The sequence below is a fragment of the Uloborus diversus genome, chromosome 8 (assembly GCF_026930045.1).
Source record: "Uloborus diversus isolate 005 chromosome 8, Udiv.v.3.1, whole genome shotgun sequence".
In the NCBI taxonomy this organism is placed as follows: domain Eukaryota; kingdom Metazoa; phylum Arthropoda; class Arachnida; order Araneae; family Uloboridae; genus Uloborus; species Uloborus diversus.
Window position 1 is genome coordinate 137,638,202 of NC_072738.1, and position 72,089 is coordinate 137,710,290.

Sequence of the window (72,089 nt, forward strand, 5' to 3'; positions counted from 1 at the left end):
ATGTTTCTAAATGCGTGCATGATGGGGTGGGGGGCGCTGAGCAGAGGTCTTGCCCCTATTCGAAAATTAATTAGTTACGTCCGTTACGTACGTAACTGCGTTTATGTCATAGCACATAAACTGAAAAGGAAGGCGAAATCCCAGAGGATAATTTAATAAGCCTCACAGGACAAAAATTTTTTTTTCAATTATTTAAACAGCTATTAATTCTTGCAAAGTACACATAAATCTTAACAAAGGATCTAGTAAATGTAATTAAAAAAATAAGCTTATTTTAGTCTCTGATACCTATGCATTTAATATTTCACCATTTTGTTCATTTGTTTAGAATTTAGTTGCATACTTTAAAATGGTTCAAAAAAGAAAGAAAAAAAAGGAAGAAAAGCCTTGGTTTTCTTAAAATATGTTTTCCCCTTCATGTTTAATCATCTTAAAGGGACATAACATGAAAATAATTAATTTTCTATTGATTATACATCTAATGATATACAGTAGACCTTCGTTTTACGCAACGTTCCACGGAAATGCAGCGTAAATCGAGACCGCGTAAATTGAGACCTAATACTAGTGTTAAATAGGGGTTTGGATCCGTAGATAACAAAATACTTCAATCTAGTGATGACTAATTGTACAATAAGTTTAATGTGTACTTATATCGACTTATGCACAACATGCAGAAAGAAAACATAAATTAATTTCGTGTTCTGTTTATAAAGAGGAGCTGGCTATGATAGTCTTTTCGTAGTCATTAAGAATTTTTCTGTGTAATTCTTTGCAGAGGATTAACGCATCCATGATCACTTGCGTCATATCCAGGATAGATCTTCCTTCACTTGACAAATCAGAAAGATCATTTCTATTGTCTAGGAATGGCTCAAAATGTTCAATGTGAAAGTTTCTGGTTGTGCGTCACCGACGTCGGTATCCTCGTTGGTTTTGGCCTCCTTTGTCACTCCCAAAAGCGCTCTTCTTCCAATAAATTCTGAACTGTGTGAGTTTAATAACTTTACTTCCGGAAAGAGCTCTGGAACCATACATAAAATGTCTCCAGTGGCCCAAGCTCGATTATTTGCCCGCCAAAATGCAGTTGATTACGCGTAATCTGCAAACTTTATGAGTTGGATTTGGAAGAGGGGAAAATTTTATCTGTTTGCATTGCCACCTCCGCGTAAAACCGAAACTCGTCTGCGTAAAATAAAATGTAGGTGTCAAATCTTAAACTGCGTATAATCGAAACCGCGTAAAATAAACCCGCATAATACGAGAGTTTACTGTAATTAATAAAATTTTATAAATTGTAATCGTTAAACCACAAAATTAGCATTACAACGCTTGTTTGCGGTGTTTACTCGCATAAGAGTGCATGTTTTTCAGATTCCCTGTAGTACCCCCCCCCCCCCCCCACAAGGGCCGGTCGATGTTAAAGATCCCAGGGCCGAATTTCCTTCCCAGTCCGCCCCTGTTACCAAAACATATTATCAAATTATCATGCCGAGGCGCAAGTTTCATTGTTGAAACACGCGGGTTACTCGATCATTTGCTATTATATATATGAGGATATGATCCCTCCGAAACTGAAAGCTGGATCCAACCATGCATTTATTTGACTTCTAGAAAGTGGTAAATGCTAGCCAAACGTTCGCTTGTATCGCGACTTGACATATTTAAAAAATACTAATTGTTCTATGTTCCTATTTGTAACAAGCACATCTGTTTCGTTTCAAATGTGCATATTTGATGCATCTGTTCTTGGTTATGCAGAAATAAATCACCAGGGTCATTTTCCAAACTTTTGCCTGAACAACATTTGAAAAATTTCAAACATAAATATCATCAACTGTTTTATTTCTTTCGGGAAAAATTTCTCGTAATACATAGTTTATTTTTAAGGGTACAATCATATTTGAGTCAGTGAGAAGCAAAGGGATGCAAGTGGCAGAATTAAAAATTTGGAGATAACCAGTGCAAATGGTAGGTGAACCCCTTCTGTGTCTTCTCGCAAGAGATGGTACTAGTAGAGTACCCTGGTAGGTGCTGCTGTATAGCATGATTTAGAAAAAAAAACTCAATGAAAGCCTACCTAGGACGTAATCTTTATACGTGCTTTACTCGAAACTTGAAAATGTCCACGTGGATCCTTTTGCTTCTCACTGCCTCATTTGAGCTTAGTATTTCATACAACTAGAGATATTTTACTTTAAAAGTAAATTTTTCACCTTCAATGTCATGAATGCTACTGGACAACATGACAGTATTTCTACGAAGTATTGAAGTGTTTATTTTTACAAAAATCATACATTTTATGAATAAATTTGTCCCTTGAATCGCATTAAAAAAATAATATTTTTTAAATAAAAATGCACAATATTCATCATCATGAGTGTTACCAAGTATCATATTTTCACTTCCTGTCAAAATTATAAATGAAAAGAAAAAAATATTTTAAAATAATATGGTTAGGAAGATAATATTGCTTTTAAGTAAGCTACAAATTTTAATAGAGTTATTATACATTTCTTTTGTTTTTTTGAATTGAATTTTAGAACTTGTTTACTAGGTAACACTCACGACACATATGGTTAGACTTTGTTAAGATGTGCCGTTTCCGTTCATAATTGTGGTTTCTCCAAGAAACTGCCATATGATTTCTTTCATTTTAACTACACATTAAAAAATTTAAAAAATATATATTATTGATTCCATCAAAGAAAAATTAGTGAACGAATCGCGATAATACGTTCCTTTGAGTTCAAAACCAGTGAGTTAAATGTATTCTGCCACTCTGGGCACCTGACTCCAGCATTACTTCTTTAGCAAACAAAACTGCTTTTGTTCAAAATATGCAGTGTGCTTTGTGTTCATTTTAATTATCTATATCCCTAACCTTACCAAAGATAGTCTAGAATGCGATTTTATGTTTACAAATTAGAAAATTTTCCTGAGATGGGAAATCTTCTGGGATGGGAGGCCTTTCAATCTCTCCTCCTCTTAAATCACCATAGATCGTTTAAAACAGCATTTTCAGAGTTACAATTTCAAACAATTTCTGAGGGAGCTCTCCAAACCTCTTCTCCCCTACCATTACCAAAGATAATTAGATTGCATTTTTAAGGCAGTAAGTTAGAAAAAAATTTTCCTAGTGTGGGGCTTCTAGTCTTTCCTTCATTTTAACTACACATTAAAAAATTTAAAAAATATATATTATTGATTCCATCAAAGAAAAATTAGTGAACGAATCGCGATAATACGTTCCTTTGAGTTCAAAACCAGTGAGTTAAATGTATTCTGCCACTCTGGGCACCTGACTCCAGCATTACTTCTTTAGCAAACAAAACTGCTTTTGTTCAAAATATGCAGTGTGCTTTGTGTTCATTTTAATTATCTATATCCCTAACCTTACCAAAGATAGTCTAGAATGCGATTTTATGTTTACAAATTAGAAAATTTTCCTGAGATGGGAAATCTTCTGGGATGGGAGGCCTTTCAATCTCTCCTCCTCTTAAATCACCATAGATCGTTTAAAACAGCATTTTCAGAGTTACAATTTCAAACAATTTCTGAGGGAGCTCTCCAAACCTCTTCTCCCCTACCATTACCAAAGATAATTAGATTGCATTTTTAAGGCAGTAAGTTAGAAAAAAATTTTCCTAGTGTGGGGCTTCTAGTCTTTCCTTCATGTAACATCATGAAAATACGGTATTAACCTGCGTTTTTAGCACTACAATTGCAAAAAAATTCCGCCGGAGAACCCCCCGAACCTCACTCTTCTTTACATAATTGGAGATAATATTTGCGTTTTTAAAAGGTTTCAATTTTGAAAAAGGAGCGAGAGAGGGACGTGGGGTTCTCCGACCCCTTAATATTACGAAAGACAGTTAGAATGCATTTCTAAGATTACAAATGAGAAAAATTTCCAGGGAAGGGCCTTGAAATCTCCCCAAAGACAGGGAACGCCTCCAAGCCACTTCTCCCCTAACATTACCAAAGATCGTCTAAAATGAGTTTTTAAGACTACAAATTTGAAAAATTTCCGGGGGAGAAACCCCCGGACCCCCTTATTTCGGAGTTAATATTATAAAGCAACATATTCTCTTTTCCCGGTAATCTAACAAGCGAGCTCGACTACTTACAATCAGGATCTTTTTGTCAATATTTAGATCTATTAAAGGTTTACTCATAAACCAGAAGCTGAACCTATTCTCTTTGTATGTATTTAAGATACGCTTGAAATAATTAAAGGGCCGTTAATTCCATACGTTCCCTACGTTTTTGATCTCACGACGGATATAAAAAGATATTATAGCAACAGTTAGACATTTATTTATTTTCAACTTATGTCGCCTAGTGAAAATTCCTTAAAAAATGCTCTGCAGCACGACACTCCAACAAACCTAGCAATTGCGCCTTCCTTTTCGAATGCTATTCATTGAAGGAATGCGTAGTAAAAAACAGCAAAAAAACTTTTTGCCGAAAAAAAGTAATCAGATTATGTGTCTGTGTTTTGTCATTAGTCAGCATGATACGATTTAAAATTATTCGTATAAAATGGGATTTGATTAAAGAATGACGAATATCTGACGTAGCAATTGAAACAAACATTCTAGAGAAGTAATAAATTAGATTGAAAATAAGTGTTTTTATTTTTGAATATTGAACTATTTCCCATAGCAGGCTGCTTTAACCGTTACGGCTTAAATTCCCGCCCATGTTTCTCTTTTAATCAAACACTTAAAATTCAAAACCAAAACCAGTTAACCTGAATCCGTTTTTTAAGTGTAATTTTTCGAACGTAGACAAAATGTATTTTTTTTTTCAGCAGAAGCAGAGGAGTAGAAAATGATTTCTTACGAATGACGTTGATAACAATTTTAATGTTTTATATCGCAGTCGCACGAATAAAAAATTAAAGGTTTACTGGGTGAAACTCATAGTTTCAATTTGGCCGGCGAATTTTTTTTTTCATTTGTACAAAAGGTTGAACACTATTATTAGAAAAACCTACATTTCAGCATACAATGAAAATGTTTTTCTGCACAAAAAGGATTCCCTTGAGGTAAATCTAATGCTTTTTTGTAATTACATTATGCTTGTGGTCTGGATGGAGTCAAAGCTTTAAAAAAAGGAAGAACACCCCTCGATTAACTTATCCGAATGATAACTGTAGCCTGCATAAAGGAGTCGAAACACCAAGTAGCATTCCCACTGCATTTATTTTATTACGTTTGTATGTTATGAGTACATGTAATGCGTAATACTAATATAAATTTGATATTATGTCAGACAGCCCAAACTTGCCCGAAGTTCAGATAGTTTATAGCCGAACGCTCTACCGAAAAAAACTTATCAATTTAACTGAACAACTAAGTCCAGTGCTTTTAAGCTTTATTAAAATATGAACACACACACAGGCTCTTTTTTTTGCCGAAAACGACGTAAAAAAAATGGAAAACTGCATTAGAACTTTGCTTTAAAAAATGCATAAGAACTACAGGCTGCATCAAGGTTTTGAAACAGCAAGGGGCGTTTCCAAAAACTTGATTTTTCGACTGTAAGTCTATTTTTCGTCATTAGCCAGTCTGATAAGTTTTAAAATGTGAGGGGAATAATATATAAGACAAAATATTGAAGAAAATGTTTTTATTTTTGAAAATTTTTACAATTTGTAACCGCAAGCTGCTTGAACCGTTATAACTTAGATGGCAGCACGTGTTCATCATTTAACAGCACGGTTAAAATACAAAATAAATTGAACTATGCTCTTTTTTAAGCGTAGATTTTCGAATGTAGTAAAAATGTGATAAGCTATTTTTTTTTTTTTTTGTTTTTTTGCTAAAAGAAAAAATATATATTTTACTCTTCAAATTGAGGTAGTAATTTTTTTATTTGTACGAAAGAGTCAAAAACTCATTAGAAGAATATATATTTCAATATACGATTTATTATTTTTTTCTGAACAAAAAACAATTCTATTGTAGTCTAAAATCTTAAACCTGTTACTTATATTTTCGCTTACATTATGCTTTATTTTCTAACCAGAGTCAAAGCTTAAAAAAAAAAAAAACGTACATTTCAGAAGTAATTTAGCACAAAGTCACATCAAGTTTTCATAAGAGCAAGGAGCGTTTCCTTCTCATTTATTCTATTTCCTCATATTTGTTATTCACTTAATTAAGTGTTCATGTAATGCACGATATTTCTCTAATTTTTTGATGCAGATTGTCCGGACGTGGGCCCGAACACGCATTCTCCTGGTTACAAGGAGAACGCTCTGCCGATCAAGCTATTCAGCTCTGTCGGTCATAGTGCAAGTTAAAGTTATAAGTTTAACCGAAAACCTCATTCTGTTTTTTTTAAACACGTTTTTCGGCTGAAAAAAACAATTTTTAGACCGTGGGTCTATTTTTCGTCAGTAGCCAGCACCATAAGCTTTAAAATAAGGTGTAAATCAAAGAAATCGATCAAGAGTTGAGGAAAATCTGGCGTAGAAACTAAAAACAGGCTACAGAAATAATATATAAGGATGTTTCCTCCCAAAATATCTCGGTACTACTTTTTCCTTTTTTTTTTTTCGTAAAATTTTAATCTTCCATTCTTGGAGTCAGAAAGAATGGAATTTCTCACTGTTTCCACTTACCGTGGTAACAGTGAGACGAAATTGCGTTTCGTATTTATTTATTTATTTATTTATTTTTGCATTCATTTGTAGGCTTATGTAGTTTTTCTGGATCCAACTTCTATATTACGTTCTACAATGAAAAATATTGTACCATTTGAAAGAATTTAATTTCTGTGTTTCAAATTAGTAAAAACTGCAATTGAATTTTCGTGTCTCGCTACAACCACTCTTCCCCTACTATTTTTCCAGAATTAAAAAGTGAAGTTCAGCGATAATAATCATAAGTAAAGAAAAAATATTTGAAATTTATTTTACTGAAAGGTTTTTAGCTTATACCATTTCCTAAATATGGCTGCATAGCTGATGAAAAGTACTTCATCACAGGAAAGTTAGCGGTCCCTTTGACCCTCCCCTCAGCCGCCCTTGCTCACAACATAAAAAATTACAGGCCGAAGCAGCCGAATCACACCTCATGGTTCAGCGAGACAAAACTTAGGGGAAGTGGCGGAAGTTTCGTGTTTCGTTCCATCTGTACCTTGCAGTACAGTTTTTACTAAAGAGAGAAAAAAATAACTTTAAGGTTGAAGTTTTTCCATTAATTTGGAATACCAATCTTATCAAACTTCGAATTTTCGATATTTATGTCAGTAACATTGCACATTTTACTTATACTTATAACAATGAAATTTTGAAAATTGCTGCGAATAATAAGAAGTGTTTTGATTCTTAAAAGTTGTTAATTTTTAGTGCATTTTTGGTCACTATTTTCGCAAGTCAATGAACGAACGTAAGTACAATATTTCTTCTATGGTGGAGAGAGAGTGAAAGAAACCAGGACCCTCTTTCTTCAGTTTTTTTATAGCTTAGAGATGATGGATTAGAAAAATATGGATAAAAGATTAAATGCTGTGCACAGTCAATAAATAGTAAAATACATTCATTTTCACTCAGAGAAAAATGTACAATGCCATTAGCACAATCTATATATTTTCGTCTGATACGTTTTTTTTTAAAATTAACTTAGCTCAAAGCAAGTTGAAGAAAACGATGAAAACAAATAAGAAATACAGAAATCTTTCTTATAATTTTTTTTTTTTGACAAAAGCTTATTATGCCTTGGAAAAAAAAAGAAAAAAATGTCACTTTGGAATTGTTCATTTGGATGAAAAATTCAAACAGTTTTGCAGGTCCCGACAAACCAAAATTGAGGTCCAAGGCCCATAATACTTAGGAGATCCTCCCCCCCCCCCCAACTGTATCACTTAAAGTCTATGCAAAAAAATGTTTTTTCGCAGTGCCGGTACTATTCCTTTCGGAATACTTGTATATATCGTCGCCTCAGAGCAACAGTAAAAGATTTGATCCCAGGAATAACACTAAGGTCACTAAGGTTGCTCTGAGGCGTGAAGCGACGACACAGTGCTGCGAGGTCATGTGTGAAATTTCATTGTTTGCACGTGACTAGCAGCGCCAATGCATTTTTATGCCTATTTTATAATTTAATACTTTTATAGCTCAATTTAATAGTGAAACGTCATATTGCTCCCATGATTATATATTTTTTAAAAAAGGCCTTTTTACCACACTTTTTTTTCAGTCTTTTTAGTCAGTTTATTTAAGGGGGAAAAATAGTAACTGTGCTCAAAGTTTGTATGAAACTCTTAAAAAAAAAAAAAACCTTCTTACTCCAATAAAAACAACTAAATTAGAGAAATACTAATAAAGTATCAAAAGTGTTTTCATTCCATTTCATAAATCATGACATTTTTAATTTTTTCTTAAAATGCATGGTTCTTTAATGCTATCTATATGTATATTTATTTTAAAAAATTGGGACCCCAAAGGAAGATGGGGCCACAAGCAAGGCCTAGTTGGACGGTGCGATAATCAGGCCCTGAGTTTTGTTAACGAACATATTTCAAAACCCTTTTATGACTCATTTTTAGTCCAAGAGAAAACATAAGAAAAGAGAAAAAAATATCCGATATCAATTATCACTAGTGTCGAAAAACAGCTCATGTAGCGACAGTATGAATCGAGGGCCCCCTTAAAGGGAACAGAAATTTAAGAGGCATATTTCTGATGCAGGTGCCTTAAACATTTTTCGAGAGGGCGCCCAGTACCTGATAGCGCTGTCACTGATTTTACAACGCAATGCCTAAAAAAAGTGAGCGTAACATAATAGAATTAGAATCCGCCTTAAAGTTTTGGAGAAATTGAAATTGGTCAATTCCAATTTCAGAATTTTTTTTGCCCGAATATTGCTGTTCAAACTCAGAGCTGTGTTGGGATAGAAATCACATAATGCACTTTTTGCAGGGGACAGATTCGACCTTGATCTCGATCAGGGCCATCCGAAGAGGGGGGGGGGGCAACAAGGCGACCGCCCCGGACGTCAAGATATGAGAGGTCGCTGTAAACTGAGCTTCTGCCGCACAACAATACCCCGCATTATCCGGCATGCCGGAAAAAAGCGAGGTTGACCAGCATGTCGGAAAATTCAAATTTTCCGGCATGCCGGATTATTTGATGTTGATTTTGTAACAAAACAAAAGTAAATTTCCTCATTCAGTTCCAATCAGAAAGCAAACCACTGTAAGGGAAAAAAATCCCAAAAATAACTTTCCTTCAAAAAAAAAAAATGCGTATTGCATATAATATATACTGTTTTGTTATTTATGGTATGTCACCTGTTATTTATGGTAGATCATTATTAATTGATTCAATTATATGCCAATAAAGTAATCAATTCAGAAGCAATCATCGTTACTGCGATTTGTTCATAGTTTTTTTTTAAATAAATTATTTTAGGTTTCTTTTACAGAGATAAGTTTAATTTTTATTTATTGAATAGCTATGGTAAAATCTTTAGCACTGATTTAAGGGCGGTATCTTACGGCTTAAATGTTCGTTTACATAATTTTAATTTAATTTTTATAAAATTATTCGTTATTAAACAATATTTTTCTTGTTAAAATACAAATGACATTGCTAGTAAATATTTTTACAAAATTAAACTCTTTACTAATGCCAATAAGATATGTATAGAACTTATATTCATTTTTAAGGTGAACATATATTTTTTATAGTATTAATTATTTTTCTTAATCTCGCTTTTTCCAGCATGCCGGAAAGAATCAGGCAAGTGTAATTGAAAATCTGGTGGCCCCCGAATTTCGCGGCATGCAGGATACTGCGGTGTAATACGGTATCCCCCCCCCCTTTGTATTAAATAATTTTTCTTAAACAGTTTTTAGAATTCTAACACATTAGATTTAGTTCCTGTCTTTTTTGATACGCAAGATAACATGTTCAATAGCTAAAATCTGTTATGATTAACAATTTAGAAATGAAAGTATTCAGTACTTTTCCATCTCACGCCCGTGAGTTTCGCGACTTAAAAAGAACGCAAATGTTCACCTTATTGTATATTGAAGTATATTTCTTAATCAGCTTAATTTCTGTACAGGACTATTCGCTCCGGGAGCAGGGCGGATCCAAAAATTTTTGTAAGGGGGGTCAAGCTTCAGTGGCCAACGTAACACCTCCTATTTAAAAATTATCAGTAAATCAGGGGTGCCTCCCTCTTAGGGTGATGCGCAATCCCTCAATACGGAGCACCATCAAAACTCATATTTCTGGAAGCATACAGGCTGGTCCCATTACGGTAAGCTTTAAATATATGATACTAGCAGTGCCCGCACGGCGATGCTCGAGTTAAGAATTAAAGGAAATCCGTTGAATAAAAAAAATCCCCCCCTCCCTTATGTGAAATAATTATTTTTCAAAAAAACCTTTTAAAGTCTCTTCAAATGATTTTGCATATGAATGCAGAACGTTCGCCATTCCGTTTCACCCCCTTAAAATTGAAATTTCCAAAAATCCTTTCTTAGCACGAGCTTACGTTATAAAATTAACTTATGTTCCAAACTTCAGTTTTTTGGCCTCAGTAGTTTTGGCTGTGCGTTGATTGTCAGTCAGGACAAGTTATTTTATATATACAGATTACAGTTACAAAATATTTCGAAAAAGCACAAACAACACACACGATATGTGGTAAAAAAGTTGAACATTGATTCCATGAACTATTTTTTCGCATCTAAAAAATTGAAGTTTTATAGTAATCGTAATAAAAAATTTTTCACAGGGGGGTCAGCTGACCCTTTGACCCTCCCCTGAATCCGCCCTTGAGGGAGCCATCGTCTCTTTGGACGGTTCTGATCTCGATTCCAAAAATCTTTTCTTCAGAGATCATGCTCATCAAGGGAAGGAAGCACGAAGCGGACTCCCAAAGATTTATCATCTCTACCCCAGTGGTCAGAAAAGGGGGAGGGATTCGAACGGTGGATCATCCTTGATGAGTTTTGTTATTAGGGGAAACGGGGGAAACACGATTTAACGTGACATTGGGAGGAACTTAGAAAAAGATCAATGCAAGAAGACGGTAAAAGTCATGATGACATCAGTGTGGGAATCTGACGCTTAGCAGGTCATTCAAATGTAGTAGATAAAAGGCTGTTTTCACTGGAACAGGGGTGTCATTTTCTGCTCGTTTAGATCAGCAGCACTATTTTGGCTCAACATATCTTCTCTGTTTTTCAACAAATGAGTAAGTTTTTGTACTCGCATTTATTATTCTGAAATATTAAGGGGACTTTTGATGAGTTCAGAAATGTTGATGGGGGCATGTGTGTCCCCTGTCGCTGTGCCAATGACAACCTTGGGTAAAATTTATAAAAATGCATAGATTTAAATGGGCTGACTATCAATGCAACAACAGGGGGCGGGGGGGGGGAGTGGGGAGGTTCAACAGAAGTGGAAGGGATAGAAGGAAGAGTAGACCCTGAAACCATTTTCTTTGTAAAAACATTGGGCTACGTTATAGAATTTTGACATCACTGATTAAATGACCTCTAAAAATTGGAATATGACCTCAAAACTCCCTACGGTTGACCACCGTCTACTTCTCCCTTCAGATCCAAAGTTCCATTTTTGAGAAAAGTCCATTCATTTGGACTTTTTTGTTTTTATTTTTGTGAAATAAATCAGTCCACCCAGTAAAAACCATTTTTCAATCGAGCATTAATATTTAACCCTGAAAAGTAATGGGACAAAGACCTTTTACTTACAGAATTTGCCCCTCTTGCCCTCAGCTTTTAAATGTCATAAGAGTGAAATGTAGAGTCAAGCCTGGGGTGGCTAATTGACTTTGGGACTTACGAAAGAGATTGCAGTTTTTTGGAGATTTGTTTCAGAGTAATAAATAACGTGATATGAAATCGCATTAAATTTTCTAAAAACTAGCTACGGATTTGGGACCCCCTAGTTGTCGCCCTGGGCTCGTGCCCCTGCCCTGATCAGGACGACATATGAGGTAGTGAGAAGCAAAGGGATGCAAGTGGCAAAATTAAAAATTTGGAGATAACCAGGACAAATGGTAGGTGAACCCCTCCTTTATCTTGGTGCAAGATATAGTACTAGTAGCCCTGGTAGTTGCTGCTGTACAGCATGATTTAGAAAAAAAAAATCAACGAAAGCCTAACTAGGATGTAATCTTTATACGTGTTTTACTCAAAACTTGAAAATGTCCACTTACATCCCTTTGCTTCTCACTGCCTCATATGTCAGTGTTAAAAAGTGTCCCCAAATGCTTTCCAAAAATATTCGTAGAGAAATTTTTTTCAGATTCAAATATAGATCTTCTGTTTCTGCCGTTGACATTTTGAAGATTATCGTTCTCTCTTTTCCGTGAATAATGAGAGAAAAAAAAAATCTCTGCTTAAGAAATCACACATACATTCGTGAATTTGTAAGAAACAAAATTTTGTTCATTACCTTTTTAAAGTATATTTTTAATGAAATATATGAACTATTACGTGCCGGACGAAATGTCCGTTTTTGTTGTTATTGTTGTGGCATAATTAATAATCACTATGAAGATGTGGGGTGCAATCTAGTCCGAAGGGCTCGGCTCGGAATCAAAGTAGTATAAATTTGGCAAGTTTTATGGACCACCCAAGGCCTTGGCTCTCGGCGGCCCTGGGTGCCACTGTCACGAGATATTGGATTTCTTTATCAACATACAAGATATCACAAGAAAGGTTTACAGTACAAAAAGAGGAAATAACACCCAGGGCTCCTGCTGGGAACCGAACCCACGAACTCCGGCATTCGAAGCAAAGCTTCAACCTCAGAGCCAAGGAGACTCCAAATTGCCTATTTTCCAGTGGAATGACCCTGTTGGGAAACGGATACATTTTAAGAGAATTCCAATACAGGACTTTGAAAATGACAGTGAAAATTAATGATTTATTTGAACGATGAATGATTTATTTCTGTCCCAAAGTCAAGGGCACGTTGCATCACTCAACTCGTGCATTCAGCAACTGGAAGTTAAATTTATTTCCGAAGAGAAACAAGCTTTGATTTTTTTTTTCAGTTGGCATTTTGAAAAATGACAGGAATCGGAAAAAAAATGACCTTGATATATTTTTTTTAAAGTCATATTGCTGAGTAATGTTATTGGAGATCGTAAAAAGGACTGGAGTCTATCACTGGTAATACGATTGACGAGACGATTTTGATGTATAATTTTAATGCTACTCACTTAAAAAAAAAAAAATATTGAGATGAATATTATTTCAAGTGATGAAACTCCACTTCATCAACAAGCACGCAGACCAGGCTTGGCTTCTAAACGTTTTATATATGTACCCTCCCATCTTTTTTCATAGGGAGATTGTCCCCCCCCCCTCAATTTTCGTAATTACCCAAAAAATCTGGGGTTTCCCACAAATGATGCCAAGATTTCAGGAGGGGGGTCGTGAAATTGTGACAGTATGTGACAAGAGGGAGGCAGGAAGAGAAATGATGGGTGACATCACACATTTTAATTGAAATTCAAGCATTTTTCAAAATAAATAATCTTTGTAATGTATTGGACATGTGACAAGGCGAGGGGTGGGTTTGAGGGGGAGGGGTAAGGAGAAGTGTGACATTTTGTGACAAAGAGGGAAAGGGGAGATTTCCGTTTTGGTTTTTCAGGAAATTATAGGTAAACTACAGCTGAGGGAGGAGGAAAAGGACATGAAAGGAGAAAAATAAATTTCAATCAGAGAAACGAGTGAAAATTTCTGTTCCAAAAGCACATGAAAGTATAGCTGTACCATTTTTTTTCTTTTATAAAATAAAATATCGTATTTAGATACGCAAGACTTTGCAAGAGTTGTTTTCATGTGAAAGCCCGGTAAGATTTTCAATTTAAATCTCAAGCTCTAGTATTGCAAAGCAGTGAATGCAGACATCCTGACTCAGTTTGATTTCCGAGGGAACCAGAACTGACCAAACCTGTCTCCGAAGAGGGTGGGGATCACTCTGAAGCAAAACAGTAATTTAAAACACGTTAAGGTTGACGCTATGTCGGAAGATTTCAGAAAGGAAGAGGGAAAACCAAGATGAGACGGATGAGGATGGGAGGGGGGGGGGATGGAAAGGCAGCAAGAGAAGCTTTTTTTTCCCTTTTGTATTGCGAATTCGGAGAAAAGCTAGTTTATTTTGAAAAATACATTTTTTTTTTTTTTTTTTTTTTTGCCGGGGATGAAACGAAATTACGGTTCAAGGAACTGCTTTTTGAAGGTTAAGATTTTTTTGGAGCAGTGTCTTCATTCATACTAGGTGAGTTAGATTTTCAGAAAAAAAACTAGAGAAATAATTATATGTTATACTGCAGTCCGTGCTAGGCGCAAAACTCGTGTCTGCACCTGAGTTCAAAATGAGAAATTGCCGTTGTGTGCTTACATAGTCCATGCATTTGATACAAATGTAATGTTTTCAGAATTTTTTCTGAAATATTTACCATTTACGAATGACCATAAAATATTGATTTTGGGTAAAATATGTGACAAAGAATCACTTGGTGCCCGTAACTAAATTTTGATAAAAAGTGCAGGTTCGACTTTTGTTGTTAGCACGTACTCGACGTGGTAGACATAAGTCTCACATTTCTTGCTTTATACAAGCAAGAAATGTGAGACTTATGTCTACCACGTTGTAACATATACTTGCTTTTATTCCATGGGTTTAGATGATTAAATCAAGTTCTGGCAGAAGACTTGGGAATCGTACCAAACTAGGAACATTCCGTCGTTTTTCAAAAGCAGGTGGCCAAAATGCTAGTTCCATCACTTGTCTTGCTTTTTTTTTAAAATAAAAATATTGCATTCAGTGTAGCATTCTGCCGTGGGAAGTTAAAGCGCAGTAACTCCAGAAATGAGTTTTTAAGATATTTGAAGGAACACGCTTCAGATTCCATGCTAACTATGGAAAATATCTGAACTTGACGTTTTTTTCGTCAAGTTTTTCAAACAAAATAAGCAAGCTTGTACAATAAAGCTAAATTACAATAGATGAGAAAAACGTAAAAAAAAAAAAAAAAAAAGTTAAGCGTTTACAGATACTTCGCTTTGCCTTCCCACGGCAGTGTTTGTGAAGATTTAGCTCCTGAAAACTACTAATATTGAAAAAAATATTCCACCTGATGAATGTAATGTTTTGCTTTAACAAAAAAAAAAAAAACTTCATACACATTGTATTTGTTTGTAAAATAACATGCTTAGTTTTCAAAACCATTGACTTTCTTCAACTTTTGCATCACATAAACTGACAAGATCTGAAGTCGGTACATTTTTCACTTTCTCAGAATTAATTGTTTATAAACCCTAAGCAATGCTGCTTTGTACATTGTTTTACGCTACAAATAGCATTGATAAAAGTACTAGAATTGCGAAAGTGAAGGCAAAAAAATTGTCTTTATTTCATTCTGGCATGTTTTAAGAGGGCTGCCTAAATTATGTCACACTCTTTTCAAGATTTCCGACTCCGTTCCCCCTCTATCCAAGTGTCATACTTCAGCTCATCCACTTGTCATAGGTCACGAATCGGTAGGCTTGCCAGATTTTTGAAATGTTCAACCGGGACAACGGAATGCCCCCCCTCCCCCTCAATCCAGCTTCGCAGCAATTATAGGTTTTTAGTTTGGTTTAGTGCATAGTTTTAAAAGCTGAAAAATAAATGGTTACTAATTAAGAACCTAAACCAGGGCCAATAATAAATTACACAAGCGTATATGCATATTTAACCATTTTATTTGCAACATGTTATATTTGTAAGTCCCCTACGAAAGAAGAAACAGTTGAAATTAATTAAAGATTGGTCATGATATTCACATGTATTTTTGTTGGCTAGGACTTTTTCAGAAAGGTTTTTTTTTCTTCTGATTTTAACCTTGTTGTAAAAATGTTCACAAGCTAATCCGATGTCGATGGGGTTGTTTCCTTCAGTCAAAAGTACAACTTTTAGTCACTAAAATTTATAGAATAAGCAAAAAAAAAAAAAAAAAACAACAACATGGACCCAGAAAATACTTTTATTTTGCCAACAATTATTTTTTTTAATTATTTTAATTAATTTTTTAAAATGTCCGATTTTTCAAACAAGGCGTGGTCTTTATGACGTCACAAATGATGCACTTCGGCGCATCTTTCTACCACCCTTTCTTCCTACGCACCTTTCTTCCACGTTATGATAATCAGGAAGCGAATTAAATATCGCGCTCTACGCTTGCTATCAACCCTATCGTTGCCAATACACGTGAGTAAAGATGCGAATTAAATATTTTGCTCTGTGAATGGCAACAGTGAATGGCATTTCATCATTTGTGATGTGATCGGCAGAAGCGTAAATAATGAAAGCACACCGGTTAAATAATTTTTTTTAAGTATTAAACTTAAACAAGCTATTTAAAAAATGCTCAGATCCTATGTTTTTAAGCATGCTCTTTCAGAAAAAAATACATTTAAAATTTTGGAAACGACCCCATTGTACGCGTCAAGGTTACAAATGCAAAAGTAATTACGCTCAATATCCTTTCACAGTTAACCATTTTTAGACTTTGTGATATCTATAATTAAATTTATAATTTTCCGGGACGTGAAGTAAATCGGCTGGGACACCGGGATTATGTCTGAAAACCAGGACTGTCCCGGTTAAACCGGAACGTCAGGCAAGCCTATCAGTATCAGGAGTTCCTATGCTGCGCTGTAGTGATAGCGCTGGTGTAAATTCTATAATTCATCACAGGAAACAATTCACATTTAAGCATTTATTTTAAGGAACAATAAAACGTTAAAAGCTTTAAAAGAACATAAAAAGTAAAAACTTGAATAAAAACGGATAAAAGTCGTTCACACGTATAGCTCAGAATCGTGAGCTTCTGACACGTTTGTTCTTTTTACCTTGACTTCTAGCGACAAGTTACTCACTTCACAATCCCTTTGGTTCGCGCATTTGCATGGCATTTTGTGCCGCCACACCACGCTAATGTTCTCAAATATAAAAAAAAAGCTTGATGTCACACTTCTTGTTACCCCCTCACCTCCCTCCTCCGTGCCACTGTTACACTCTGGGGGATCCTGAACCCCCATCCCCTCTTAAAAGCGTGACCAGGGGCGGATACAGAAATAACTTTTGGTGGGGACACGGAAATTGAATAGCGCTATTTTTTCTAGGATCACTTAAGGTCAATTAATCTGCTTTTCGGTCAATATTATGCACTAATATTCTTTGAATGTGGACGTAAAATAACATTTCAAGCGAATTAAATACTAAACCCAATATAATTTTACCGAGATGCTATAAACTGAACGGCTTTAGTTAGGAGAGCAAGGTTATTAAATTCACCCATACCTCATTTGAGTTTTTATAAATTAATTTATATTTCAACTATAAAATAGTATGTCATTAAGAAAATCATAGCTTCATACCACATAAGTTTTATTGAAGAATTCATATACTATTTCTTTGCGAATTTCAAAGCAGTTACTGATTTGCTTTTAAGCCATGATACAGTTGAGTGACATTTTGATAATACATACCGTTTCCATTAATATCATAGTTTTGCAAAGAAAGTACCATATGATTTCTTTCATTTTGCATTTTTATAAGCTGGAAAAAGAAAAAAGAAAAAAACATTATTTCGCAGATAGCTTCCTGGATCGAAATGACTTTTTTAGGCACGTCTAAACACTTTTTGAAACTGTTAATTATTGATTCCATCAAAGAGGAATTTATGGACCAATCGCGATATTTTGTTCCCTTGAATTCGAAACCACCGAGTTAAATGTATTTTGCAGCTCTATCTTCTGACTCCAGTATTACTTCTTTTATAAACAAAAATGCTTTTATTCAAAATATGCTTGTGTTTGTGTTCTTTTTAAATAACTGTAAATAATTTTATGTCATACAGAAGTCAATTAAAAATAATAAATGAAATGGTGAAATTAATTAATCCTTTTTCGAGGGGGGCTGCCCCCCTAAAATCTGATAACTGCTACTGAGCGTGACATAATATGTGGACGGCCCCTGTATAGTTGAAGTTTTGTACTGGATATATTGTCTGACTACGGATGCGAAGGAAAGGCTGACATACGGTTTACTGGCGGAAACGGACGCATCTTTTAGTTTTAAGGGATGCCAGCTTTCGCACGGGTGTGTTAGCCTTTAAATTAAGCAGAGTCACTTTGAAATGAGCGAAACACGCGCATCAAATTTTTACTCTTCCCCATCGTTCAGATAGATTCGTCTTAACTGGACATTTGCCAATTCCACAGCAACCGTGGCCAGACAGTACTCTGTTTCATTTGATTCGTAAAAAAATAATTTATGATAGAGAGAAGAAGTTCAATTAGTCAATACTACTCAATCTCAACCAATTTAGTGTTAAAATGCTAGTTTTTCCTCCGTGCATCTCAATAAAACTTCGATAAAGATTGGTAAAAGATTGCAATCTTGTAAAAAATTGCCATCTGCAGGATTTAAAAATTGTTCTCTCCAGATCCATCTTCTGCGTCAAATCTGTTGACAGATATTCATAAAATACTCACATCTAAATAAAATCAATTTATTAAATTTCAACTTTCTTTACAAAATTAGACACTTTTTTTAAATTATCGTTTATTGTAAAATCGGTAAACCACCGTAGGTAGGTTGGTAGGGGTAACCTGCTGCTACAGGCACGACTTGTGGTCCCGACCTTGGATACACAACATTGCTTCCGCCTGTAAATACAAAAATTGTTATCACCGGACATGACATACGAAAAGAAGGCTCTGCAAAAATAAAGACATTTAGTCAAAATAAAAAAAAAAGAGAAATTTAACAGTGGAAAACAATCGTTAAGAGATTTTTACGGAGAAATCTGCCTTAAACGTGCTTTTTAGTTTCTGAATGTAACAAAGAGAGAGCTATTGCCCAATAATGCATTTGACTCATAAAAAATTTGAGCAGGTTTGCAACTGACTGCTGTAAATAATCGACCAGTGATTGAACACAACCCACTGAGTCAACAGCTTGTATTAGAAAAAAAAAAAAAAAAAAAACGTTTCAAAAGCACGAGATGGATTGTGAAAATATTTTAAAATTTTTTTTATAAAGCTAGAAAATTTTTTTTGCATACTTCTTAAGCTAAATCTAGTTGTCATAGAAATTAAAACCTTTCTGAAATTGAAAATTATTCAACACTTTTGCTCTCTATAAGCAAATAAAAACAAAAAAGCAAAAATGAACTAGTGGCACTCTTTCTATTCGGAACACTCATGGGATTGAACAAAAGTGTTGAAATTCCGGGGGTGTTCATTATAGAGGGAGACTGAATTATGCATACTGTACTTCGTGTACTATACGTATTTTGGCTGGTGAGCTATACCAACTACTGAGAAAGATGTTGAATTTTGGATTGATGACTAGTGCAATGTCTAATTCAACTCAGTAGGACCTAAACTCTTCCATTTCTTTCTTTCTTTTTTAATTTAAAAGGTTTCACATAACATTCAACAATAAAATAGTAATTTATGGTACCATAATAAAATAATGTGTTTTACAAGTGATTCATTGGGTACATCTTAAATTGCAATGGCGCCAACGTATATGGGCTCCTGGGCCTGAGCCCCCCCCCCCCCCGGAGCCCTCCTCCGTCACCGAATTCCTATAATTCTGTTTCGTTAAATTTATTATTAATTTTTAAGAAACTGAAAAATATCGAGAATAGCAGTAAGAAAGTAGGAGCAATAATATTCTTTCAAATATCCTTAAGAACAGAAAAAAAAAAGAAAATAGTTGAGTTTTTGCAACTATTTTTGATTTATAGTATTGAAGCAAACATTAATGCACAAGGGACATCTCTTTAACATTTTGATGTGTTAAAACAAATTTTTTGTTCTCAAGTCAAATTATCTCTCCCTATTTGTCTCCTTGAAGTCAAAAAAAAAAAAAAAAAAGGGGGGGGGGGCATGTTAATTTTGTCAAAAAAGTTTGTGCCCCTCCCCCACCAATTAGTTTTGAATATTTGGTGCTTCTGTTGCATTTAACTAATAATTTTAGATTTTTGCTTTGACACAGAGAGTCAAGCTGGTGATGAAAAAATTGTGGAAACAAGTGCACTATAAAAGGGTGAGAATTCGATTTCAACTTCTTGTATCTTACGCTGATTTCCCATGAAACAAGACAGCAACAGAAAATGATCACAGCAATAGACTCACTATGGGCATTAACAACATCTGCCATGGGGCGCCCCCCAAGATATTCGTGGGGCTGCCGCGCACCCCCACCGACAGCATGCAAAAGTAAAGAGGGAATGCAATTGTAAGGGAAAAATCCATATCCTGATCCGTTTTAATGGTATTCAGTGGAGGACACAAGTTAAGGGTCATGTGGGTGATGATTCCCCCCCCCCCAGGGCCGATCCTAGGGTATCGGCCGCCCGTGTGCAAAGAGCGAATGTGCCGCCCCTCAAGAGTAATTTGCATATTTTGACTACGCTTTAACGTCTATATAAATCTTTCTTTAAATTTCCATGCCAAGTTCGAATTCAAAAAGGGGGGGGGGGACAGAAGAATGATCTTATAAAAAGGAACAAATTTTTTTTAGTAAGAAACTCCTTAGGTACAATTTATATCTTTTAAGTAATAGATACCAAAATTTACTAGTCGTAAAAACGCATTTTATAGTCTTTCTTCGGTGACATCAGAGAAAGGACGGAGGAAGGGGAAGCGTGGGGGGAGGTATCAGGGGTTCAGGGGAGGAGGATTGCTCCAAGAAAATTATCGAAATTGGCGTATGAAAAATATTTCTAGTTAATCTTTAGTTGTGTTTGGTTGCAAGGACAAAAGAGTCAAGTATATTCAAGGTGCATGGAGAAATTTTCGAAATTGACATCAAATATCGCAATTTTAGGAACTTTTTCGAGACTTTAGGTGAAAGTAATGTTGCAGTTCTTTCCTAAAATTCTTTCAAAATTGAAATCAAATTGAAGCTATTTTTTAAGACCGTAGCTTAGGAAGGATCGGCGTTCTTCCCGAAAAATCTCCGAAACTGAAATTTTAAACCCGCAATTTTGGGTCTCCTTTGTTGACGTTTCAAGAGGGAGATTCAATCGTCTCGCATCGAAAGATTTCGAAATATGAGTTTAAAACGCAAATTTAGGTCGTCTTTGGTGACGGTAGGGGATCTGGTGGCTATCCTCCGGCAATTTCTCGGCACTATTTTTTCAAAAACCCGTTTTTGACTAGATTTGAAAACAATAGGGGAAACGTGAAAATATTCCGAACCAAAATATTTTTCGGAACTGAAATCCAATATAGGCAATTTTTGGGAAGGAAGGATTTTGGAGCTCTTAAGCGGATATTCCTAAAATCGCAATTTTATATTATTTTTGGTGACGTTAACAAAACTGGAAAGTTTCTATGGATCTTTCGGATATTTTTCAACATTAATATCTGAAAAATATAACTATAGACTTTTGTTCACCTCACCTCGACAATTGATGGATATGCCCTAGCGCCGTGAAAAGTTACATAAGCCTGGCAGTTCTCCTCCGGAATTCTTTAGAACTATAAGTCCCAAAATCGTACTTTAAGCATTGTTTGATAACGATGGGACTAAGAGCGGGCGGGGTTCAGTGTGCCCTCACGAACTGTGTTTTTGAAACTGAAGTCAATTTCAGACTAGTTTAGGCAGGAAGCTGTGGCTCCACGGAACCGTCTAAAAACGAAATTTTCAGGTATAGTGATTGCGTTGGAAAAAATGGGGATCCGGGGTCTTTCCCCAAAAGTTCTTGAAACTGATGTTTGAAAAACGCAATTTTAGTTTATTTTTCAATACGTTAAGTGAGAGGGGGTGGAATTAGGGGCTTCTCTAAAGACGCTGATTGAGACTGTCTTTGGTAGTAATGTTTGCGAATGGATTTCGGGGTCCTTCACTGCAAAAAATTCGAAAAATGCCAAAGCAATTTTATATGATGTTTGATGATAGGAAGGGCTGTCGTCTGAAAACACGTTTCGGATTTTGGAGTCAACATTTTTAGGCTATGTTTGATTAAGTTAAGGTGGAAGAGGTGAATCAGAGACTTAATTGGGTCCTTAAGATCGATGGTTCAACCAGCGAAATTTTCCGAAAGTAAAGTCCTAGAAACGCAATTTTAAGCCTTCTTTAATTTCGTCAAGGAGGTCATGGCATCCTTTTGGATCTTCGTTTTGGAGCTGCATTTGCTTCCCGGGGCAAGGGCCATGTCCTCCTACCTGATGAAACCGGGCAGTTCATTCAAGATTTTAATCAGAAAAATTGTCGTAAAGGGGGAAAAGTACATCATTTTAGTTCGTCATTCATATATGTTACTCTCAAGGGAGTCGTAATTTTCCACTTTCTCTCCACGCATCCACGACTGTTAAACACAGAATTTGTTACATAGTTTGTTGTTTGAAATGCTTGCGAGAGTATCTAATCAGTATAGCTTTTTTTTAAAATAAATACAATATGTCTTCATTGTTTAGGTCTATAAAAGCTTGGGGGGTAAACATTAGTGGCCGCCCTCGGTGCTCCTTTTAGACGGCACGATTTCATGCTTCAGAAGGGGGCCTTTCCCCTCCCCTGTATCCATGCCTGATTACCGGTTCTGTCGCAAACTTTGCAACCAAATGAAGCATGTGTGTTAAGAGCAGATATTAATGGACAATGAACCAACACAATTTTCCCTAACATTATATTTTTCTTAAATTATGCTATGCTGTCAGGAAATCGACACATACTTTGACAATTGAAATTTTAAAAATCAGCATATTTATTCTACTTATTATAAGTTATCTTGTGAGAAATTCTTGAGGAATTTTGCTTGATTATAAGAACTTTATGATTCGGCCTGCGGCCGCCCCTTGCTTTGGCCGCCCTTGTGCGGCGCACACTCTGCACACCTGCTAGGATCGGCCCTGCCCCCCCCTAAACCGTCGACAATAGTATCCGTTCACGTTGTGTTCAAACACTTTATGAGTAAAATGTAAACGATTTCCATAAATCTTTTCAATTCATTAGTTACTATTGAAAGTTCATATTTGAAATGCTACTTCTTTTCATTTCTTATGAATTTAATTTTTAACGTTTATGCCCTATTAGGTGCCTTATTCCTGATCGATTTTGTGCTTTTTAAAACACCCAAACAGTTTCAGAAATTTTTCGTACCAAAACCGTAGGTTCATTCGCGGGGTCGGGGGGTCACTCTTTAGTATGACCCCTCCGAAAATGAAAGTCTGTATCCACCCTTGATGGCATTAACGCCATAAGTCCTCCCTTTCATGAAATTCACTCTCGCTCAATGAAATATCAAATAGTTTTTTCTACTCATTTACATGCTATATTTGGTACATATCACGTATTTTTCCCGCACACGCGAAACGTTCGAAGGTCAGTAGGTCACTTCATTTAATACAGTAAAACCACTCCTAACGAACACCATTCAAGTGCGGACACCCCTCTCATACGGACATTTTTTAATTTCCCGATTCCAATGCGAATAACATTATTAAACCCCAGTCTTGCGGACACCCCTCCATTGTGGACAAAAAATTTATCCCGTTCGTGTCCGCATCAGTGGGGTTTTACTGTATTTATATTGAGAACACTGATTTCGGAAAGCAATGCTAGAATACTCAAGAAACGTTTTTTCTCGCACTATTTTTTACTTCATCTTTCCTAGTTAAATTCTGAATAATTTGACCGGTGTTATTCATTGCTCTTTCGCAATCACGGGAGACAGAACGGAGAGAAATCATTCGTAACCTTCGAAAAAAGATTCATTATTCAAGTTATAGTTCTTTACTTACTTATTATGATTGATGGTGCGATTTGAGATGGATAACGAAATTAATTTGATATTTTTTCTGAATTTCTGTATGCACTTAACTTTTATGCTAATTTGGAGGAATTCAACGAAAGTTTTTCTTTTAACCTTACAAAAATAGAAATCTTTGGACTTCATATTTGAAAAAAATCTTTTTCTCTTGCAGCTAGCAAATAACAGTACAAATTTGTCTTTGTTTGGTTTTGTATATTTATTTACTCATTTTTATAACATCCAGTTCAGTATTAGCAAAACGAAAGGAACAAGTTAGACCAGGGGTTCTCAAACTTTTCCGACTCGCGGTACCCTTTGAAGATTTAGAATTTTCTCACGGCACCCTAGCCCGACTCCATTCTACACTTATAAGGTAATTGCGCGAATTAAGGACATCGAAAGGTTCATGGTCTAATATGTCGCTCATTTATGATTCAATAGACCCAAACCTTTGCTCATTCATCACCGACTCATTAAGAAAAAGAAGAAAAAGAAAGAAAAAAAAAACCCCAAAGTAAAAATTTAAGTTTTATTATTTTTGTCACCAATTTTGACAAGGCAATGCGATTTGGAACCATAAGGAACATGGGTGGCCAACTCTGGTCATTACCCGACCGGTCTCCCCGAGGTCTCTGGATTACCTCGGTCAGACAAGACAAAAAGCACCAAAAAGTACCATCAAACTAAAAACATAGCAACATTTTTATTTGTCAATATAAAAACGCATTAAACCACGTTTTTCAATAAAAAGAAGTAAGATCAATCGTCTCATTTGGGGCTCTGATAATTCGTTATAGTTTTTTGGTCACTCCTTCCCACAGTTCGTGTACATATGTGCAGCATATGCAGCATATTATAATATCCTCCTTCTTCTACTCAGGTGTTCTAATATTGGCCAACAATCTACTTTTCTAGGTTATCAAATCGCAAGAAAAAATAACGATACACATACGATATTTTTCTTTTTGAATTCTTCAACTGCGCAATGAACAACTATTTTTATACTAGTAAACTACATTGAACCATGCTTACAGTAAAACAAGATCAGGTAGTTTTGAAAAAACTTTTCCGTAATAACTTTTGCTACACTTTTTCCTAGGTGATAACAAACTACCTGTTGATGAAGTTATTTCATCAGTTAGGTTTTCTGACGGTGATGAATTCACGATCTAGCTTGTTTTTTAATGCATCAAAAATGGAAGGATGAGCTTATGGTGCAACCACCTTATATCGATACCATAAACACTTCGTGGCACCCCTTGCTTCTTCCTGCGACACCCTAGGGTGCCACGGCACCCTGTTTGAGAACCCCGTAAAATATTGTGGTGGTTTTTCGTACTTATAAAATTGAATGGTTCTGTGGTAAAAATCTAAAGTGAAATTCAATAATTTCCATTTAAGTATTTCCCCTTAAAAGAACTGAAGCACATTTTCTTGAAAGTTACCTTTTGAAAACTTGCCCTTGTTCGGACTCTCCCCCAATTTAGATTTGGCACCTGCACTCACTGATTTTCAGAAGCCGGCGCCACTGATTCTATTTCATATGAAGTAATGGGAGAAAACAAAATAGTCCTAATTAAAGTAATTTTTAATGATGGAATAAATCACTGCCAATGACAAAACTACTAGCAGGAAGGACCTGATTAATTTAGGCCAACTTGGCAGCGATCAAGGGCTCCCGCTTTTTAGCGGACCCCAAATAGCCAAAATAGCCTTATCTAACGGCTAAAACTGTAGTTTTGAATGTAGGGGGAACACAAAAGTGTTTGACCTAGAGTCTCTTTATATCTTAATCGGGCCCTGCTAGCAGGATCATGTATTTTGAATCATGTATAATCAATGACAAGCGTGGAAAACCTGCTACCAAAATTTAATTACTCTCACCTTTAGTGTTAAACTAATATTAGTTTAAGCAGTGTATTTAGCTTCTTACCTCCAAGACCATCATCAGCACTGGAATTTATTGTGACGTCAGCAGGGTTTTGACTAGCTGTACCGGGCTCGTTGGTGTTTATGGAGGCACGGAATCCGTACTCGTCGGCAACGTATTCCACTATCCTGGAACGCCCGTCTTCGTCTTGGACGCTGTAAGATCCGGTCACCCTGCCGGACCCGTCCCCGGATTCTTGGTGGGAGCTGGCACCTCCAATAGAGGGGGAGCTGTAGCTGAATTGGTATGGAGTTGGCTGTGCTAGGTCGCCATAGTTATTCTACAGAGGGAAAGGGTATAGTGAATGCTGGAGGCTTTTCGAACTTACCCTGTTAAAACTACAGGTTGCGTTTGGCACCTGTCAGGGGTGAAACGCTTGTTCACCAGCGACACCCGATAGAGAGCCGAAATTGCACCCTTAGCAAGGGTGAAAAACTGACTCCCTTCACCCAACGTGCACCGTAGGTGAAAAGATGGTACCCTAGGTGAGAAAAATGGCACCTTTATTGCTTCCTATAGGGATCCCCCCCCCCCCCCGTGTTGTGTGCGTTTTTGAATACAATTGTGTTTTATTTATTTTGATTTATATATACGAAGGCATTTGATCACATTTCAACTTTCGAACATAGTTTAGAAGTGTTCATGACTTTAATTTGTCTGTTCGTGCACTAACTTTCTTATATTCACGCTTGAATTGCTCAGTAATTAATATGTTGTTGACAATTTTTACTATAATCCGTACCGAAAATGAACAGGGAAGGTAGTTATCAATCATTTATCGGAACAACCAGAAATATTAGGTAACATTAGATTAGAATCATAGGAAAATAAAAGCGTTTCATAAACGTTTAAAATTTTAACCGAGCGTAACTTATCAATACTTATTATAAGATTCGATATTTGAGTATCCTTATGCGTACAAGATAAATACTAATTTAAAAGCCCTTCTTTCCAATGTCAAGTTTTCCGTCAGATTAAAAATAAAAACGAGCAGATAACTACATTAGCTTCATGCAATAACGCCTGAGAAAGATACGTTAACCAAAACACGATGTGAAACTCATGAGTCAAACGCTAAGTGAGAGATTTCTTTTCACGCAGTTTTTTTTTTCTCTGCCTTTGCTGCTCTGTTCGTTTCCACTACGTAGTTATTTCATTCAGAAGAAATAGACATTGATATATAGGCTGTTTACGTCGATGCATTTTTATTCCGGAATTAGCAATTCAATTATCAGCTGATTTAAACGTTTTTATTTTTAATGTTGTTGTTCAAGATAGTACTGATAGATAGTTTTAGGTAACAGTTTTGCAGGATATAAATAACAAGACATTAAATGTTTAATAAGGTAAACGGAACAATAAGAGTTGTCAACATACTTTAAACACTTTAAATATGTTCGAAAGTTCTGAGAGCTACAATATGATCAAATGCCTTTACTTACGCGAGATTTCGAAGATTAATCCACGAAATTTTCAGTTTTGTACTTCATTCAATGTGAAAGTAAATTTCGTTGCAACTTCCTCCGTTCGCCATTCAAACTGGAGTTGTCGTTGGACGATAAGTCAGAGCGCATGCGCAAGGAGTCGCTCTCCTATTGAATGGTCTTTTATCACTTTTGTTGACGTCGTTCACACACTGAGGAACCAAAAGCACCTTGAAGACACTTCCTAGCCTCTGTTTCACCCAGAGGCACCGTTTTTTCACCCTTGGGTGAAATTCTTTACCCCTGTGGAACTCCTGGTTTTAACAGTGTAGAGCTTGTTTTATTAGAGCAGGAACCTTAATAGGCTATGCTGCTTATGTTCTGTTCTACTATAGTTAGGGGAACTGAAAACAAAGTTTCAACGTACATGCAATACACCGACAGCCCGGTCATATCATCCAGAGACCGCAGTTTCATCTTGTTATGGACTTATTAGTCTGGAATAGAGAACATTCGAACTGGAGGCATATGGCATCTCGTTGAAGCTGAGAGTGTCAACAAACTGGCAGAAAAAGTAATTTTATTCTCCAGCGAGAGTTTGAAGATAAAGCTTGGGTAGTCAGCAGTAAGTTACCATTCCTAATCAAGGGCTATGGCAGAAATACTTGCAACATACCGATCGCCCGGTTTCCCTGAGGCCACTATGTAAGGGGAGCTGACTCATCCGACATTTTGGTTCCGAAATTGTCGGGGGGGGGGGGCAAATTTAGTTTTTGTGCAAAAGGCTTGTTGCAGAAAACTGGTGCTCAAGCTTTAGATGTGTTGCCTGATTGATGTTTGAGAGTTTTATTCAGTAAATGAATAAAATTCAATTAATTCAAATTAAAAACAAATAAGGTATGAAAATCATGTTCATTACATTAAACATTCCCCGAGACATTTTTTCTGAATTTGTGAACTAAGTTACCTTTATAGATTTACCTTAAGTAACATTTTACTCAACTTATCATTATTTGTTTTACGACATAGCAACCAGCCAATATTATAACGTACTTGTAATACTAGAACCACTGTTGAACCCAAAGCTGTCTTAGAACCAAAATGTCGGACAAGTCGACCTGTCCTTTTTAAGGGGTTCTAGGTCCTCCCACCCAGAGCCTGCAGTTTCGTCTTTGTGATGAACTCATTACACTGGAGTTAGTAATAACCGAGTGGGATGTAAATGTCATCTGATTGAAGCTGAGAGTGCCGACAAACTGGTAGATAAAGTAAATTTATATCACCAGTAAGAGTCCTCAGACATGCTACGGTTCAACTCGTAAATTGAAGGCAAAGCTTGGGCCTCACAGCTTTAATGAGATGACATCAGCCTCCAGCTTGGTTATTCGCTTCTCCAGACTGATGAGTCCATAACAAGAACGAAACTGCCGTCTCTGGATAGGATGACCGGGATACTGTATGTAGTTTTGTCTTAACAATTGCTTTGGGGCGGTAACTTACTGCTTGAAATTTCAATGTTTTGACTTAGATCCTTTTTTACTTTCTTCTATATCTAATATATAGAAGAAAGTATTGGATTCGTGCAAATTTTCGAATTTCGAATTTTGACGGATTCGAACGTTTTGAGGTGTGCTGAGTCCATTTCGACCATTTTTGGAAAATGTCTGTCTGTCTGTGTGTGTGTGTGTGTATGTATGTATGTGTGTATGTATGTGTGTCACGTCTGTGTGTGACCAGTTTTTTATGGCCGCTCTACAACAAAAACTACCGCATGAAATCGAACGAAATTTAGTACACATATGTGCCCCTATGTGAACTTGTGCCCATTAGTTTTTGGCGCGAATTCCTCCAAGGGGGGTGGAGCAATGGGACGTTTTTCGAGTTACGCGTGCTTGCTATTCCTCGGGAAGTAACTGGCGGAATCAAACAAAATTTGGTCCATATGTTGGTATTAACAGGAACAGGTGCTGATTCAATTTTGGTGTCAATAACTCAAACGGGGGTTGAGCTGTAGAACGTTTTTTGTCGTCAATTGTGACTGCTGTATCTCAAGAAATAATGAACGGAATGAAAGAAAAATTTATCGGCAAGTAGCCCTTAGTGGGTATAAGAACTGATTTTATTTTTGTGTCAACAGCTAAAAGGAGGGTAGCGCAATCACCCGTTCTTTTTTTCCATTTTGAGTGCCCTATCTCAAGAAGTAATGCTACGTTCTGGTTGAAATTTGGAATATATGTGAATCCATATGTAAACAGACTTTGGTTCTATTTTGACGCCGATCGCTCCAAGAGGTGTTGATTTTTTTTTTTTTTTTTTTTTTTTTTTTTTGCGAATAAAAATATTTTTATTAATGCAACAATAAGAAAGATAAATCGTAATAGATTGTCGTCTGCGTATTTCTCGTGATTTTAATTGTATGGAAATGATAGGAAATATTATCTCAATGATTTAAAATTTTGAACTGTTGCCATCTTATGTTTGTTAACAAATAAAATATTTGTAATTCATTCAAGCAAGGCTTTTAAAATAACTTTCAATTTTCGCTCTTTGCTTTGCTTTTGCAATAATTCAGACATTGGGATAGTCGTCAAGTTTTTGCATGTGTCATTTTGTTTTTGTTGGGAATATTGCTTCCTCGTCAAGCATGGGGAGGGATCAGAAAAAAAAAAAAAAGAAAAGAAAAATATAGAAGAAAGTTTCGTGATGGCCACAACATACTAGTTAGTTCTTGGATAAATTGAGAGATACAATAGGGTTGTTTCCTTCAGTCAAAAGTAGCACTTTTAGTCACTGAAATTGATAGAAAAAGCAAAAAAAAAAAAAAAAAAAAACATTGACCCAGAAAATACTTTCATTTTCCCAACAATTTTTTTTAATTAATATTTTAAGATGTTAGATTTTTCAAACAAGGCGTGGTCTTGATGACGTCACAAATGATGCACTTTGCCGCATCTTTCTACCGCGATTCCACGTTATGATAATCAAGAAGCGAATTACAATTGCGCTCTACGCTTGCTATATATGCTACCATATCGTTGCCAATACACGTGAGTAAAGATGCGAATTAAATATTTTGCTCCGTGAATGGCAACATTGAATGGCATTTCATCATTTGTGATGTCATCGGCGGAAGCGTAAAATTCGAAAACGCACCGATTTAAGAAATTTTTTTAAAAATATTAAACTTAAACAAATTATTTAAAAAAGGGTCAGATCCTATGTTTTCAAGCATGCTCTTTCAGAAAAAATACTTTTAAAATTTTGGAAACGATCTCATTGACAAATTTATTTTAGTATCGTCAAGGTTTCTTTAATGTTGAGTAATAAGGTTCAATGATAAATCTCAAAATAAACAAAAGATAACATTCTGAATAACTTGTATATGCAAAGTTGGAAGAATATGTGCAGTGTTTTGTACTAGTTTTACAAATGTTTGTAATTTGAATATTAATGTCAAACCAGTCTCACGTGATGTCTCGCGAACGGAAGTTCGTAAGTTACAGGAAAAGATAATTACGAAAATCTTACTGCATACGTACTTTAAAAACTTTTATTGGTGCATCATGATAATATTTTGTCCTAACTAAGTATTCTTCGTACTTGTAAACACGATTGATTACTTCAAAATGATATGCACTACACACTTAAAATACACCGCCAGCTCAGTTATTCCATCCGAGGACTGCAGTTTCGTGCTTTTTAGCACTCATCAGCCCGGAATAAGAATCACATGAGATGGAGGCGAAAAATCTCTTAAGGGAGCCAAGAGAGCCAAACAAACTGGTAGCTAATGCAGAATTAGCAAACCAGATGAGCGACCGCAGCAATGGTGCGGTTAAACTCAAAGATTGATGGCAAAGCTAAGGTATTTTGTAGTAAGTTACGCCCTAAAGCCACACTGTTAAAACCAGGAGTGCCACAGGGGTAAAGAATTTCACCCCTGTGAAAAAAAACAGTGCCGCGGGGTGAAACGGAGGCTAGGAAGTGTCGTCAAGGTGCTTTTGGTTCCTCAGTGGGTGAACGACGTTAACAAAAGTGATTCAATAGGAGAGCGACTCATTGCGCATGCGCTATGACTAATCGTCCAACGACAACTTCAGTTTGAATGGCGAACGAAGGAAGTTGCAACGAAATTTGCTTTCACATTGAATGAAGTACAAAACTGAAAATTTCGTGGATTAATCTTCGAAATATCACGTAAGTAAAGGCATTTGATCATATTGTAGCACTTAGAGCTTTCGAACATATTTAAAGTGTTTAAAGTATGTTGACAACTGCTTGTTGTTCCGTTTACCTTATTAAATATTTATTATCTTGCTATTTATATCTTGCAAAACTGTTACCTAAAACTATCTATCAGTACTATCTTGAACAACAACAACATTAAAAATAAAAATGTTTAAATCAGCTGATAATTGAATTGCTAATTCCGGAATAAAAATGCATCGACGTGAGCAGCCAATATACCAATTTCTATTTCTTCTCAAATGAAATAACTACGTAGTGGAAACGAACAGAGCAGCAAAGGCGGGGGAAAAAAAACCCGCCTGAAAAGAAATCTTTCTCACTCAGCGTTTGACTCATGAGTTTCACATCGTGTTTTGGTTAACGTATCTTTCTTAGGCGTTATTGCATGAAGCGAATGTAGTTATCTACTCGTTTTTATTTTGGAAAACTTGACATTGGAAAGAAGGGTTTTTAAATCAGTATTTATCTTGTACGCATAAGGATACTCAAATATCGAATCTTATACTAAGTATTGATATGTTACGCTAGATTAAAATTTTAAACGTTTATGAACGCTTTTATTTTCCCATGATTCTAATCTAATGTTACCTAATATTTCTGGTTGTTCCGATAAATGATTGATAACTACCTTCCCTATTCATTTTCAGTACGGATCATGCATTAAAAGTTGTCAACAACATATTCATTACTGAGCAATCCAAGTGTGAATATAAGAAAGTTAGTGCACGAACAGACAAATTAAAGTCATGAACACTTCTAAACTATGTTCGAAAGTTGAAATGTGATCAAATACCTTCGTATATATAAATCAAAATAAATAAAATACAATTGTATTAAAAAACGCAAACAACACGGGGGGGGGGGATCTCTCTAGGAAGCAATAAAGGTGCCATTTTCTCACCTAGAGTACCATCTATCACCTACGGTGCACGTTGGGTGAAGGGAGCCAGTTTTTCACCCTTGCTAAGGGTGCAATTTCGGCTCTCTATCGGGTGTCGCTGGTGAACAAGCGTTTCACCACTGAAAGGTGCCAAACGCAACCTGTAGTTTTAACAGTGCAGGGCTAAGGCAGAAATACTTAAAATACACCGCCAGCTCAGTTATTCCATCCGAGGACTGCAGTTTCGTGCATTTTAGCACTCATCAGCCCGGAATAGGAATCACATGAGCTGGAGGCGAAAAATCTTGCCTTAGCCCTGGCTTTAGGGCGTAACTTACTACAAAATACCTTAGCTTTGCCATCAATCTTTGAGTTGAACCGCACCATTGCTGCGGTCGCTCATCTGATTTGCTAATTCTGCATTAGCTACTAGTTTGTTTGGCTCTCTTGGTTCCCTTAAGAGATTTTTCTCCTCCAGAGCATGTGATTCCTATTCCGGGCTGATGAGTGCTAAAAAGCACGAAACTGCAGTCTTCGGATGGAATAACTGAGCTGGCGGTGTAATTTAGCCCTGGCTTTAGGGCGGTAACTTACTACAAAAAATATGCACTACAGTTTTTGATTGAAGAAATATTTTTTGACAATTTTAATCAAAGTAAATACGAAAATATTTTTTACTTGCGTATTATTTTGTCGACTAATTTCGGGAAACCAAAATTATCGCCACATGAAAATAAGGATAAAAATATCTCGCCAAATGTCTCCATCCAAAGGTTTTCTAATCTATTTAAAGTAAAGTCATGTAGAGTAAGATTAGTGATTCCATTCCAGGCGGTCTATCACGCATTTGGAGGCAATTTTTAAATAGGTTGGCAGAATAATATGTAAGCTCAATTTTTTTATTCAGAAAATGTAGCATAGAAAAATTGTATTAAAATATGAAAATAAATACTTACTGGAGCCAAATATTGAGAGTATGTCAGTGCAAAAGAAGCTAATAAAACAATAACCTGAAAAATAGGAAACATATTAGTCTATTATTTCATGTTAATGTTTCCTTTTGTTTCACTAACATCAATACCACAGTCATCTTCAAAGTATTAAAATTATTAACTGAAATACGAAATTATTTTATGTTTTGAGTTGATATTATTTCTTTTGTTTTTTGAGCAACAACGAATTTCTATTTATCCTCATTTGACCGTTTTTGATAGTCCTTTGATTTTTCAGGTAACCATGACGATGAGAACAAGTCTAACTCGGTGTTTTTAATATTTATTTAGAGAGAGTAATTTTCGTCGTCATGGTTACAAATCGTCTACGTTGAATTCATTCAAGGCCTAACTCAAGAATATTTTACATTTAAAAACGGGAGTACTTAAATAGCAAAACTTCATCTTTTCTTTAATAAATAAAGTCAAAGTCTTCAAATTTTCTAGTAATAATAATAAGAATTAAAATAAGTTGAGTTGCATATCATATACTATAAAATAATATTTTCTACCAACAACTAATGAGAAAAGTAGCATTCATATTCCATCAAAACATTGCAACTCTTCTATTTATTTATTTTAGCGTTGCCATTCAAAGAAATACCATCTCAGGCAATAATTAAATTAGACCATGTCAAAGAAATATAAAGCACTGCAGACGATAAAACAAATATTGTCAAAAATTCTTAGTGCTAAAATATAAGAAAAACGAATCGTTAATTTAAGAGAAAAAATACACTAAAAAATTTGGAAAAAAGAAGATGGACAACAATATTGCCAGTTTATTTGCTACGGTGAATGATGATTAATTTTACTATATTTTTGTGCTACACAATCAAGTAAGCACCAAATTATAGAAAAAATTAAGTACCATTATTCATAGCAAGCAAATTTGCGCCATGTTTAGTGAAACATACAATCAAATTTTTCACTATGCAGTAGAAACGTTTCTTTTTTTTTTTTTTTGTAATACAGTAGACCCTTGTTTTACGTGGGTTTATTTTAGGCGGTTTCGATTATACGCTGTTTATGCTTTGACACCTATATTTTATTTTACGCGGATAAGTTTCGGTTTTACGCAGATGCGGCAACGCAAACAGATAAAATGTTCCCCTCTTTCAAACTCAAAACTCCTAAAGATTGCAGATTACGCGTAATCAACTGCATTTGGCGTGCTAATAATCAAGCTTGGGCCACTGGAGACATTTTATGCAATTGGTTCCAGAGCTCTTTCCATAAATAAAGATATTTAACTCACACAGTTCAGAACTCACTGGAAGAAGAGCTTTTAGGAGTGACAAAAGAGGACGAACAAACGAGGATATCGAAGTCGGTGACGCACAACCAAAAACATTCACATTGAAAATTTTGAGCCATTCCTAGACAATAGAAATGATCTTTCCGATTTGTTAGTGAAGGAAGATTCTATCGTGGAAATGTGACGCAAGTGGTCAGGGATGCGTTAATGCTCTATAAAGAATTACAGAGAAAAATTCTTAATGACTTCTAAAAGACTATCATAGCCAGCTCCTTTTTATAAACAGGACACGAAATTAATTTATGTTTTCTTTATGCATGTTGTGCATAAAAGTCGATACAAGTACACATTAAACTTACTATAATTAGTCATGACTAGAATGAAGTATTTTGTTATCTACGGAACCAAACCCCTATTTTAACACTAGTATTAGGTCTCAATTTACGCGGTTTCGATTTATGCGGCATTTCCGTAGAACGTAACCCCCGCGTAAAACGAGGATCAACTGTATAGACAAAAGCCTCACCTTCATCATTATTAAATCCTAGAAGCAGACACAACTGTTAGAACACAACTGTTTCTTCGAGGCGAACGATGAAAGTGTCTTAAGCTTCGATCTTTTTATACCTTCATAAGACAAAATTTAAAAATAAAGCCACTGTAAATCACGTAGTCCATAAAGAAAAGTAAGACTGTAACTTTACTTGGGAAGTCTTACAACTTGACCTCAGTCGCTTGAGGCTTCATAACTCATCATGCAATCCATTTGGCTTTGTTAAATGTCCGAAGATGTAACTGACGTGATGTTTATATTTTATTTGCGTCAAGTGGCGATTTTCATTCTTATCAGAAGGTTTTGCCCTGATTTCTTCAACGCGGAGGCTAACTAGATGCTGTACATTTCGGTTAAAATGCAAATAATAGAAAAGCTTATTTAAGCAAAACAAGAGTGTCTGCTTGCGTTGTGCTGGAGTTTTGAGGAGAAATTTCAATGAGCAAAAATTAGCATAACACTCAATACATATGTATCAAGAAACTTTCACTTTTCAACCTCACTTATAAATAATAACAATATCCTTTACAAATTTCAAAAATGGTGCATACACCTGTTTTGAGTTTACAAGGTATCGTTTTTTTAAAGTTTTAAATTTCCGACGATAAAGAACGTCTTTGTTGACTGCTACTTTACAATGGAAGCTCAAAGTCCCGTTTTGCATTCAAAAGGTGTTGCTTGTAACCCAAAGACAAGCTTTGCTTTTTTTTTTTTTTTTTTTTTGAAATTTTGTGTTATAATACTGCTGCGAAAAAAAAAAAAAAAAAAAACGAAAACGAGAAAAAGCTTATTGTTATTTGAAATTTTAGTTAAACTTCAGTTTACTTTGGTTGCATGTGAGCAGGCTTCAGCCTTTTCTGACCAGAAGATTTGGACTTAATTTTCCTTCTATTCCGTTGTTCACTGTTTGTGGCGTATTTCACCAAAAAAGTAAAAAAAATAATGATAATTAAAAAGGCATAAAATACGAGAAAATTGTACCGTAAAACTATCGTCTAAAAAAATGAAAAAGTCATTAAGGGAATCAAATAAATAATGAAAAAAAGAAAAAGTTGAAAGTAGGGTTTTGAAGTGGAGAAATGTGTTTCTCTTGATCCATCGTCCTCCTTCTAATAACGTTTTAGGTAATTCGAGCAAAACATTTTTTGGTCAAAAGATCTCATCTGGGATCCCTCATTCCCATCATATTTTTTTTCATATTCTCTTGTTCGAATATTTTTTTGCTAAACTTTGCACAATTCAGCAAAGCTTTACGCGTCTACGTTGAAAATTTGAATGTTCAGATCCAAAGCCTCAGCAGGTGGGTAAGGACGGGGGAGGGGGGGGGGAGGCGACATCCTCTCCATAGAAAAGAAAAGAAAATATCCTGCGCATTACATCCGCAGTAAGTTTTGATAAAGATTTTTAACCGTTTCAAAATTGTAAAAGTTAAGAATTTTAACATAATTTACTCTTTATTTCACATCAAAAATAGTTTCAACATATTCCTGAACATTTTGTTTACAAGAAGGATACCTGTTTTTATGCATTTGACTATAATATTGTTGAAAACCAAAAAGCTCTTGTGGATGATGTTCGTATGACAATTTTACCCTGTTGACAGTTAGATGATAATGACCGTTTCCCTGGAATAACAATTTACTTCCATATTGTTTCACGAATTCATAAATAAATGGTTCCTGAGAATAAAAGGAATTTATCAAATACATATATTCTGATTTAATAACATTTTAACAACATCGTTATGGCGGAACAAAACTCGAGGAAGCTTGAAAACAAAAACCACTCGTACAATGGTGGAAGGAATTTTCTACCATTTAGAAAGTAGCATTTTTCTCCCACGCAATTCCAATACGACCTGGAGTTTACTTCTAATCATCATTAATTTACCTGCGAAGTTTCCATGATGTAAAAGGCATTAATTCAATTGTGATGCAGGATTTATTTTTACAGCAACTGAGTAAATAATATTAAGAGTAATGTTTATGAGTGAAATAAGTGATCGAGTGTGTGTGGTAGAGTGAAGTATATACTTTTTCTAACTTTTACAGGCAGGATCATTTCAGGAGCTACAAGTTTTGACTCTGTTTGAATTTTACCTACTTTTAAACTACTTTTTGCTATGAAGTGCTTGAATATGGTAGATCTACGGATTCGATCAGCTGTTTTTGCATTGGTATTATTTTTGCTTATATTTCCGGCTCAAAGCAAGCCTCAAACAAGGTCGTTTGAGTCATCGAGTGCATTAGGTTATCCATCAATCCCAATTGAACAAGATGGTTACCCTGAAGAACAGAACGATTATCCAGTCGTTGTCAACCATTATCCAATAGTGCCTTATCCAGTGCAGAATGTGTATCCTGTTGCAGAAAGTGGATATCCATTGGAACAAAACATTTACCCAGAAGAAACAGTGGAAACCACCAAGAAAGTTGAGACTGTGCAAACCAGACTAGGCAAGCGAAAGACTACTGTGTTAGAGAAAGAGACAAGGAGAAGGGGTCCAATTAGTACCCATCAGAAAGTGAGGAGAACTGTCCAACATCCTTATTATAGATCGGAGTAGGTTGCTGCAGTATCAATTCTTTTAACGAGTTTTTCTTATTCATTATTGAGCAATACACTTCTTAATAAATGAATTCTTAATTTGTCATTGCGCTCCAAACGTGAGATTACTTTTTATTGTATCACCTTGGCAACAGGTATTTTTTATTTCTACATTTGTTTAGTTTATTCATTTAATGTGTATGTTGCAAAGTATAAAAATGATTACGAATGTTTTCTTCGATTTTCGTTGTTTTTTATGTGACTTTTAAAATCTTCAAAATTGGATCGCGTAATCCAAATACAAAAGTAACGATCAGCAACCAGCTGTCCAGCAGGCTGGTCCTTGTCAATGTATCAATCTCCAATGAAGATCAAGAGCCCTGTTGAAACTATACACCCCATTGAACACCATTGCAATAAACAGCTCTTTCTGGCAAATTATTCCAAATAACTACAACCCTTTTGTATTATTTTTACGATAAAACGAAAAATATTTTGGGGAACTGCGTCCGTTTGCGTCTCCCTCCCCCAACTGCGTAAGTGAAAAAGTCGGGTTTTTAAAAATTAAGTATTTACTTTTTTTTTCTCCATCGCGATCCCGACATCATGTCTGTATAGAATGAATACTTTTCTCTTATAACCAGAGTAAAAAAAATCTATGGAACAAAGTTAATACTAAAAGTTAAGTACAGAAAGTTCTTTTTACTGTTAGAACAATTTAAGTGGTAGATGTAGTATGTGTATGTCGAAAAGTATAAAAATGTTTACTAACACATTTCTTTGATTTCCATACATGGAGGAAGGATAAGAAACTATGGTTTCCCATGTAACGTTTAAAAATCTCCATCAAATGTACTTTAAAAATTGAATTTAACAATGGGAGTGCGCACAAAACTTTTTTCATATCACAGCATCATGTCTGTATAAAATTAACAAACTATCATTATTAGAGATTAAAAGTTTTTACAGGACAAAGTTACTTCTAATTTATGACAAGAAGCTCTTTTGGAAGATGAAAAATTTAAGTTGTAATATTATAATCTCAGCACTAGTATTTCTTTGGAGGGGTGAAAAGAAGAAGAACAACAAAAATGGCTTTTTCACATTGCACAGTGTAATTTTATTGTCTTGTTTATGTCAACTTTTATGACAAGAAGCTCTTTTTGGAAGATGAAAAATTTAAGTTGTAATATTATAATCTCAGCACTAGTATTTCTTTGGAGGGATGAAAAGAAGAAGAACAACAAAAATGGCGTTTTTACATTGCACAGTGTAGTTTTATTGTCTTGTTTATGTCAACTTTATTATTGCAAGACCTGTGAAAGTGTTCTAAAAAGTGCAGCTAAAAGTGTTACTCCACACTTTTATGTTATTTTAATCTGCCTAATTTCTACAAATAAGTTGTGGCAACACCGAAAAATAATTTATTTTTCCCGCGTTCTAATTTAATTTGTGTGCATTGCTTTTTAATTCATTCCAAGTGCAGTGAGAAATATTTCTTTAGCTTTTGTATGTGTGTTTCCTTTTCTTTAATTTTTTCTTGTAAATTATACCATACAGTCCATTAAGTAAAACATTTTTTTTTTTTTTTTTTGTGAACAATGAATGTAGTAGCTTTTAATGAAATGTGCTTTTATTCTTATTCATTCATCAGTATTATTTTGTTCGATCGTTTTCAATATTTATTATGTTTTTATTATGGAATTAAATTTTATGTCCCTATTAAAGTTTCTTTGTTCTTGTTGATTGTTTTCCGACTTCTGAGCAAGTAAAGCACTTTATGAGTGGTTAGATACACTTTCATTGGAAAAGGACAAAAAGGCACACATTTATATAAGGTCATGAACACAAATTTTTTAAATGTGTAAATTCTTCTTTCTCATAAATATTTATATTAAATCTATTTTCTTGTACAAAGCAGCACATATTTTCCACCTTAATTAGCATGAGAAAATGTATTTGTTTATTTTAAAAACTGAATTTTTGCTGTTGAGTTCTCATTTTGTCCATGAAACAAAATTATCATTCGTGTAACGAAAACATTTTTATAACTTCCTTGCATCAAAAGTATTCAACGGCAGAAATACGCCTTTCTTCCTAGCATGTCTCTCCAAATTGAAAGAAGAAATACTATGCATCTTTGAAATTGGTCCTGAAAATTAACTTTTTTTTTCGCATGTTGCTGTCAATGTTTTGAAATTTTCAGGTTCTCACCCGTAGTTTCAAAAAGTGAAAATAAATCAGCTGCAATCAACCACAGACAAGTTGAACGTTGTCTTGCGGGAGGAAAACAAGAATGCAGGAAGGATGCCAGAAGATCTCCCCCCCCCCCCACCCCCATCCTAAGACGACCGAATAGGGTATATTACGTAGAAAGTGCCCCAGACCCATGGTTATGCCCAAATTTGACACTAATGACCACCCCCTCCCCCCACCATCTATGTGCTCTCATTTCAGTAATCACCGTCCCCCGAAATCTGGAGCTGAATCTGCTTTTGGTAGAAGGAGAATTCTTTTCGGAAATATTTCTGCAAGGTAATTATAGAGGAAGAGCTTGCTTACTTTTTGCTGCTTTCCCGAACCAATGTTTCTGCAACAGAAGGGAAAGTAGTAATAAAAACGAAAACGTGCCAAACTGCATCCTATTAAAATGAAAGTATGAATGGTCTTTTTTCGTGCAGCATGAAATCTTCTTGCATCGTTGTGTCGGAATGAAAAAATATGTAAGCATAGTCAGTTTATTTTTCAGGTTGGAAAACATATTTTGAATGTTTCAGCGTTTCATTTTCTTTCGTGGTAAGCGATTTAGTTTAAAGAGAAATATTTCGTTATCCATTTGATGTTTCTTATTTTGTTAAAAAACGCTTTGGAAGAAAGAAAATAAAAATGCATGAGAAAATGCCTCACGTTCGTTAATAATTGTAGTAAGATAAATGACTAGTTGTGGGTCACCAGTCAAAGAAATTTTTAAGCCCATTCGAGGCTGATAACATTGCCTGTGATTTTAAGCATAAGCAAGAATTTTGAATGGAATTATTCAATATCTCAGTTTGAGTTTAAGACTGAAAAGAAAAAATAAATAAATGAATAAAATTTGTAAAACAAATCATATATTTTTTATTAAATTTATTCATAAATACATTTTTCTAAATAGTTCATCAAAATATTTTACATTTATTAATGTAACAAATATTGTAAAAAAAAAATTTTTAAATACATTAATAGATGTAAATAATATATTTCTTATAAAATTAATTCATAAAGGCTGCATCTTGATTTCGGTGGAAAAGATTTTACCACTTATTTGTTCAATGCCTTTTGTGCACCACTTTAAGGTCTGTAATTTATTTTTTGAGATGGTGCTTGTGTGTGTGGATCGTGACGACAAATGATTTTTTATTCACAATCGTGTTTCCCGTTTCGCTGTCCTTTATCAACTGGTGACCACTAAATTTGCCCTGGAAAAAAAAAAGAGTTTTTTATTTGAAAAAACTAAGTTCTTGATAAGGCAACTAAAATTATTTTCATTTTTTTTTCTAAATTCAGTTCCAAATTAAATTGAAACCAAGGGTTCTAAGCAGGAGATGGGGCGCAAAATTAGAAATACATCAAGGGAGCTAGCTAGGATTTTAGAAAACTAAGACCAAAAAGCAAAACTATAAAAACTTTGTTCAATTTAGTTACCTCCATGTCAATAGGTTTTATTGACATGCTATTACCCCGATTTTACATTTTCTATCGGATTAGTGATAAAAAACGTACCAAGCGGGAAATTGTGGAAAAATATGCTCGATTAAAAAATCTGAGCATATTTTTTAAAAATTATCTCTTATCGCCATGATGTAGTGGAAAAAAATTGTAATATTAACTTCTTCTTTTGTTTTTAGGTAAAATTTCATTTATAGCACGATCTGTATCAACAATACTTTGCAAATTAGCTTCTTAGTCGGTATTTACTTACAGATAAAAATAGTTTTAGAGTTTTTTTTGCTTAGAATCGCTTGATTAACTGTGAGGCTTTGCTGCTTATTCTGAAAACACTGGTTAAAAGCTTAGCTCAAACCTTGTTTTCATCTATTTTTCAAACAACTAACTTGAATAAGGAAAAAAAATAAGAAGAAAAAATAAGAAGAAAGATTCATGAAACACCTGATTGAACATCAATCCCTGATTGAACCTGATTGTCCTTGGAAACCTGAAGATCTGTGCAGGGGTGCCCCAAGGGAAGTCACTGCAAACTCCCAAAAATATCCAAATTCGGAAAATTTTGTCTGACGTTACTGCAAACTTAACAACATTCGGCAAAATTTGGAGTTCTATTCAGCAAAATTATCATTATTAGGCAAAATTTGGAGTTACATTCGGCAAATAGAGAATTTCTGCCTTCCCAAAAATTTAAATTCAGAGTGCCCCAGGTTCCCCGGAACACAATTTAAAAAACGCTGTGTCAAACAAAAGCATTATATTTCATTATTTTTGGCGTTAGTATTCAGAATTATGCATTCCACGTAGGGACAATATTTTAAAAGAAAAACTCAAATTTATCTTAAACATGGTGAAATATACTTTTTTTTTTTCACATAAATTATTTTAAGCTAAATGTCAAAATGCAAAGTGTGAAACTCACAGTAATTAACCAAAACCCATCAGACATCTTAACACCGTTCCGTGACCAGCTTTTTGAACAGTTATGCTTCTTTTTCACAAAAAAGTATTTGCTATGCTCCTGAGCATAAATATCGTCTCAGAGCAGCGTTTCTTAATTTTTTTGACAAGTAGCCCTATTTAATGTCCGTTTTTGTCGTGGAACCTCTGGTTTTTCTTCAATAGTGTAGTTTGAATGGAATATTCTGTACCAGGTTTACTTGCAATAAAAACAAAAATTATTTCTAATAATAAATCTTTAAAAACTAACAAAAGTTTCTGAAAAAATTTAAACAACTCGTGTCAAGCAAAATTTGAAAGTTCTAATTTCAATGAGATGAGTTTTACCGATTTTATTATCCGCAGACTAAAAATATTTGTTTCACTAGCCGCACGGTCGCAAACCGCAATTACCCCAACCATACTCGATGTGTTATCAGTTAATATCTGTAATTACCGGAAAAGCATTTATTTTCCTGAGCCGAAATTTTCATGAAAATTAAGATACCGGTGGTTTCTCGAGCTGAAAATTTCACAAATTTTATGTGCACATAACCAAAAGTTGGAAAAAAAAAAAAAATTCCATTTAAAAAAAAAAAATAAATAAATAAATAAATTTTGCGATGCTCTAATTTTTAAGATTACAAAGGGGTCGCGAAAATTAAAGCATTGCGAAAATAAGTGATTTATAGTAGTTACAGTATTTTCTACTTCGGCTGATAATTTTTGTGTTTCAGTAGCAATTTAAAAGCTAATTTGTTGTTTAGTTACTTTTTGGCGTATAAAACGATCGCAGTTAGGAAAAGTGGCGAATAATAAATTTGTTTCCATTCTCCAGCCCCCCCCCCCCTCATAAAACTTATAAAACTTGCACTAGTTCCTCAAAGGCCGGGCCCCTAGGCGTCCCTAGTTCTTATGCACTATGCCACTAATCTATGAAAACAGTGCAACTTGTTCGATCATGAAATAAGTGCAAACGAATGAAATGACAGTTTCTCCAGTTTCTCCTCCGACCCGCTTTCTGCCTTCTTCCGCTATTGGAGGTAATGCCTAACTGTTTGAAAAGCAAGTCGTTGAACACCGTTTACAAATACATTAATCTCCTTCCAACAATAGTGTTAAACATTTACCAGTAAATGTTTAGTGGTTGAAAGCAGATATCGATTAATCATTCTCTTCTTGTGTTTGTATAACTCCCCCCCTCCCCCTTTCAACTGATTCTACTACAGCCCATTGCCTGACTACAGGCCAACAAACCCGCCTTTCTTAAAAACTACTAAGCGGTTACTTGAGAAGGGAAGAATAAGTACGAATGCCATTTGGGAAGGCTAATGGATACTGTCGGAGCACTTATTTTCGCGTGCCGTAATTTTCACAAAAATGAAGGTAGCAATGATTTTGCAAGCTGAAAATTTCGCGAATTATATATGAAGAGAACTGAAAATTGAAAAATTCGCCGCGAAAAAATATTTCGCGAGGCTTAAATTTTCGCGTTTACGACGGTCTCACGAAATTCGCAAAAATTAAAACTTTGCGAAAATTAGCATTTTTAAAGCACATTGAAAAAACTGCGATCGAGTGAAGCAGCGGAAGTTAAAGCTCGAGGGACAAAGTATGTCCAAACTGAAAAAGTAAAATAAATGAATAAATAAATCAATAAAAAAAAGTGATTTAAATTCTGAAATTTTGAATTCAAAATACGTTTTTCGCAATCACGAGCTGCGACAGGACCCTACTCTTTGGAGTTATTGTTTCTAGAAATGGCTCCAGTCCCCCTTAGCCTGCCCCTCTTGCTGGGTGTATATAGTTGTGTATGTGTATCTGTAGGCTTGTGTGTGTGCGTAGACTGTGTGTATGCACGTTGGCGCGTGTGTATTTGTGTAAAGGCGCGTGTGTGTATGTGTGTGAGTGTGTATGTGTATGAGCGTGCGTGTGTGTAGGACATGAACGCCACCGACCAGGAGAAGCGGATTCCGGGGGACATTGCTCAGGACCGGACGAGCCGCGCCTGCAGAGGACGGTGGGGTTGAAAAAGGAACCGGAACGTCAAGGACGGTCAAAAGAAAACAATTAGCAATCGTGATTTGATCAAAAAAAAAAAAAAACATTTGCAATGGTGGAAGAAAAGGAGATGTCGGCTTTACAAGTGGTTCATTTCATGTACGTGTTTTTGGTGGGAAGAATGAAAGTTTTTTTTCCCCCTGTAAACCAATTTTTGGAAGTTGCTTCAAATTTAGCAAGTAAATGTGTAGAATGTGAACTTTCTTTGGAAGCGGAGCGTGGTAAACAGCAATAATGAGGTTGTTTCCTTCAGTCAAAAGTACTACTTTTAGTCACAGAAATTTATAGAATAAGTGAAAAAAAAAAAAAAAGAAAGAAAGAAAGAAATTTGAATGGGGTCGTTTCCAAAATTTTAAAAGTGCTTTTTTCTGAAAGAACAAGTTTAAAAACATAGGATCTAACCATTTTTTAAATAACTTGATTAAGTTTAATATTTTTAAAAAATTACTTAAATTGTTGCGCTTTCATTGTTAACATTTCTTGCCGATGACATCACAAATGATGAAATGCCATTCTGTGTTGCCATTCACAGAGCAAAATATTTAATTCAAATTTTTACTCACGTGTATTGGCAACGATATGGTTGATAGCAAGCGTAGAGCGCAATTTTAATTCGCTTCTTGAATACCATAAAGAGGCCGTGGTAGCCTGATCGGTAGGGCGTTGGACTCGGGGCCGGAGGGCCTCGGGTTCGATCCCCGCTGGTCGAAGACCCACCGTCGTCATTAAAGGGGACTGGGCGACGTTAAATATGCTCGTGGTCTCAATGTCCTCCAAGTGAAACGATACCTCTGGGGGTGCTAGCACCAGGTAGCTATTAGCTCTTGGACTAGTTCTAAATTCTCATTAACTGTTCGATCCGGTGATGGTGCTGCCATCTATCGGTATATAAAATAATGGAGGCAAGGCACTTAGTATGCAGTCCTCGACATAAATACAGTTGTAGTCAGTTGTGACTCTTGAATAGAATAGAATAGAATAGAATACCATAAAGCGGAAACGCGGTACGAAATGCGCCAAAGAGCATCATTTGTGACGTCATCAAGACCACGCCTTGTTTGCAAAATCGGTCGTTTTAAAAAAATAATTAAATAATAACTGTTGGGAAAATGAAAGAATTTTCTGGGTCCATACTTTTTTTTTTTTGCTTATTCTATCAATTTCAGTGACTAAAAGTACTACTTTTGACTGAAGGAAACAACCCCATTCTGAAATTTTGAATTCATATTATGTGTTTCGCAATCACGAGGTTGCTATAGGACCCTACTCATTGGAGTTATTGTTTCTAGAAACGGTTCCTGTACCCCCCAGCCTGCCCCTCCTCCTGGGCGGTTTCGTGCTCTGTATAGTTGTGTGTGTGCGTAGACCTGTTTGTACACTCGTAGGCGTACGTGTGAGCGTGCGTGTGTGAGGACATGGACGCCCCCGACCAGGAGAAGCGGGTTCCGGGGGACAGTGGTCAGGATGACAGGAACCGCGCCTGCAGAGGACGGTGGGCGGTGGTGCTGCAGAGACCCCTGGTCTAAGCTGAAAAAGGCACGGTCATCAAAGACGGTCAGGTGAACACAATAGGCAATCGTGATTGCTCAATAACATTAACCCAGAAAATACTTTCATTTTCCCAACAGTTATTTTTTAATTAATTTTTTAAGTGTCCGATTTTTCATACAGGGCGTAGTCTTTATGACCTCACAAATGATGCACTTCGGCACATCTTTCTACCACGTTTCCACATTATGATAATCAAGAAGCGAATTAAACACGGCGCTCTACGCTTGCTATCAATCATATCGTTGCCAATACACGTGAGTAAAGATGCGAATTAAATATTGTGCTCTTCTGAATGGCAACAGTGAATGCCATTTCATCATTTGTGATGTCATTGACAGAAGCGTAAACAATGAAAGCGCACCGATTAAAATAATTTTTTAAAAATATTAAACTTAGTCAATTTTTTAAAAAAATAGTCAGATCCTATGTTTTTAAGCATGTTCTTTTAGAAAAAAATACTTTTAAAATTTTGGAAACGACCCCATTACGGATTCATTATTGTCAGCAATTACGGTTTGTTTGACGACTAGTTCTTACTAGCAGCAAGAAATAGCAAAAACGAAACATTCGACTCTTTGTAAATATAAAAGAAGAAAGAAAAGAAACGGTACCCGTTTACATGCAGGCAGCCCGGTTATCGTCCTGAGACTGCAGTTTCGTTCTTATTCCTCAGTAAGGAATAGTGATTAACCGATTCGGAGGCAGATGACATCTCATTGAAGCTGAGAGTGCCAACAAACTGGAAGATAAAGTGAATTTATCTCACTGGAACTCTAAGAGAATTGGGCTATCGCTTAAGATACCTGACGGTGGTTTCTTCTTAAGTAGCGTCAGGTGATGACCCAGTGTGAGACCACGTGACTACGGGAGGTCACTGTGACTTTCCAAAACTCTCCTTATTCAGAAAATTCTGTCTGACGATTCTGTAAACTTAAAGACAACATCGCAAGATAGCCAGAAAGTAAATAAAAGAGACGCAGAATATTTAAAATATTAAAATTGTGTAATAAAATAATTTGAATTTTGTCTACTTAAATTCAATCTTAATTACGAATTGCAATAAAATCCTCCAACAAATGTACCTGCTAACAATAATCAAGCAAAATTTTTTATTTATTTATTTTTTCAAAATCCATCCCAACGTTTTTTCCCCCTCCTTATAATAGTATGTACATGTTTCTTCTTTTCGTTTTTCTTCGCATAAATTGCTCGCTTTCACTGTAGAACGGATTATACTGCGAATGTAGTGCGCTAGCAGTAAAAAAAAAAAAAAAAAAAATGAAGGAGCTTTTACAAAAATATTTTAATCTTTTCTCTCTGCTGTTTGGGCTTGTTTCTACAAATAGAATGGAATGGAAATGACCAAGAAATTTTCACCCTTTCTTTTGATTTTCCAGAATAGGTAATACAAGGTACATTAATAGAAAAAAATAAGATGAAAAAAAAAATGGTGATAGGATGCGGTAACAAAAAGAAACAAATTTTATTGCCGATAGTCACCATTCCATATTTTTAGCGAATAACGTCATGCATTTTTATTTCTTATCAATCTTCTTTACTAATAATAAAGCTGAAAGTCACTCTGTCCGGAGGATGTCTGGATGTCTGTAGGATATTTGTAGGATGTCTGTAGGATGTCTGTGACGCACATAGCGCCTAGACCGCTCGGCCGATTTTCATGGAATTTGGCACAAAGTTAGTATGTAGCATGGGGGTGTGCACCTCGAAGCGATTTTTCGAAAATTCGATTTTGTTCTTTTTCTATTCCAATTTTAAGAAAAAAATATCATAAGATGGACGAATAAATTACGAAATTATCATAACGTGGAATCGTAACATGGGCACAAGCCAATTGGCGAGATACGAAATTATCATAACGCGGAACCGTAACGTGGGCACAAGCCAATTGGCGAGAAAATTCACTACACATCATTTGTAAATATACAGGCGAACCAAAAGACCTTTTAATTTGCTATTACGGGCGAAGCCGTGAGGGTACCACTAGTTACTAATAATAAAGCTGAAAGTCTCTCTGTCCGGAGGATGTCTGGATGTCTGTAGGATGTCTGTGATGCGCATAGCGCCTAGACCGTTCGGCCGATTTTCATGAAATTTGGAGCAAAGTTAGTTTGTAGCATGGGGGTGTGCACCTCGAAGCGATTTTTCGGAAATTCGATGTGGTTCTTTTTGTATTCCAATTTTAAGAAAAAAAATATCATAAAATTGACGAGTAAATTACGAAATTATCATAACGTGTAACCGTAACATGGGCACAAGCCAATTGGCGAGATACGAAATTATCATAACGTGGAACCGTAAGATGAGTACAAGCCAACTGGCGAGAAAATTCACCATACATTATTTGTAAATATACAGGCGAACCAAAAGACCTTTTGATTTTTCTATTACGGGCAAAGCCGTGTGGGTATCACTAGTTTTAAATGAAGGGAATTAATGATCTGGAAATTATGTATTTGAATGAAGTTTTGCTATTTAAGTTCATCTATATAGGTGTTTTTTCCTGAAAAAAAATGCAATTTGACGCTGAGCACCCGCCCCCTTTTATTAATGCAAAGTCTGCTTGAGTTAAGCCCTGAAAACAATAAATAAATAAATAAATAAATAAAAAAGACATAGATAAAGTTAAACAGCAGACGATTTGTAACTATGACGACAAAAATTTCGCTTTCTAAATAAGTATTAAAAGCAACCGTTGTCATGGTAATCTTTAAAATCAGAGCAACAACTTAGGTCAACTTAGGAAAAATGTTAAATGTCTTTTCTTATTAGACGTAGTCAAGGCCGTAAACAGGATTTTGTTTCGGGGGGGGGGGGGGGGGGGTCAAAATTTTCGACAAAAAGACGGAAAAGTCACCTGTTGCTATGATTTTTGAAGCATATTGCGCATTGGTAGACATACCTGTATGGCAATATGGCAGTAGGGTGGAGTAGGAGGTGGGGGGCAACACAGCAAAATGAAAAATTTTTGGAAGAAGACGTTTGAGAGGGAAAGCGGTATAATATTGGTTGTTTTTTGGAATTTTTTTCTTTTGAACAGTAATTTTACTGAATTAAAAAGAGTTAAACTTACTTTATCAAATTGTGAGCAAATGTTTTCTCAGATAATTTAAATTTATCATTACAATATCGTTTAATAAAAATTTAATAATGTACAAGTTTTGTTGGTTCAGAAAAAGATGTGTCGTAAATGTCGCAATTTGCGAAAGATACCAATGACATAAGGAACTTTAATTGGCGCTTAAGACATTTCCGGAGACGTTTCCCCGGAAAATTTTTGAAATTAACTTTTAAAAAGGCAGGTTTTAGAAGATCTTCGGTAATGTTTGTAGGAGGAGAGGTTTGGGGGCACTTTTCAGTAATTTTTGGGGGCGCTCCCGCGAAAATTTTTTGGGAATTGCAGCCCTAAAAACGAAAGTTTAGACGATCTATGGTGATATGGTGGAGCCACCTCCATAGGGGGGGGGGAGTTCGGGGACAACTTGAATTTTTCCGAGTTGAAATATGAAAAACGAAACTTTTGGCATTTTTTATAGCATGTAAAACTATGAAAATTTCAGGGGGGTGGGTCTGACCCCCTCCCCCCGCTGGCTACGGCCTTGGACGTAATACATGTGCGTGCCTGTTCGTATTTTATCATTTACATCAAAAAAAAAATATCGTTAAAATTCGGAATTTCATTCGGCAAAAGGAAAAGTTCTCCCGTAAGAAAAATTTTAGCAACCATTACGTCAAAATACAAATAAAAATGTTTTTGCTATTGTATTTCGTGTGTTTTGAGTTATCTTCATTTAAACGGCTTAAAAACTAATTAAGTTGTAGGCGAAAAATGCAAAATAAATAAATAAATAAATAAAATAAATAAATAAATCTAAGAATTGTTCTACAAACAGGCCAAAAAAAGGACCCGCCCGAAGAGTTAAGACGGAATTTCAAAAAAAAAAAAAGTGTAGCTGTTAAACGTGGCAATCTCATCTTTTATGAATGTCTTTTGCTATATTAATTCGGATTAAGAAGCCACCAAATAAAGATTTGCGCATGAACTACAAGTTACCCTACCTTCCCCATACTCCGGAGAAAGCTCGTTATTTTACCTAGATGCTTCACTTCATCATAAAATTATCAACGCCTGTATGTAAACTGCTTCCTATTACTGAAAGCGACGCTGCACGCAAGCGACTTAATGATCATAAAAAAACTCAGTTTTGCTCAGATGTGTTGTGGCTATCAATAATTGTGGTTTTCTGGCCAACAGCGAGTCATACTTGCTCAACAAAGCCCAGAGAAAGTCTCATTCAGTTCCATATTATATGCAGAAAAGGCTGCTATGTAATTTAGCAGTCCAAGGAAAAAAAAGGGGAGGAAGGAACAGAATCGTGACAATGGGTTGGCCGCGCCAGACAAAGGTATCACTTTGCTGGCACATGCTGAAGTCAAGTGAAAGCTACTATTTGCTGTGATTGATCACCAAACTTCTTTTGTGACGAACTCATGCTGCGCGGTAAAACACTTCCAGTGTTTGGTCTTGGAGGGGGTCATTATTGAAATGTTCGCACACGAATCAGAAGGAGGGAGGGGGCACTCAGGCACACATAGGTGACCTCTTCTTCTTGCGGTTTCTCTATCTTTCGTCACGGTGAAACCTCAATAGCCCACCCTTTGGATCCCGATCTTCCAAATGGGCAAGAGTCCTTGAAGGTTCTGTGCCCATCCATCATTGTCAATGTATGATGCTTGAGTACAAATTTCCATTTTTTTTTTTTTTTTTTTTTGTTTTGGTCGTTAAAGGAAGCAAAACAGATCGGTCTCTCGACTGATTAAAGTGCAGGAATGTCAGTAATAATATATAATTTCCAAAGGAAAATAAAAATTTAACGGCTTTTCGTAAATTGGCGCAGCATAAATGCTTCTGGAAATAATTTGCAGGAGATGTAGGAAGGAAACTAATTATTTGCTGCCTTGAAAAAGCAATGAAATTCGAGTCTGTTGCGCAGTGGATAAAAGACCAGGACAACTGCAATTTGAGCAGCTCTCTACCCCATCTCATTCAACATATTTTCAAACGTTCCAAAAGCATTTCATTTCGTAAAATATTATTTCTTCACAGGTAGTCTATCTATAGTTATGGGTTTTTTATTTTTTTTTTAAAGAACAAATTGAATTCTCCCGTTAAAAATATATTCTTCATAAAACTGGTTTGAAATATTAAAAAAAAAAAAAAAAATCAAACTAACGCTACTGATGCAAAAATACATTTGTAAGTTTTATGAATTCTTTGCAAAATACAGAAAAAATTAAAATAACCACTAAGTTTTTTATTTACTATTATTTATGTAAGAAGTCATGAAAACAACTCGTATAACATTTAGGTAAGGGTAACTATTTTTTACAATATTAATCTTTAATTTTTTCTTTTTTTAATAACCAATTACGTATTTAAGTACCACTGCAAATGAAAGTACTGAAATAGAAATATGTATTTGGTCATATTTCTCGCTAAGTATTCTTAATTACGTTCAAAAGAAATTCATAAGTAAAAAAAAAAACCGAATATTGACGTCTTGAATTTCGCAATAGGATCTCACTCGTGTCGTTTCTAGTTCCTACAAATGGAATAGAATGGAAATGGTGAAGAAATTCGCACCCGTCATATTATGATTGGTAATTTTCTATATTAGGTAACACGAGGCATATCCATTAAGAAAGAAACTGTGATTAGGATGCTGTAGATAAAGATGTTACAATGATTATGACCAATTGATTTCGTACACTTATCATAAAGATATTTACAATGTACACTGCTATGGTATTTTTATTTCTCATCAATCTTCAATGCTGGGAATTAGTAATCTGGGAATTTTGCAGTTAGGTTAAGTTATGAGTAAGAACATTAATTTTTTAACGACGCGGAGGGGAGGGGCACAACTGACCTCTATAAATAACGGGTCTGCCTTTAATATTAATTTATGATCGCTTGCATTGCATTTTTAATTTATGACAAATTTTCTGCCAAAAAAAGTGCAGGAACTCAAAACTGTACGCAACTTGTTTTTACGCGTAAATATAACTTGAAACTCGCTTACAATGTAAAAATTTGCAAAGTACTGAAAGGCAGTGCAGGAGCTCAGAATGACTCTGTCAGTTTCTGTTCATCAACTGTCTTTCTCAAGCTCCAAGAAAAATCTTTACTAAGATTAAAGCTCAAAGTTTGTCTGGATCTCTGTCGGGATATCTGTCCGAATCTCTGTCGAGATGTCTCTCTGTGACGCGCATGGCGCCTAAATCGCTCGGCCGATTTTCATGACATTTGGCGCAGAATTAGTTTGTAGCATGGGGGTGTGCACCTGGAAACGATTTTTCAAAAATTCGATTTTGCTCTTTTTCTATTCCAATTTCAAGAACATTTTACCGACAAATTATCACAACGTGGACGAATAAATTACCAAATTATCATAACGTGGAACTGTAACATGAGCGAGCTAATGAACATGACGAATTGGCGAGAAATTCATCACCCATTATTTGTAAATATACAGGCGAACCACATGACCTTTTAATTTTCTACCACGGGCAAAGCCGTGCGGGTACCGCTAGTGACTAAATAAGAAAAAATATTCTTAACGAGCAGTTGGAACATTTTAAACAAGAAGTGTAATTTCTCGATTCGTAACTTTGTCTTGCAATCGCGAATCCCACCCAACCTTCTGACACGCTTCTGTTACGGAATTACCACGTTTAGACAATGGGATGTTAATAATGTCCAGATTGATGTCACGTAGGTTCACCTAATACGAGAGACGCGACTTGCGAGCTGATCAGGACGTGACACATCGGAACCAGTTCCCCTTTTGCTTGAGCAAGTGTCCTCACCAGGGTGCTCTAATTCGTGACACGTACGTGAAGTGAAGAAGAATTGCTCAGAGGACATGCAGAAGAAAATAAAACCGAAAGTGTTTTAAAATGACTGAATAAGTAATTGCGAGAAAAAAAATATTAGGAATACGTTTATGTAAAATTGGGTGTGAGTGTGGACAAGAGCGCTTCGAAGGGAGTTACGGGAGACCACAGTGACCTCCCAAAAATGTCCTTGCTCGGCAAATTTTGTCTTACGATTCGCCAAAATTACCATCATTCGTCGAAATTTGGAGTTCTATTCGGCAAAATTGTCATCATTCGGCAAAATTTGGAGTTCCATATGACAAATTGAGAATTTCCGCCCACCCAAAAATTTGAGTTGGGAAGCCTCTTTGTGTGGGATAGTTGGTGATATCTTTATTTTCTACGTTAGCGAATACAGAACAAGTACATAGCGAAAAAATGTTTTTAAACTAAAGAAATAATTCGGGAAAGCACCGGAAACCTGGGTTATTTTCAAAGTTTCTAAAATTTCAAGTCGGATTAACCACAATTCCGCCTATTCCATCAGTTTTCACGAAGTATATTTCTCAGTGAGAATAACCGACCCGAGAATGATTAGCTCACTCCGCCTGTTCATCATTGGTATGGTCGCAATCGACCGGAAAATTCCCTTGAGTTTGAGATAGAGAGGATCAGACAGCTGTTTCCAGACTCTACAGTGGACATTTAATATGTATGACTTTAATTTCAGAAGAAACAAGAAAGTAGCACCCGACGCAATAAATGCAACGGCAATCCGATCTTCACCGAGTAATGAGTCCCGATCTTAGGGTGTTGGCCGCCCGCGTGCAAAGACCTAATGTGCCGCCCCTGAAAAGCAATTTACATGTTTTGACTAATACTTAACGTCCATATAAATCTTCCTTCAAATTTCTGTATCAAATTCTAATTTAAAAAAAAAAACAGAAGAAGGTTGAATTTATGTAAAAAGGAAAAAAAGTTTTATAGTAAGAAACTCCTAAGATACAATTTGTGTCTTTGAAAAAAGTAATACTAAAATTTACTAGTCGTAAAAACGCATTTTCCATTCTGTCTTTTGTGACATCAGAGGAAAGACGGAGGAAGAAGAAAAGGGGGGGGGGGGACCCCTAGAAAATACTCGACATTGGCGCATGAAAAATAGCTGTAATTGGTCTTTAGTTGTGTTTGGTTGCAAGGACAAAAGAGTCGGTAACATTCAAGGTCCATGGAGAAATTTTCAATATTGACGTCAAAAAACGCAATTTTAGGAAATGTTTCAAGACTTGAGGTGAAAGTAATGTTGGAGTTCTTTGCTAAAATTCTTTCAAAATTGATGTCAACTGCAGCTATTTTTTGGGACCTTAGCTTGGGAAGGATCAACGCTCTTCCCGAAAATTTTCTGAAACAGAAGTTGAAGTTTCAAACACGCAATTTTGGGTTATCTTTGTTGACGTTACTGGAGGGAGGGAAATTCGGTTGTCTCCTATCGAAAATTTTCAAAATTGAAGTTTAAAATTGAAGTTTAATTGTCTTTACCTTTAATTTTTTGCTGTAATATAAGGCCTATTAACACCAGTCGCAAGTAAAATAGCTATCTTCCTCTTCGGCCCCAGAGCAGCTTTCATGGGGCCCAACGACAACATTGGATGCATTGGATCCATCCATCACCACCCTAGGAGTTGGAATAAAGCTCATAGCAATAAAATGCAGGCAGTATTGTCCTTCTCTTCACTGGACGCATCCCTCATTTGCTCCTTCGGTTTTTCTTTTCTTGGACGCTTATTTTCTGTCTGTTCCTTTTTGGCATTTTTATAATGTTGCCTTTTCTTTGATTCGTTTATCTTTCTTTCAAGTTTTTTTTTTCTTCCATCCATATCTTTGGTCTTCTTTCCATCATTTTTCTTTTCCTTTTCTTCTAATGTTGCCTGTAGATGAAGCTTGTATGGGGAGCCCGTCAAAATGAGTTTTTTCTTTTTTTCTTGCCCTCTTTCGGCTGCATCTTGCTCTCAGTGTATGGGAGTAATATCCGGTTTTTCCCCCTCGGTTAGTACCCGGTTTTGCCCCGCACATACAGCTTTCATAAAACAAGACGTCATATGACTATACACAACGCTACAAACAATTACTTAGAATGATAATGAAGGTAATTAAATGTTGTACAAAGAGAGCTATATGCCTTTATTGTTGCAGAAACGGGATTGTAGTATAATCGGTCTAGTTTTGTTCAAAAATTTTAAGCAAAAACCACTCAAACAGAATTTCTTTGATGAACGAAAGCAGCTAGTCTAGTGCGTTCTAATTTAATGGCCATTGCTTTTTCATCAAGGTGGAAGGTAATTTCTTTCTTGTGCACGCGCTTACAGCATTTACAGGGGCTAGAAAGGGGTCTCCGGTTTGCTCCCGACTTCCCGGTTTTACCCCACTTTCCCCTACTTTATTTGAATTGATCCTTATTTCAAGAAGTCTTTTCACAGCGTTAACACTTCTACGTGTGCATCTTTCGTAATTCTGAGAAGATTTAGACGGTTTTCAATTTTGCGCCAGACACTCGCGCAAACAGAAGTTGCCTTTATATTTAGGGAGGGTTTTCTCATTACAGTACTTATATGGATATAAGCTGCCATAGTAGACAATGTAATTTATGTTAAAACCATAAGTTCTGGAGGATTGACCCTCAAAACCCCTCTCGGGACACCTATGGACATTTTTCTTTAATAGATGCCATTTTCAGTTTTTAACGTTAGTGCCACCTACATAATTTTAAGTAACCTTGAACCATTGAGGGAAAAAATAATGAGATAGGGTTAAAAAAAATAAGGATTATGTTCAAATCTTAATTAGTTTTTTAAATAAATTTTCTTTATCAGACTTAAAAGCACCCTGTACATTAAAAATAAAATACAAAATTTGTGTTTCGTGTGTTCACGAAGCAAGAAGGTATTTTAAATTGAATCCAGTTAGATTTTGTGATTACAGTCCTCATATATATAACAGCCAGTTCACTGATCGAGTAACGCTGACGTCACCAACAATGAAACTCGCGCCATAGCATGATAATTTGATAATATTTTCTGGCAATGCTTGACATACAGGAAAATGCTTTAGTTTGACAAGGCTGAACTGGATCACAGCCTTCTATATATCAGGCCTACGCGCTGTATTGCGCAATCGATGTCACGTGACCTCAAGGAGGCTTTGAGCGGGAAAACCCCTTTAGTTCAAACAGTGTTGTGGACTTCAAGTAGCTGCTCGTTGCGGATGCAATATTGTATTTCATCTTACAACTTTAGTATCAAATAACAAAGTAATATTTATTCCAAATGTGTGAATACGTTATCAACTGTCTTTATGGAGACTTGAAATGATGTTTTCTTTTTTGCTCTTTGTATTTGACTGTGCTAAATCGTTTCGTTTCGTCAAGTTTACATTATAAGCTATTGGGATACTTTGGTGGTGAAAATTTAACGTATCAAATGTTTAACATCTCCAAATATGTTTGAAGCTACTATTGTTGGATTAAAAAATGTTAAGAAGGTAAGTGTGGTTACCAATGGTTATTTTTAAGCAGAATTGATAATAAAAATAAATACAGTAAAATCCCTCCTAACGGATACCCCTCCTATGTGGACAGTATTTAATTCCTCGATTCTAAGGTAAAATTAAAAGGTATTAAACCTTTGTCATGCGGACACCCCTCTATTGCGAACAAAAAATTTTGTCTTGTTAGTGTCCGTATTAGAGGAGTTTTACTGTACTTGTTAAATAATATTTTAAGGATTTTTTACTTGTAAGGGACGAATTTTTATGTATGTTTTTTCATGCTACATATTTTTATCACTTTCGATTTTAATGACGAAACTTTTTTGCCCTCAATTTGTGTAATGATTATTTTTTGTAACTATTGTTTCAAGGAACTTTTTAACATGAATTGGCTGAAGAGTGCTGTTTAATATATACATTAGATCGCGGTTCATTAAAAAAAGCAACTGTTTTAACTTTTAAAGCAGTTTCTATTTCTGTAAGGTACTGTACTCTATTATTGAAAGGTACACATTTTTATTTATGTTTTTTTTCATGTAATACACATTTATTACTTTCGATTTTAATGACGAAGCTTTTTGCCCTCACTTTGGTAAATGATTATTTTTTGTAACTAAAATTTCAAGGAGCTTTTTTAATACGAATTCTCTGAAGAGTGCAGTTTAATAGATACACGAAATCGTGACTTTTGAAAAACATCAACTTTTTCTTTTAAACCCAGCTTCTATTTGTATAAATGTATTTTAAAATGTTGTGGAGTTTTTTTTTTTTTTTTGGAGGAATTCATAGCAAATGAAAATGAATTAAAGCTTTTAACAACTATTAGCGAGCCATGCATTAGAAATGTGGTACATGACCATTACAAGCTTAGCTCTCACACCATTTTCTTGATTTTGAGAAATATTATGCAAACGATTTATGACATACTGTTAAATAACTTCTCCAAAAAAAAAAATCTCACAGATAACTCATGATAAATCTAATTATATTTTTTACTCTGAAATATATGCATTAGTATTGTCCTTTATACCAATTGTTTAGTTTGTTTCAATTGTTCAGATGTTTTGTAATTATTATTGGGTATTGGAGTGATTTTTCTCTCAAAAATGTATACTGTTTCTTTTGTTTGTAACAGTTAGAAATATGGCTAAATATTGGTTTATTTTATTCCATCTTATTTTTTTTTTTTCATTTGTCTGTATTTTTATCAAAGGAAATCAATACTACTGTAAATCATTCGTGTGAAAAATGCAAAATATTTATTAGTTTATGAATAAGAAATATGCACTTCCCGTTTATCTTCCCCGTCTGTCTTAATCATTTTACAATTTACATTAAGCAAAATTTATTTCGTACTTTCTTTTGCATTATGATTTGAAGTTGAAGTGTATTTTCTTTTTACCCATTAAAATTTTCATTTTTATTCATTATCTATATATTTATTACGAATATAATATGTAATGTGTCATGCATGAATTTTAATTTAGTTTACTATTTAAGAACTATTTGTGTCGATATTAAAACTCGAACGATATAAATTTTTAATTTAGAGATGTATCGGAGTATTTCATGTAAAAATTAACTGCTTTTTTTTAATGGATTATAAAAAAATCTAAATTTTTATTCACGGTAGAGCTATTATGAGATGTAAACAAACCGCCTTCACGGGCGGCCATGTTGAATGAGCGCGCAGGCCTTGTGTTAAGATGGCTGTGACTGGATCCAGTAACTTCACTGTTTTACTGGTAAGACTATCATTTTAGGAGAATGAAGAAACCAAAAAGAGGTCAACAATGAACGCTGCCTACTGGAGTTAAGGGTTAATCCACTGGAGTTAGGGTTAAAATGCCAACTATCAAAATATGACCAAACAGGCAAAATTGCTTCGTTCAAATGCAGAAGCAATTTTCACCCGTCATACCTTAATGGGTGATTTTCTAGTCGCTTATACAGTACTCGCGCACTGACTGCGCTCGATCGAACTCTCCAGTGCGGTTTTGTGCAGTGACATACACAAGATCACCTAAAGTATTGGGATACTTTCAAAAATTCACATTTTTACGATTTCTCGAGACATAAGAGACAAATTGTTCTGCAACTTCTGTCCCACAAAAGTTATACTTCAGCTGACATTTTCCAATGAAAAGTAAATCACCCATGCTTTGGGGACCAGCAACAAATTGAGAACACAAAAAAAGGTTTTTGATCATTCTTCATCATAAATAACTGGGAATAAGGTATAAATTTCGAAAATAAGTTTACTTACCATGTGGAATTAATCTTTACAGTTTTTGTGAAAGTACCACTTATATTCACGAAGATATTAGAATTTTTTTCAAAAATACAATTTTTTTTAATGCTTTTGACTCATAACGCGCAGAGTTTTCCGTCTCCCCTTTGAGGTGCCATGTATAAGGGCATAATTTAAAATTATTTATTTGCATATAAAATTAAGATTGCATTCAACTGAATCAGGGCATCCCAATTTTGGGGAGGGCAGAAATTCTCAATTTGCCGAATGAAACCGCAATTTTTTTCCGAATGATGATTCTTTTGCCAAATGGAGCTCTAAATGTTACCGAATGAAAATAATATTTTGTCGAATGGAACTCTAAATTTTGCCAAATTAAAACCTAAATTTGCCGAATTGTCAGACAAAATTTTTCGAATAATGAAATTTTTGGAAGGTCACAATGATTCCCCGCGGCTTCCCATCGGGGCGTCCCTGAACTGAATTTCATACAGAATTTGACAGAAGTGTAAATTTTAATAAATGTTTTCTGAAGTCTTTTGCAGAAATGTGAAAGTAACAATAAACAGTTTTAAATACTATACACTTTTATTTCCACATTTTTTTAACAAATATGAGGTACTGAATAACATTTTATGCTATATACATTTCCTAAATATACACGGAGATTGCACATACGTGCCAGGGAGTTACATTGTAATTTCCAAACTAAAATTACTACTATATAGTGGGGAAAAGAAAAGAAAAGGAAACAGAAAGAAAGTTCCCAAGAAAGACATTTTTCTCTCAAGTATGACTTTAAATGTTGCAAATGAACACTTACAATAAAACAAAAAAAGTACTAATACAGGAAAAAATTGTAATATCAATATCGGTTGCATATGACTGTTGTACGTTTTAAAAAAGCAAGTGGAACATGGCTTTAAAAAAAGAAAATTGTCAGTGTTTGATTTTTTTATGGTATGGATTTTCAATTCCCGAAAAGTTATTACAGTAAAGAATATTAGGGATGAGGTGTGATTATATCTATTTGCTTTAGGATAAAATGATTTCAACTTAGCAGTACTTCTCATCATTAACAAAAACTTTTCGTTTTGTTTTGTTTGCTCTTTTTACACATCAAATCTATGTCATTATTTCAACTTCATCCCAGCTTTGACAATCACATTTCATTAGTCCATTACATATTTTTACACTGTTGTTCTTTTTGCCTGGACACATTCAATAATTGGCAGTTTTGTTACCGCTGATTGGTAAGCTAACTATTTATGGGGGGTATTTCATTGCATTCTTGTTCGTGAAGTTTTGTATAAATATTCCGTCATTGGTTCTTTGAAATACGTAAAATGTAAAGCAATCCTTAAGAATATTCTTTGCAGCAAAAAAAAGCCAAAAGTGCCATCAAATTTTGAGGAAATTGATGAAGACAAACAGAACAAAATTCCGTGACTTTCAAGCATATCAATATTTTATTTCTGCAGTTATCGAATTTTTTGTCCCAATCGAACTTCCGTATCCTTCATATTTATTTTGACTTTTTGAGTTAACCGTGGAATTTCCCTCAAAAGTGGAGTGAAATGGAAGAAATGAGAAGCAGAGTAAAAATGCTGAACTGATGAAATAGTCTAGTGTGCTTTAAACTACCCTTGTTAATCTCGATTCACAATAGAATAAAATCAGGATACTAACATTCCTTTATGTATACAACAAAAGAAACTAGATCCTTTTTTCTATAGATACTCAATCTTATTAACACCGCCCATCTTTACACATTCTAAATTCCGATCGGAAGAAGCCTGAGAAACCGTTTTTTAAATATGTTTTTTTTTTTCAATAATACTATATAGCGTTAAAATCAAGCTTTGATTTTTTAAATTATTTATTCATGAGCTAAAAGTCAGTTAATCAACTAAAACTATTTTTTATTATTCCGCAGTCATGCTGCTTTTTTGCATTGAGCTGATAAAAAAACTTTCACTTTCGTAGTTAACTGCAAGAAAAGTGCAGGAAAGGCATCCTAAGTGCAAGAAAAGGACGTAATTAACATGCTTTTGAAAAGGGTTGTGAAACAAGGAAATAATTGGAAATAACAATTTATGTGAGAATTTTCCAGAGGTATACTGCTAAATGCATTTAAAGTAAGTTCCACGAAGTATGATAAAAAAAAAAGCAAAGAGCTAAATTTGATGATTAAAAATTTTTAAGTATAATTTCATTAATACCCAATATTGGCATGGCAACATTCTTGTTTTGAGCTGAATAGACAACTTATTTGCGTTTCATGTCCAAATTACATCTAACTTTTCTTTATTTGCACACATTAAAACCATTTTGTACGTAATTAAAGGCTTTAAAGCTGGATTGAGCAATAATTCACAAACACCCGCACCACATTTAATCTCAAAGATTTACCAGTTCATGCCAGGAAATAAACTATCTCCTGAGGAAAACTTTAGCACCAAGAAATTCCATGTTTGATTCAATGAATATTTATTATGCCTTGTCATTAAAAGATCTATAACCACTAAAGATACCAGACCTGAATGGGTCGTATGATTCAGCAATTGGAAATAAACCTGGTTGGCTGATGATTCTTGTTCCAACAGGAACAATAGCAGGCTGAGTTAGCAACCGTGGAACAACAGCAGGTTGGCTTATCAACCTAGTACCAACAGGAACAACAGCAGGTTGACTTATGAACCTAGCACCAACAGGAACAACAGCAGGTTGACTTATCAACCTAGCACCAACAGGAACAACAGCAGGTTGACTTAACAACTGTGGGACAGCTGGTTGACTTATCAACTGTGGGCCAATAGGAACAACATCAGGTTGGCTAATCAACTGTGGAGAAACAGAAAAAACTGCTGGCTGGTTGATTATTCTTGTTGGTACTGGATATGAAGCCGGTGAAATTAATCTAGAATCTCCAAAGGGCAAAAATGCTGGACGAGAGAAGTATCTGTTGTATTCTGATGGGATGATTGTGGGTTGAATGGGGACGAGTGCTGGCCGTATGGGAACTAAAGCTGGCCGTCTGATACGTAGAGGTGTAGGGCGGGGAGCAATTCTTACAGGGGCTTGTGGAATCACTGCAACAGGAGCAACTGGAGAGATTGCCACAGGTGCTGGAGCTGGTGCTGCTGCAATTGTTTGAACACCTAAAAAAAATCAAAGAGCATTTGAAATGATATGTGGGAAAAAGAGAGAATTAAATCAAACGTTATTAATAATCAACATTTAATACTTTTTTTTTACTATACGAGATTACTTCCACGGTCGCCATTTTGCTGAGCTTTAATCTCGTTTATTAATATCTTCTAAAATTATCAAACCTCCTTTTCGCTTGTTCGTTAGCAAGTAACTTTAATAAAATGCCAAACTTCTTCCTACCCATCAATGGGTAGGAAAAAGTTTTTGAAGAGAAAAGGCGCGTAGTTTTTGTTGTATGTAATCTTGATCGAAAAGCAATAACTAACACAGAACATAGTCCGTCAAAGCACTTATATTCGCGAGCCACTCGTAATTGTAAGAATTTAAGCCTCGCAAAGTATTTTTTTTTTCTCCAACTTTCGTATCAGTTTATATAAAACTCACGAGATTTTCAGCTCGCAAAATCGTCAAACTCCGCAATTGCCGCTCCGATAAAAGTCAATAACCTTCCTAAAACTACAATGGAATCGTTATGAAGAATTCAGAAATCTTCCTGGTGAAATCTGTCGTGTCTGTGAAACAAATCAGGAACCTTCTAATGCATCATTGCAATCATGGTCACAGCTAAGACATAATTGCAAGTAATTACCTAGTATCGCACTTGCCTGCAATTCTTGCAAAGCTGCAGAATCCAGAGGCTTATATATCGATTCAATTGCAAGCTTAGTTAACCTGAAAGACGGTCCGCGAATGACCTGTGCGAGATAAATTTAATAAATACGCTCAGTTAATCTTTAAACTGGTAGCTAAGAATATTTTTCACAACAATGAGTATTCAGCATTCGTGCAACTTGTAGCCATTCAGGACACTTTTTGACGAAAATACGTGATTTTCACAGGGAATTGACGTGAAGTCCTCGAACGTTTTCCGAAATTAATCTGTAACGTTTTGCAATTTTCTGCAGTGTGTGTTCCACTTCGCTAAAATTACCGGTCTCGAAAATATGTGCTTTTACAGTTAAGCAAGTCTGAAAACTAATTACTAATACATGTTTCAGTAACGGTGAAGAAGATTTTATAGCTTTAACAAGTTATTTCCCAAATGGATTTGGCATACTAAAATCAAATGTTCTTTACATAACCGTTTTAGTAGATCCATCCAATAGTTGTTTCATAGTTGAATCTGGTAAAAGGTATCTGATATCGAATTACATAAAGTTTTAAACGCTAAAACTGAAGAATTAAATTTAAAAAGCTAAGCAAAATGGAAGGGGAAGGTCACCTTTTAGGAATTTATCCGAAGAGAGCTTCATTGAAATTTTTTTATGCAGTCTGTTTTTAAGGAAGAAGAATTGGACACATACGAAACGGGAAAGGGCAGGTTGTCGTAATTTATATTTCAAGTCTGAAATTAGCGATTCATGAATAGTGAGACACGGTGGTCTGAGAAAAGCATTTGAAGAGGGCTAACGGTCGTATTCACCAGCTGATTCGAACCGACATCAGGCACCCGTTCGAAGTATTCTTCAACCAATAACAGCCTTATTCATAAGTTGACTCAAACCTCCGTGAAATGCCTGAGCCGTCGAATGAAACCTTCTCATTGGTTGAAGAAGGCTTTGATCGGCGGTTCGGGTATTTCACTAAGGTTGGATTCGACTGGTGAATAAGGTCGTGAGGTTTCAACCGGCGACGCGACGATTTGGATGGTTGGCGGAGGTTCAAATCGGCAGATAAAAACGATTGTTGGGTGGTGAATAAGGTCGTGAGGTTTCAACCGGCGACGCGACGATTTGGATGGTTGGCGGAGGTTCAAATCGGCAGATAAAAACGATTGTTGGGTGGTGAATAAGGTCGTGAGGTTTCAACCGGCGACGCGACGATTTGGATGGTTGGCGGAGGTTCAAATCGGCAGATAAAAACGATTGTTGGGTGGTCGGTCATGACAAACATTGATAATAATAGTATCGCATTTAGTTTGATAAATATACCTCCATATCCGTTATCAGCACTTGACTCAATGACTACGTCAGCTGGATTCTGGTTGGCAGTACCCGGCTCGTTGGTGGAAATGGCTGCCCGGAACCCACCTTCATCCGCCACGTACTCGACCACTCTGGAACGTCCATCATCGTCCTCAATCGTGTAGGACCCGGTTACGCGTCCGTTTCCGTCACCCGACTCCTGATGAGTAATTCCTCCACCTTCAGCTGGGGCGCTGTATCCAAACTGGTACGGAGTTGGTTGGGCTAAGTCGTCATGGTGATGGTGATGGTCATCGTAGTTCACCTGAAGATATGAATGAGGGTTAAAAGCTATGCAATGGGTTCAATGGGATGAGGCCGATGATGGTCATCGTATTTCACCTGAAGATATGAATGAGGGTTAAAAGCTATGAAACGGGTTTAATGGGATGAGGCCGTTATGGCCTGATCGGTAAGATGTCGGATTCGTAACCGAAGGATTCCGGGCTTGATCCAACCAGTCGAAGATCCTCCGTGTTCATTAAAGGTGATTGGGAGACGTGAATAAAAATGTCCTCCTTTCAATCGAAACCTCTGGGGGTGCTGGACCAAGGAATGCTCTGCTTCTGGTCTGGAACAAAAAACTGAGCTGTCTTCAGGGTCACATCCAACTCGTTAAGCCACAAATAATAGTATGTATCTTAGACCATTGAGGGATAGACTAGCTCTCCCATTCATTCGCTATTGTATGCGCTGAAGCAGGAGTAATGGCGACAGGTCTTATCTCCGGGGGAAAACATCAAATTATTTCGCCGCCGTGTACCACGTGGTTAAGTCCTTCGATTTTGGCGTGAAATACTAACTCTATTTCTCAATGAGCGCATCTTTTAGAGTCATTTTTAAATCGGCATAACTCAACAACTTGCTGTAGAAATTGAAAAAAAAACAAAAAAAAAAAAAACACTTATCCATGAATCAGTAAACTGTGCGCTTGCGGGTGACAGAAAAGAAATGTGCCAAAACGTATCTATGTCTCAATGATCTAAGGTATGTATGGGAGACCCTGGAGTGTGATACGATATGTAAAGGGATGAAGCTAATGTTTTTGTTGGTCACATGTTGTTATGTATACTATTCCTAATAACTTAAACTGATTGGGACCAAGCATTGGTCGGATAGCCGAAAACTTTGTTTAACGAAAAATTTGCTTATTTACTGAGCTAATACTTAAATATCATTCGTATGTACACTATGCACGTAAAATTGGCAATTATAGTTTCTAATTATACCCTGTAATATGTTATTTTCGACATTACTGAAGAATTTTGTACCAATTCTTTAAAACATTATTTATCTTTGTGCCGCACCTTCGCAGAACAATGTACAGTCCATTACTTCGATATCAAGAGCGAAGTGTCTCAAAAACGACCTACAATTAGAGGTCGAACAAAGTATCGAAAGTTTGGAATTTATCAATCATTCCTTTAAGCCCGGTCACATTTTTATAGGACTTAGCTTACAAGAGGTATTAGTTAAAAACTGAATCATCATTCTTTCGTGATTTTGTTATAAAAAAGGTATTTGCACATTGAAAGAATTGGCACCAATTAAAAGAACGAATTTTTCTGCTTAGGATGGAACTTTTTTGGAGTTCCAATTGGTATAGAACAAGAATTATAGCCTGTTCTTTAAATAAATATCTAAGCTTTTTACGAGATTGGTTGTGATTTTATCGTTGTCCAGCCAACCGGAGAATGATCAACGCTTCGAATTTTTATCGGTTGCCATTTGCTAACAAATAATGTACTTGTTATTTATTTTATACATAAAATAAGGTTTTTCAGCTTTTCGTTTTAATTTTGCTTTCACATCTACACAATTATTTTCTGCTCAGACGATCGGTTAGGGAACTATTTCATTTTGAATTTAAATGGAGAATTTTAGTTATCATTAATCTTTATGGATTTATGTATAACTTACAAACAGCATATCGCGCTATTCTGGCAGCCAGAATACTCAAATTTAAAGTACCGCGAAGAAGGCAAAACATACTAATTGCGATCAAAACGTAAAATACGACAAGTCATTAGAAAGGTATACGAGAAATTTTCGTGAAATGAGTGATTTTATAAAGCAATTATTCATAATTACGTTAAGGGATGACAAACTTTAGCTTTGAAATTCGATTTACTAATTACTTGGTAGTATCTACTTGATAATTTGAAAAAGAAGAGTATAAAGTAAATATATAATAAATACTTACACCAGGGGTCACTAGTACCTCTGCATTTATTAGGCAACAGCAACCGGCTATAATAAGTGCCTAAAATAAAATAGACAGATAAAATTACCATATTATCATTTTAGGAAGAAATGGGAAGACATTCATGCACAATAATATTTTAATTCTTCTTGAACAATTGGCTTTCATGTACTTCAGGGAATCGTCGATATTTCCCCTAACATGTTTTGATGTTCATTGAAGTCTTTTTCAATATGTAACTAAAAATTTGGGGGAAAAAATAGTAAAATTGTAGGGGAAACTGAGGCACAGTGGACTAATTTTGCACGTTTTATTTTATTATTATTTTTTCAAATATACTTTCAAAAACTACGAAACCTTCTTTAAGGTCTTCTTGTCATTTTAAAATTTTTTACAATGGATTTTCCAATGGAATTTATTCCCAATGGATTATGAACCAAACAATAAATTACTTGCACTCACAAAATAGTCCACTGTCTCCCATCATCATTCCAGGATCAGACTAATCTGGAATGACTTGGTGGAAGGAAAAAAAAATGAAAACGTGATTTCTGAGCATGTTTGTGCACAAAAAATAAGTTTATATAGGGTGTCCCAAAATTAACGCAAGATTTGAATTTGCCGCCATTTTTGCAATGAATTGTGGGCAATCTTGAAAAAAGAACAATTTGGCAGCTGAGGGTCTAGGGTTATTACAAATGGAGCGTTTTCGATTCTATAATGCGTTTTCATTATCGAACAATTATTTGAAAAATAATGAAAGTTTGGGCGGGTCAAGCGGTTTACTGTTATTGGCGCTTGATATCGCAATTAGGTAGTGCGCGGGTGGTTGTGGGATTGCTGACATAGACGTTTGATTTCAAATAACCCCATAGGAAGAAGTCTAATGATGTAAAATCACACGATCTAGGGTACAATTCGTATCACTGAAACGAGAGAGTACACGAACAGGAAATTCCTTATGCAGTGATTGAATTGTTTCGCTGGCTGTATAATAGCATAACACTCCATTTTTACTAACCCTAAACTCCCAGCTGTCAAATTGTTCTTTTTCCGTGGCTGCCAACAATTTACAGCAAAAATTGTGGCAAATTCAAATCTTGCGTTAATTTTGGGACACCCTTTATTTGGACTTGCTAAGTTAAATAATAGCTTTTACCGGCATTTGATCGGGCCTTTAGCAAAAGATCGGCACACCACATGTTGAGTATGATTAGACTAAGTCAGGGGATTCTCTTGCCGGTAGAACTTCTTCCCTCATCGTTTTCAACCAGTCACGTGGACAAAATAACATCCTACTCACCTGTCTGACATCAGTCATCACGTGACTAAATCGCAAACGATAGCTAAGTTGATCCGTTCGAGTTTCTAGCTGGCTATCTTTGCATCCGTTATGAATAGCGATTCAAACCAATTCTATGGTAGATAATTTTCTGACTCGAGCCCTATTCGAGTAGCGCTCTTGAAGAAGACTTTAAGTTTCTTTCTTGGAAGTAAAACTGTCGTTTTAGGTTTGACGCACGCATTTCTAATTATATTGCAAATTAATCATGATGAAACTGTAGTCCAGTAAGATGGCATCGTAATTCAACGATTAAGCAAAATGTCATCGAAGGACAAACGATCGAGACTCGTCTTAGAACAAAAATCCAAAGTAACGCCATTTGTTAAATCTAGTTCAGTGGTTAGGGCACTCTGTTCACTCACGTGATCCCAGACATGCGTCATGAGGAAAGCCTACCACTTCTAGCTAATAATAAGTAAATCCAGGAGCTTTACGCTGAATGTAAAGATTGTTGGAGAAAAATGCAACAATTTCCACGAAACGATATTGTTGCAAAGAACAAAAACTTGGAAAGTTGAAAACGACTGCTAAGTAATCCCATTGTACCTTCAACTTTTAGTGACAACAATTGAAGAAAGTACTTTAAAACGTTTTACCCAAACACATACCTTCAACATCATGTTATGTCCCACAAGACAGAGGATATCTTTGCAGAAAGCTCGAAAGTTGAGGTTGTGACTGACAACCCATGACAAGCCGCTTATATACTTCTTAGAACAAAAACGGAAGTACTTGTAAAAAACACGTGACACCGGAAACAGATCTGAATGTTACTTTAGATACAAAATTCTCTAGATTAAATGGAAAGGAGTGGGAATTGATGTAATAACATCCATCACAATGCAAGAGGGCTCATCCTGCAAGAGCCCATGGGCTCACAAGCCTTGAGGTACAGATGTGGGGACGATACGACATATTATATCAGTTCTGTTGGGATGAAAAAGAGCGTCAGTGTCTTGGAGTGACAACATTTTCCGGGTTTTGTTTGGTTGTCGTTTTGCATAATTCATGCGGATGTCTTCGAGGAGGAAGATTCCCCCTTTTGTGAAAAGTAGTAACATTGAAAACGAAAGTTGCCGTTTTCCGTGATAGCGGTGGTTTTAATTGGCCTTTTGACTCTTCACACCTTAGTGCCTACTTAGAGGGATATATTGATCAAAGAAATTGACTGAAACAATTTATCATCAATCATTACTCAAATTATTTTACAAAAAAGCTTAAAACGGAATTTTACAACTACAAATGAGAATTTAACGGACATCTATTTTAACAATAAAAAAAAATATTTCTCAATTGCTGCACTAAAATTCTAAACCAATAAATTAATAACTATTTGTTATTTCTAGCTCTCTAGTTTAGAAAAGTATTTGCTTAATTCTAGAAATTTGTTCTCTAATTTATCTAAGTCAAAAATTTCAAGCAACTTCCCTTACCTGTTTGAACGACATTTAAATTCAAAAATGTATAACCAACAAGTCTGTTCGTCTGACCGAAATAAATAAATAAATAGAATAATTTTTCTACTGCTGCATTTTTTTAAAATATATCGTTTGCCTAATTTAGCTTATTATTATTATTATTATTATTATTATTATTATTATTATTATTATTATTATTATTATTATTATTATTATTATTATTATTATTATTGTTATTATTATTTCTCATAATCTTCTTTTCTAACTAATGTCTTTGAAATAAATCCCTCTATTCTACTGGATGTATTATCAGTGTTTTATAAATAATGCCAAGAGAGAGCTCTCTCTCTCTCTCTCTCTCTCTCTCTTTTTGGTGTCAGGAGAAGGACATATTTTGCACGAGGGTGACATTGTTTTGCTACAGGAGAATGACATTTTCCTTACACGGTGCCTGTTACGTAGTCCTAGAAATATAATTAAAGTAAATAATGTTATTTTTCTAATCTAGCCTCTTAATTGAATTATACATTACAAGTAGATTTAAAATTTTTCTTTCATTCAAAACAAAACTGTTGTCCAGGAGAGTGACAGAAAAAATGTTACACACCCCATTTTTGAACTTCAACATTTTAATACGAAGAGCAGGCAAATCATATCAACAAAATACTCTAGGAATCCAACAAAATGACAGTGCACAGTGTTATACAACAGCAGAATTAAAAAAAAAAAATTATCTATAAAAATTGAACTCTTCTTAGGCCAGGAGAGTGACATGAAAACCTTGGGACTAACTTTAAAATTATGTCCCTTGGTTATTTAAATAATTAAATTAAGTAAAAGAATATTATTTTACATCTTTGAGCATGAATAATTTATTACTACAAATTGAATTTGTGGAATGGTGACACAAAATGCTTAAATAATTAAGTGCATTTGAGGTATTGAGAAGCATAAGGATGTAAGTGCCCCTATTAAAAATTTGGAGATAACCAGTAGAAATGGTAAGTGAATATGTCCAATGTCTTGGGGCAAAAGATAGTTCTAGTAGACCTGGTAGGTTCTGTTATACAGCGTGATTTAGAAAAACTTTTCCATGAAAGATTACCTAGGACCGGAACTTTAAACGCGTTTTATTTAAAACTTGAAAATGTCCTCTTACCTCTCTTTGCTTCTCAACGCCTCATTTCAGAAGCGGATTGGGGCACGTTAGGAGAGTGACTTTCTAGGTATTCAAAAGTTTTCGTAGGAGAAAATAATTGAATTATTGTTTTAATAAGAATGGAATAAGATCAGAAAGTTGAAAAAAAAAAAAAAAAAACCGTTCCAAGTCAAACAATTCTTGTGTCATGCTTCTGAGACTTGATATTCTTTGGACTTTGGAGAATCAATCCTCCGGCAATATGGTGGTTTCTTTCAGTTAAAAGTACTACTTTTAATCATTCAAATGGATAAAATAAGCAAAAAGAAAAAAAAGGACCCAGAAAATACTTTCATTTTCCCAACAGTTTTTTTTTTTAAATTAATTTTTTTTAATGTCCGATTTTTTAAACAAGGCGTGGTCTTTATGACGACACAAATGATGCACTTTGCCGCATGTTTCTACTACGTTTCCACGTTATGATAATCAAGCAGCGAATTAAAATTGCGCTCTACTCTTACTATCAACCATATCTTTGCCAATACACGTGAGTAAAGATATGAATTAAATATTTTGGACCATGAATGGCGACATTGAATAGCATTTCATCATTTGTGATGCAGAAGCGTTAAATGATAAAAGAGCACCGATTTTAGTATTTTTTTAAAAATATTAAACTTAAAGAAATTATTTAAAATATGGTCAGATTCTATGTTTTTAAGCATACTCTTTCCGGAAAAAATACTTTATGAAATTCTTTTCGGCAAAACCCCTCAATTACAACACATTTTTCTTTTATTTTAAACAGAAATGTTGTAATAGAAGAAAAATAAACAAAGTGCTTGGGCGAGAACCTTCATGTTGCAGCTGTTCATGAAACTTTTTTGAGATGAATAGAAGTAATGAAAGTGTGGAATTGAGGGCTTAACTTTTAGGTTAAATTGAATTATGTATGCATGATAAAACAAAGCGATATTAAATTAATCTCACACATTAATCAAGAAGATTAAATATAAGACTACTTAAAGTGTAATATTTTTAGTTTAAGTTACACTGTAAAAACGATTCAGAAATGTTCTTGAAAAATAATGGGCAGCTGATATGCCCAATTTCAACCAGTAACATATCTTTCAAAAACCAGGAACGTTTTCCGATAAAAGTCAGTAACCTTTCTGAAATATTGGGAAATCTCCCCTGTTAAAGCCAGTCGTGAACCTGCTAGAAAAATTAAATAGCTGTAATGTATTTGATTAGAACTTTCCTGATTTATTAAGAAAGCTCCAGAAGAATTCGAGCAACCATGGTCAAAGCAACACAAAAATTGCAATCAAGAACCAAGCATATTCCTTGCCGGCATTTCTTGCCTCGCAAAGCTGCAGTTATCCAGTGACATATTTGCTCTCATTGGGAGCTTAGTCAATCTAGACGGGCAGTAGTTAAATTAAAGCTGATACACTTAAAACACGCTCAGTCAATCTTTACACTGGTAGCAAAAAATATCTTTCACACTAGTAAGAAGTCTACATTCGTGCATCTTTTAGCAATTCAGGAAACTTTTTTGCGAAGATACTTGATTTTACTGAGAAATAGGTGAAAACCTCTTTAATCCCGAAACGTTCCACGGAAATAACCAGAAACATTTCGGAATTTTTTTAGTGTACTTTCCTTGTTTATGGTATTTTACAGCTGATGCAACGAGTTTACAAGATTAAGAGCTCCAAAAAATATTGAAACCAACAACTCCAAAATACATTTATTAATAAAATGAAATAAGATAAAATAAAATAAATAAATAAAATAAAGTAAATAAATAAAATAAAGTAAATAAATAAAATAAAGTAAATAAATAAAATTAAAAAATATTTTTTTAAGAATCAAATCCATAAACTGTATTTATGAGAGTAAAATTGGCATTCAAGTGCTATGAATTATATAAATTTCAACTATGAATGTCAAATGCATCATCCCCTCTACCTGAATGCACATAAAAAGCAATTCATTAAAATTTAGGATGTCTGAAGCCATTTTAAGTTAAAAATTATTCAACTTTTGATTTATTACTTCTTCAGTATTATATTAAAATTCAGGATGAACTTCTTTCTGTCTCATCTATGACATGAGTTAATGAGTCGAAAGAAGTTAAAAAATATAGAAGAAAAAAATTTAAGATTTTTCAATCACATTTTTAATCATTCTCTGAA

General features: G+C 35.3%; 2 protein-coding genes across 2 annotated transcripts; both read right to left on the reverse strand.

Annotated features, from left to right (window-relative positions):
• Positions 1-18,625: 18,625 nt before the first annotated feature.
• Positions 18,626-35,095, reverse strand: LOC129228624 (adult-specific rigid cuticular protein 15.7-like). Its single transcript, XM_054863305.1, has 4 exons — positions 35,090-35,095; positions 33,270-33,323; positions 25,765-26,041; positions 18,626-18,780 (listed from the first exon to the last, which is right to left on the reverse strand). Exons 1-4 carry the CDS (start codon positions 35,093-35,095, stop codon positions 18,626-18,628), a joined length of 492 nt encoding a protein of 163 aa, XP_054719280.1.
• A 26,005-nt stretch (positions 35,096-61,100) lies between these two features.
• LOC129228625 (calphotin-like) lies at positions 61,101-67,308 on the reverse strand. Its single transcript, XM_054863306.1, has 4 exons — positions 67,291-67,308; positions 65,988-66,047; positions 63,752-64,049; positions 61,101-61,768 (listed from the first exon to the last, which is right to left on the reverse strand). Exons 1-4 carry the CDS (start codon positions 67,306-67,308, stop codon positions 61,101-61,103), a joined length of 1,044 nt encoding a protein of 347 aa, XP_054719281.1.
• Positions 67,309-72,089: the final 4,781 nt, after the last annotated feature.

Coding starts and splice junctions, on each gene's coding strand:
- LOC129228624 (XM_054863305.1), bottom strand. Junction 26,042..33,269: donor ACTCTCAATATTTGGCTCCA/GTAAGTATTTAT, acceptor TTCCCTCTGTAG/AATAACTATGGCGACCTAGC. Junction 18,781..25,764: donor TGCTGATGATGGTCTTGGAG/GTAAGAAGCTAA, acceptor TTATTTTTGCAG/AGCCTTCTTTTCGTATGTCA.
- LOC129228625 (XM_054863306.1), bottom strand. Junction 64,050..65,987: donor AGGTACTAGTGACCCCTGGT/GTAAGTATTTAT, acceptor TCATATCTTCAG/GTGAACTACGATGACCATCA. Junction 61,769..63,751: donor TGCTGATAACGGATATGGAG/GTATATTTATCA, acceptor GATTTTTTTTAG/GTGTTCAAACAATTGCAGCA.